Here is a 72089-nt window from a genome sequence, read left to right as displayed (position 1 = left end):
CACTTGTACGAGTGACTTGTCAAAAGTGTGGGTGCTGATGAACACCTACAGCTCGCTGTTTTCGCGTTTTTTGACCATAAAACATGATTTTTGCTCAATCTGATCATGAAACCACTTCAAAAACATCATATAACAACTATTCATCAAGATCTGAGTATAGGGCACAAAATCTGAGTATTAAAAATATTTATCTAACAAAAATTAACACTAACAAACACAATTCATCAAGATTCAAGAACACAAAAACATATATCTAACAAAAATTAACACTAACAAACACAATTCATCAAGATTCAAGCATCAAAACTCACTTTTTCTCAAGAACACAAAAACCCAAATTACACAAGATTCAAGCAATGATTCAAGCATGCTAACCTGGTTTGATGATTACAAAGATGATATAAATCAGTTTCTAAAGCTCCACAAACCAATTTCAAGCTTGGATCAAGTTAGGGTTTTGATGTAGGTGAAAGATGAAGAACGAGGTGTTTGGTGAATTTTCTAGAAAATGCAAGAAGTGAACTGCACTAGTCATATAAATGGGTTTTAATTCCCACACTGTGCAACACACGGGTATTTATCAGTTATCTGATATCTTTCGTACTTCGTTAGACGGCCCTAACGGAGTCCAAATTAAACAAATGAACCTGTTCTGTGACCCTTGTCACAAACTGGTCTCAACCAAACAATCAAATAATTATAAACATATAATTATTAAAATCACTAATTACGCCATACCCAAGGGTACAATGGTCATTTCAACTAGGACCAAAACACGGGTGTTACAAATCTACCCTCCTTAAAGAGATTCCGTCCTCGAAATCTGGTCAAAGTCAAAAGTCACGGTAACAAAATCTCATCAACTATTCATCAAGCAACACATATTAACAACAATTTAAGCAATCAACTATCCTACTTCTCTTCTTAACTTACTGAAAATTCCGCATGATCTACCAAAATGTGCTTACGTTGGCCAGACGTAATACATTATCATAGATCACGTCTCCATTTCAGTTAAGAAAATCCGAGAAACCTAATTCAAATCATCTCTATCACTACAACCAACGCTACCTCAAAGTACCTATTACTAAACAGATTACATCATCTACATAACATACTAAACACGTGATCCTGAAATCAAAAGCAATAACAAGGTTAGTCTGAACATACCAGTATTTAAGTCTTCTGATACAACATCAGTATCTACTGCCATCTGATAAGCTCTAGCTATAGCCGTGGGAGGACCTTTTCTCTTCTATCCTACTGATGCGGTAGATCCACCAACAGACGCCGACTGCACCCCGGACCCTGCCCCGGAACCACCTCTACTCGCTGCCGGACACTGTGCTGACCTATGACCTTCTTTATGACAATTCCAACATACATTGCTTCCGAAAGAACATTGTTGAACATTATGTCCCACTAAACCACACCTTAGACACCTTTTCGTACTTGGAGAACACTGTCCACTATGGTAAGATCTGCACGAGTTACACCATTCTTTCTGTACGGAACCCGACCCACTCGTACTCGAAACTTCTCTCGCACTGGACCCGGTTGACTTTCTTGATTTCAGACTGGACTGATAACTAGATTGACCTTCCGACCTCTTCCCATAAGGACCACTCCCCACTTTCGTACTCCTTGCGGCTTTAACATCACCTTCTGTCGCTTTGGCCATCTCAAAAGCTAGCGATAAAGAAGAAGCAAATCTAACCATTGACCGATACTCCGACTTAATAACTCTAATAAAGTGCTGAATTTTATCTTTCTCATGCGGTACCCACTGTTGACAAAACCTTAACTTAGAGGTAAAGTCCAAAATAACATCACCAATCGTCATATCATCAGTCATTCTCATCCCCAAGAACTCGGTTTTCAATTTCTCCAAATCATATTCTGAACAATACTGCTCGCGAACCTTGGCATGAAACTGCTCCCATGACACTTGACTTAGTTGTTCTTTTGATAAATGACCTGTGATGGAGTCCCACCACTCCATAGCTTGTCCCTTGAACAATCGACTAGCATATAACACTCTCAACTCTGGCTCGCACTGACAAGCATCTAATGCTCTTTCCACTTTCCTGAGCCAATTTAGAGTCTCAGTCAGGTCGGTTTTACCAGTATACTCTGAAGGTTGACAATTAAGAAAGTCCTTATACGAGCACTTCTTCTTTTTAAACATCGATGGTTGGAAGAATGGTGTCTGAAACGGGTACATCACTTGATTCGAAAGTAGTGGATTGAACTGAGATGGTATCTGGTACTGAGGTGGCACATACTATTGTTGAGAAATGTTTCCAAACTGTGGGTAAGCACTTGGAGGAAAGCTTTGATTTATTGCTGTGGTGTTAGAATGCGATATCACTTGTTGTTCAAGTTCTTTGATCCTATCTTGAGCATCTTTCAACTGACTCTGAAGCTCTAACACTTCTTCTGATACTTCTTCTTCTGATACATGACCGTCTTCATCAGGAGCTCTAAAGGTTCCGGAGGCATTGGGGGCAGCGTCTTGATTACCTGACATATCTGCACTACCACAACATCTCACACAAACTCTTAGTAGATAACCGGTTAGTGCCTATCAACTAACACATAAAAGCTCCTACATTCACTTAACCCGTCCCCTTTGTGTTATGTTCGACAAGATCCGCTCAAGGTTTGGGAACATGACATTCAAGTACAATGTTGATGCGGCCAAACCTATGCTCTGATACCAACTTGTAACACCGTACTTTTTTTTTAATTAACACAGCAGAAGTTATACTTACAAAATGTATGAAGTTACACTTCATACATAAATACATTTTTATCAAACAACCGGTGTTACGTTAATATTCGATTTTATATAGACAACATCAGAGCTCTAGACTTGTCGAACACAACTCAACGCGCCCATCTTCTCCTATGTCCACAAAAGCAAAAGACCTATAACCTGTAAGGGGGAAGGTGGAGGAGTTAGCACGAAGCTAAGTGAATGGACTAATCTAACAGTTAAAACACATAGGTACAATCACTAGAACATGCATCAACAAATTAATCAGACAGTTAATCACATAACTACTAGAACATGCAGAAACATAGCAATCTACCATTAACATACAACATAAAAGCAATACAAATACAATATCCAACAATCAATTAAATCCAAAGACCACTAAGGCATAAACACATCTTCAGCAATGGTCAATCCAAAGCAACCGTGATAACTACAAGCAATCGTCAATCAGAAGCAACCATCTGGGTAATCCGAAGCAACCCATTGAGAGACTCGGTGGCCTGGCCGGGCCAACAGCCCCAGTTGATCACTCTAGAGTCTACTGAAAACTCATAACTCTGTATCATTAGTATAAGTCTTCCACACGCGACGGACGCGGGATTCTGACTTATATTAATCATACAACATCAATGAGCCCAACCTGATCAGAAGCAAGGTTGATCTCTCCCAACCTGATCAGAAGCAATGTCGGTCCAATAAACGCGCGAGGTCATAGTCCACATCACACAACAACAAAGGTTCTAAGCGTAGCAACTAGGTCAACGGTCTAGGTCATGTCACTATATGCCTTAACGGCTAGATTAACCCACTCAGCGAATACCAGTACGATAAGAACTCAGAGGTCTTATATTTCTGAGTCTTCACTTCTCCTGATCACCTGGAAAAGATACAAATAAAGTCAGTAATTATATCCTGATAATATTCTATCAACAAGACAGACACAAAAACGAGATAGAAATAAAACAATCATACATGCTCAGTCAACCGTACAAGTAACACCATCACACGCACGTTTGAGAACACTCAACTGTGAGGTTGACAACTCACTCGTACGTTTGGTCTATGACCAAACATCCAACAATGACTCACATGATCCGTACGATTCACTACACGAGTGACCAGTGACTCGTACGAGTCACATCTTAACCGTACATATCATCACAATCAAAACATAAGTTCCCATCACCACTCACTCGCACGGTTCACCACACGGTTGACTACCTCAACCGTACGAGTGAAGGCTCACTCGTGCGAGTGATGAAGAACAATAGCAACAGTTAATTATATGGGTTTCAACCCAAAAATACAACATCAAACATCAATAAATACACTAAATCAACACCTACAAATATGTAATCACTGTGTGATAAGTCTACATCATAATTTCAACCCATAACGACACTCTAAAGCGTGTAGAACAAGGCATACACCCTAAAACCCCTTTTTTGACCAAAATAAAGTTTGATCTAGATTCTCAAAAGTTTACCATTAGAAAGGATTTTTCATTACGATTCTAACGATACTTGATTCATCAAAAACGGAGTTACGGTTTGAAAGTTATGATCAAAACAAGTTTCCACAAATCTGACCCTGTGCTCACACGTGTGACAGAGGTCTCACTCGTGCGAGTGAGTCCTCACACGTGTGGTTGACCCTCAAAAGTGTGGTCACTCATACGAGTGACCTGTCAAAAGTGTGGGTGCTGATGAACACCTACAGCTCGCTGTTTTCGCATTTTTTGACCCCAAAACATTATTTTTGCTCAATCTGATCATGAAACCACTTCAAAAACATCATATAACAACTATAGAACATATATCTAACAACAATTAACACTAACAAACATAATTCATCAAGATTCAAGCATCAAAACTCACTTTTTCTCAAGAACACAAAAACCCAAATTATACAAGATTCAAACAATGATTCAAGCATGCTAACCTGGTTTGATGATTACAAAGATGATATAAATCAGTTTCTAAAGCTCCACAAACCAATTTCAAGCTTGGATCAAGTTAGGGTTTTGATGTAGGTGAAAGATGAAGAACGAGATGTTTGGTGAATTTTCTAGAAAATGCAAGAAGTGAACTGCACTAGTCATATAAATGGGTTTTAATTCCCACACTGTGCAACACACGGGTATTTATCAGTTATCTGATATCTTTCGTACTTCTTTAGGCGGCCCTAACGGAGTCCAAATTAAACAAATGAACCTGTTCTGTGACCCTTGTCACAAACTGGTCTCAACCAAACAACCAAATAATTATAAACATATAATTATTAAAATCACTAATTACGCCATACCCAAGGGTACAATGGTCATTTCAACTAGGCCCAAAACGCGGGTGTTACAAATTCGGTGTACAATTTTCGAAGAGACAATTTAGTCTCGTGAGATTATTAACAGAAAACACGCCATTGTTGCTAAGTGTCCAAATCCATTCGTCTTGACCGGAACTACAGGGGACAAAACTAGATAAAATATTAGTAAGATTGGTGACGTCCCCGAGTAATCTCCCCGAGATACCCCGGGACCAACACCAATGAGTTAAAGCAAAATTATCTACCCAACGGACCCTCTCAAGGACGGTGGCATCTTTGTTGATGTCAAGTCTATAGAATCTATTAAATTATCTTTAAGTAAGAAATCACCAAGCCAAGATTCGTCCCAAAATCTAGTTTGTGAACCGTCTACAATCTTTTTTTTAAACGAATGCAAAAAAGGGGTTTCAAGTTTAATGAGATTTTTTACGACATTTAAAATATTTGACCAAGCTGATGACTTTCGACAAGCCGGAGGAGAAAAGGGCTCGGTAAGTCCTCCCTCCAAACCGTATATGCTTTTAATTACGTTTACCCAAAGAGAGTTATTGCATTTTTTGAATCGCCACCACCATTTCCCAATTAATGCCCGATTTTTAATTTCAAGAGACCCAATATTGAGCCCCCCATGGTCACGTGGTAGTAAGCATTTTTCCCATTTAATCCATGCCATTCTCGAGACTTCGCAAGACCCACCCCAAAAAAAAACGACGTCTCAGTCCCTCAAGATTGTTAATAACACATAAAGGGGCTTTAAAAAGAGAAAAGAAGTAAAGTGGGAGACTAGATAGAACCGATTTTATCAAGGTGAGTCTTCTGCCATATGATAAAGTTCGTGCTTTCCAGTCTGCAAGTCGTTTGCCAAATTTCTCAACCACCGGCTCCCAATCTTTAGCCCTTTTCATGGAGGATCCAATTGGTAGGCCAAGATACGTAATCGGAATGGAACCCGATAAACAACCTAACCACCCGGCTATAACATCCGTGTCCGATCTCAACACACCTAACCCGTATACACAACTTTTGTGGAAGTTTATTTTCAAACCCGAAGTGGCCTCAAAACATTTTAGGATTTTTGTTAGGTTTCGTGCATTTCTCTTATTCCATTCACCGAAGAAGAGTGCATCATCCGCATATTGTAGGTGGGTTAGACGCACATTCTCTCGTCCAATTGAGATCTCCGAAAACGTGTTATTTGTTGCCGCCATTTTGGTGATGTGGTTAAGACCTTCCGCCACTATTAGAAAAAGATACGGGGAAAGAGGATCTCCTTGACGCACTCCCCGATGGGGTTGAAACTCCTTGGTGGGTGATCCATTTACCAAGATAGAGATCATGGCCGAAGATAAATACGCTTTGATCCAATTCCGCCATCTAATTCCGAAACCCATTAGTTCCATCATCTCCATTAGAAAATTCCAATTAATGCTATCAAACGCTTTCTCAAAATCTACCTTGAATAAAAATCCCTTTCGGTTGCTAGCTTTAATATCATAAAGGACCTCATTAGCAATTAAGATTCCATCCAAAATATATCGGTTTTTTATATATGTCGTTTGTTCATGCCCAATAACCGAGGATATTACACGCTGAAGTCGCTTTGTTAACACTTTAGATAATATCTTGTAAAAACACCCAATTAAACTTATTAGGCGATAATCCCCAAAACCTTGCGGGTCATTTTTTTCGGAATAAGAGATATAAAGGATGAATTACAGCCTTTGGATATAGAACCGCTTTCCCAAAAATGATTGAACGCCGAAAAGAGTTCATCTTTGATTAGTTCCCAATATTTTAAAAAAAAATCATGTTAAAACCATCGGGTCCCGGCGCCTTCTCACTACCACAATCTTTAATCGCCCAAAGTATTTTCGATGAACTAAAAGTAGTTTCAAGAAATGTAGCATCCTCATTCGATAAACGTTTTACAAGTGGACCACGTATATTAAATCTACGCGAGCTTTGTTCACGAAACCTTTCTTGAAAGTATCTAACCGCTTCTGCTTTGATACAATTGGGGTTTTCGATCCAAATACCATTTGAATTAATTCCTCGAATATTGTTTTTATTTTGACGTCTTTTTATACACGAGTGGAAGTATTTACTATTTTCATCTCCATCGGTTGCCCACTTTATTCTCGATTTTTGTTTTAAAATGTTTGCTTTCTCTTTGTCTTTCTCAAACCATTTTTTCCTAGCTTCAAACCAAGTTACAATTTCAGGCTCCGTTAAGTCACGAGTACCGATCAGTTGTTCCCACTTTGCAATTTCTTTTTTCAACATATCGATTTCATCATTCGAGTTATTAAAATTTGGGTTGCATTTTTCTTTCAACACTAACTTCACTTTTTTTAATTTATCTCTGAAGATACAATCAGGATGCGGATTTGTAGTAACCGTATTCCAAGCATTACTAATTAAGTCAACACAATCCACATCTTCAAACCAATTGTTAAAAATTCTAGTCGGTCTCGGTCCAAAATCGTTGTTGGAATCTTTCAAGATTATAGGCACATGGTCAGAATATTCTTTATTTAAAGTGCAAGCTGCTAAGTCTACCCATGATGCAAGGCAAGATTCAGACACCAAGAACCGATCAAGCTTACTATATTTCAACCCGTCGTCACTAATTCTTGTAAACTTCATCCCACCCAATGGGATTTCGATGAGATTTGATTTATTGATAAACTCGTTAAACATTTTTGCTCTATTTTCCATAAAGACACAGTTTTTCCTTTCACTCTCTTTTCTAACCTCGTTAAAGTCTCCACACAAAATCCAATCGTTAATAGGTACCTGCATTATATTCTCAAGACTATCCCAAAAATTTTGTCTGAGGTTATCAGTATGTGGACCATACACATTTATAACGATTATGTCCACTGATTTACCCACCTACTTGCCACGTAAAGCAAGAAATAAGTCCTTTTCTACCGCTTGTGATACACAAAATTTTAATGGGTTCCAAATACAAATTATCCCTCCTGAGAATCCCACCGCCGGTTTAAACACATATTCAAAGTCCTGATTACCCCATAAAATTTCTATTAACCCATCGTTTACCTTTTCGCGCTTTGATTCTTGAATTGTAAAAATATCGGGGTTATGAAAACGTATTATATCTTTTATCCAATTAAATTTTAAGTCTCCAATTTTCCCGAGCCCACGTACGTTTAATGATAATATCTTCATTAAAAATGTAGGAAAAGAACATGACTTAGAGTGCAATTAATTTTCAGGATGAGGCCCTGTGATGACCCGGAAATTTCTGACTAAATTTAAACTTAATCTTGTATGATTAACATTTCCGACATGATAAGCGAAGTCTGTAAAACTGAATCTCAATATTTTTGAACTACTTTCATATGTTCAATTACCCTTCGATTGTTCTCAACGATTCACGAACAATTATATGTAAATAGATACATATATATACTATAACTTGAAAGCGTAACAAAGTATTAATTGTATGATACTGTGCATTAAACTTATTGGTTTAAATATCTATTTGAATATTTATGATAAGTTGGAATATTAATTATATGAATAACTTGCGTTGTGTATTTAAAACGTGTTTATCGAATATATATTAACTTGGTTATAAAACATTTTGATTTAAAACTATATTATTAAATATACTTTGATAAATAACGAGAAGATGATTTATAGAAGTAATTAACCAAAACACTCAAATGTATAAGTTATATCTCGAGTGGTATAGTTTGTGGATAATTTAAGACTATATTTTGGCAAATGTACGACTCACGAAACGTAAAGTACAAGTTTTCTCAGTGTACGAAAGGACGTTCGAAAAACTGGAACCGGTACATTAGTCGAGCGTCAACGTACGACTTATCGGAATAAAAATTACAAATCAACTATGCATTGAAATATAATATAATATAATATATAATTAATTAATTTAAATTATATATATTATATTAATATTTAATTATGTCGACAAGCTAAATTACAAAACAAATATGAGCTGGCAGGAGCAGCCATGCGATCGCATGGCATATAGGCACAGAACCCATGCGATCGCATGGGGTCTGAATCCAGGAGACACCTATAAAAGCTCGATCAGTTTGCTTCACAGACACACACATCCATCTATATCGTACTCCCTCTGTAATTATTATTATTATTTATATTATTATTATTATTAGCAGCAGCAGCAGCAGGAGCAGGAGCGGCGGCGACGGCGGCGGCGGCGCCGGCCGCCGGCCGCCGCAGCGGCAGCGGCAGCGGCAGCAGCAGCAGAAGTAGTAGTAGTATACAAAAAATACTACGACGAGGTCATGAGCGTGTCACTTTCAAAAATGGTTTTTGAGCGGGATAGAGCTAAGGAAACTATGGGTTATAGCTATGGAGGTTATGAGTAATATTCATGGGTATTATTCGCAAATCAAACCTAGTGTTTATCATCTTCGTTGCGTCTACGTACTTTCCTGCAATATTGAATCACAATATTGATACATGAGCATTCATATCTTATCTTTTATATATTAAAAGTGTATCCATGTCTAGTGCTCGAGTATATATGTTTATGCATGCTTGTATGCTAAATTTTGTCGTTAAACAGTTTATGATGAATCACGAATTAAATACATAAATTACTAATAAAAGGTATATGATATGCATGTTTTTGGAAAGCTGGCGAAAAATCAATAACTTTTCATTTAGAAATCGCGTAATTTCGATGAACGAATTTAAAGATATGGTCAACTGAATTATGATTGACGTTAATTGAATTGCTTTTGAATCTGCAATTGATATTTAAATAACTTGTTTATAAGATTGATAAATTGAATTTTCAAATATTACTAATCGAGTAAATGAATTTCTATATAAGGCACGTCTCGTCTTGTTGAGCAATTATCAAAATTGATTGTTTTATCATATTTTAAAGCCTTATAAAAACTATAGTTTAATTTTACTAGAATTGGGAAACTATGTGAAATGTTAAAATGTTTCGATTGCCATGATCATTCAACTATAGTATTGAGTCAGATTGACTTTTTGAAACGACTTTTGATAACTTTTGAATGTCGGTCTCGAGCATTAGGATTGTGATACACTATGACTTGACCTAGCTTGATAGACATTTATTGACCAACATATCATTCCGGTATAATAGAAGAAGTCAACGAACTTCGCGCTCGAGTAGTGACTTTGGAGAACAGGATGCGCAACTTGCAGGCATCACAGGCACCACCAGCATCAGCGGCAATAGTACCACCGACAACAACACCAATAGTACCATTACCACCACCAACAACATCCCCAACACACGCCTCAACATCACAATCTATACCTCGGATATCAACATCATACGCACCATAGATACCAAGAAGTACCGGCAACAACAAACGATGAAGTATGTATTCATAACTTCATCGGAGAAATATTCTACGACGATTATACAATCTATAATCTTAGAGATTATTTATCCCAGTTCTAACCGTGAATCAGATGAATGGATGGATAAATGTGATAGAAGGAAGAGTAGAAACCCTGACAAGGAGTGGTGCATGATTTACAAGCTAGACTTGTTTTACAAATAGCATCAACAGTACCGTCAACATCACCAACACCGTCAGTACCGTCAGCATCATCAGCACTAGCAGCACCTATAACATCATAAGCTCCGCCAGTTCAAGAAAGCACCATAGACATCAATACGAGTCAACAACGAGTATATTGTATCAATGAGTTATGAAGTATTAACTCAATTCCTCTAAAGAATTTATATGTATATCTTATATATATAAATTTTAAAACCATCATAAATCTTTTCGTACTAAACTATTATGTATGAATTGAAAAAGGGTAAATATTACTCGGTTAAATTCATATTACTAATATGCTATGATGTACATCATTCGTTAACAACTTAACCTTCGTTAACTACAATCTTTGTTTCAATTCAATAAATTCCATTTCATAATAAACCAAGTGTATTATTCAATTACATAATTGATTTTACATTTTCATTTTCGATGTACTCGAAACTTTTCAGAAAACATCATCTGTGCCTTGTAAGGTTCACAAAAATTCCACGAGCATCAACATCCTTCACCGAGGAATAAGAATAAATAATGAAGTATCGATTACATTAGCGAAATACTCCGCAAAGATTATGTAATCTTTAATGTTTTAGAGATTAATCATTTCTAAGTCAAGCCGAAAATCAAATGAGCTTAATATGATATTAACTCATTAAATCTGTGTTACATCTGAAGAAAATATACATACATATATTTTCATAAAGACGGTAATAAAAATTCTTTTGTACAAAGTATTAATTGTGAAATCTTTAACGGGTAGGTAATACTCGGGAAATATATAAGTTCGCAATTAACATGTTACACTGTACATTCTTCAACTTTGATTCAAAAATTATTAACAATGCTCACAACGATATACAATCATTTTCATACAAATTCAATTACATATTCTGATATTGACGGATCATAATCCAAGTCATAACTCTGAACTGGTGACATCATTCTTAGATCTCTACATCTTTCAAAGCTATACTTTGACTTTAAAACTGTGCAAGATCCTTTAGAATTGTTTTTACCAAAAATAACCTTGCAATTCCTTTTCAAAGTATCCAGTATTATCAACCGTTCAACCAGTCAACGACGACCTTTCAGACTTGTAACTTTGGCATATACGTTTTTGTTACTGGGGAACCTTTCATGTTCCACCACATTAACAGTAAACGTACCAGCAAATTCATTAATCTGTGACTTAAAGTCTCTCCGAAAAACCATTATAATTGTTCATTGAAACCCTATCATGTACTCATCCGCATCTTGTAACGGTAATTGCCATACCAACTACCGGGAATTAGCAATCAGTATTTCGAATTTCGCAGCAATTCTACTCCAACAGTTATATATATATATACATATAATGTCTATCTCCTAGACTTACTTACTTCGAATGTGAAGTTTCTGAAAAACACCCAAACTGCGAAACTAGTTCTCCGAATTTTGAAAATATACTGATGAAGCAGCAAAAACTGTAAACGACTTTAACAGTCGAAAGTTTGATGATAAAGAGTAGTGTGTTGGAAAAGCACAGAAAAAGAGAAAGTTTGGTACTGAAAAATGGATTGAGCAAATCATGAAGGAGGCTGTGGACAAATCACAAAGACTAAACCTGCCTTCAAAGAATACAAATGATTCAGTATCTGCTGAAGTCATTAACGAATACCTTGCTCCTGACTCAAAACCGTTACGAACAAATCTTCTTCATCATCCTTCGATATTAGAAATTCTAAGATATCATTATATCTTTCATTATAAATATCTTCGATATTTCTAAAGATATCTTCATAACTATTATTATCCAAAATTATTTATCTCTTCACGCTATCTGTGTTACATCATAAAAGAAACTATTTTAGTTTCTAAATTCTGAAAATTTCGAAAAATGGATGTTTTTGAAGTAGTGTTGGGAACTGAAGCATGAGTTAGTATAATATAATGACACTTGATCAACGTGATTATATTACAGTAAGTCATGCTGAGTTTCTAATGGAACGTGATAAAGGTTCACAGATCTCACCCTCATCATGAACCATGTTACATAACTCTTTCATTCTATTTAACCTCTAAACATATCAAGAAAATAATTTTCTTGATGATTCGGTCTTTTCCGGATATTCTGGTAATTTGACAAATCAAGATCGTGCCATTACAATTCCTTTCTTAGACCATTAGTTATGTTCATCCAAAACTTCATACCTACGAATTCTGGACCATTATTCGCTTGACTTAAGGTCGGGAAGAGAAAACGAAAGCATGAAGCTCCGACATATAATGGAGAATATAAAGCCCGATAACAACCCCGGAATTTACAAACCGTGTATATCAATGCGTATAGCAATATAAAGACACGGGAGAATGAAAAACACTATAACCCCAAGGTAATAGTAGAAGAAGATAAATTCCTCCGGTGGCAGATGAAAAAGAAGAATGAAGGATACGATAGCCAGGAAAATATCAAGAATCAGAACTGGATTAAGCATTTTCACAATCTTTTGAAAGTATGAAATAAGGAAGAAGATGTAGGAGTGGTGAAAATAAGGAAACGAAAAAGGTTAATTTATAGCGAAATAACAAACAGAGCAATCGAGGCAGGTGACCGCATTTAATTAAAGAAGATCTTAATCTCCTTAATTCCCGAAGAATCAAATCTTATTTAAATTATGAAGATTTTATATTCCTTAAATTCCGGAAATCAAACGTTACTACGTCAAGAATTAAGACGAATCTTTATTTCTCATTTCACTCTATTACGATAACTTCCCTCATACGCTTCGAGTAATCGGATTATTTTATCCATATTATTCAACGGACATAAAACTCTATTTATCAACTCATATTCATCATGAAAACATTTTTATTGTTAGCCATGACTATGATGACCCGGAAACATTTTTATCGGGACAAAATTTCTTTAACAGGTAAGTACTATGATGACCCGGAAATTTCTGACTAAATTTAAACTTAATCTTGTATGATTACCGTTTCTGACACGATAAGCGAAGTCTGTAAAACTGAATCTCAATATTTTTGAACTACTTTCGTATGTTCAATTACCCTTCGATTGTTCTCAATGATTCGCGAACAATTATATGTAAATAGATACATATATATACTATAATTTGAAAGCGTAACAAAGTATTAATTGTATGATACTGTGCATTAAACTTATTGGTTTAAATATCTATTTGAATATTTATGATAAGTTGGAATATTAATTATATGAATAACTTGCGTTGTGTATTTAAAACGTGTTTATCGAATATATATTAACTTGGTTATAAAACATTTTGATTTAAAACTATATTATTAAATATACTTTGATAAATAACGAGAAGATGATTTATAGAAGTAATTAACCAAAACACTCAAATGTATAAGTTATATCTCGAGTGGTATAGTTTGTGGATAATTTAAGACTATATTTTGACAAATGTACGACTCACGAAACGTAAAGTACAAGTTTTCTCAGTGTACGAAAGGACGTTCGAAAAACTGGAACCGGTACATTAGTCGAGCGTCAACGTACGACTTATCGGAACAAAAATTACAAATCAACTATGCACTGAAATATAATATAATATAATATATAATTAATTAATTTAAATTATATATATTATATTAATATTTAATTATGTCGACAAGCTAAATTACAAAACAAATATGAGCTGGCAGGAGCAGCCATGCGATCGCATGGCATATAGGCACAGAACCCATGCGATCGCATGGGGTCTGAATCCAGGAGACACCTATAAAAGCTCGATCAGTTTGCTTCACAGACACACACATCCATCTATATCGTACTCCCTCTGTAATTATTATTATTATTTATATTATTATTATTATTATTACTAGCATAAAGCCCGCGTCTTCGCGGGTTTTTTTTATGGGCCTGTTTGATGATAAATTCGTTGAAATAAAATTGTTGAAGTGAAATGACAGTATTTGAATGATTGGCAGTAAACATATTGGATTCCACCAAGTGAAGAATCATGAATGTCAAACATAACATTATATATGTGGTTGTAAAGAAAGAAGAAAGATTTTGAGAATTAGATAGTGCAAAGAGTAAGATTTTGAGAATTAGATAGTGCAAAGAGTAAATACCAATTGGGGCAGCATTGTTCTTTTGCTGAGCTATTTGCTATGATAATAACAATTTGCTACCCTTTTGGTCCCTACTATCAAATGTTTGCTACACGATTCCAAAATGTAACAATATATATTGTTATTGGTGGTATAAATCTCTAACAGAATGAACACTAGTCAAGTAAGAGGTATGGTTGCATAGATAACTAATGACTACTTCAACTACCCTACTTGGTCTAAAGAAATTAAAATCAATATGAGAAACGAATAGCCTCATATTTTAACCTATAGTATGTTTGATAGATGTAAATAGCATTCTCTCTTCAAAAGCTCGACAATAAAAAAAACATATATTCAAATCAATAGTTATTCTTGATAGCCTCTTTGAACTGCTTAACCTTTGCTTCATCAAGTTCAAGATCACAAATTGTAGTTTCATTCATGTTACAATACAAAAATAGGTGAATATTCCTCCAACTAATATGGTACTATCATATTAATAAAACAATATTCTTTATTACACTCATGTTGATATATTCGGAGAGATGTACCTAAAACAAAACAAAAGTAGAACCCCTAATATTCATGACTCTTGTTATTGTCCTAAGTCCTAACCCTGTAAAAAAACAGGCAAGTCCATGTTGAAACCTTTAATAGTAGTTTAAAAATAACAAAATGCTAAAGGACAGTATACATTTTGTAAACATTCACACATTGCACAGGTCACAGTCATCTAATGTTTACTTTCCTCCATTGGTTTACTCTTAGTCACTTCCCCACATTGTGTACCTCCTGTGTACATTACGCATTTTAAATAGAGTAAATATCCTATTATTGACAATGTAATTATATTTCATACCAATTTACTCGTTCAAATTGTCATCTTAGTCATAAGTTCATCATCATCACACCTAAGAGTACAAAAGGATAAAGTAAATGAAATATGAAAACTACTTATATTTTAATGGATATTGAGAAGAACAATAATACAATTGGCAAGATTCAGTAATCATTTTAAGAGTACAGAGTTGCAAGATCGAATTATCTAGCTGTCTTTATAAAACACCTGATGGCCTATGGTTACATTAACCCACCAAAAAATCGTTTCAGACCACCATAATCAAATCTGCTTCATCCCATACCATAAAATTATCCATTTTAACTTATCACTCGAACTGCCCTACTCACCCACTTGGCCACTATGCCAACAATAACTAATGATAGATTATTAGCTACTACTATACATATTGTAAAAGTATATAAACGAAAGCTTACCATTTGAGGTAACCCATTGTTCTCAGATCCTCCAAACTTATGTTTTCTACTTCCCACAGCCTCTTCAACCCCATTGTGACTCGAAAAATGATAAGTTGTAATCTATCTGCAATTAACGATAATACTTACATCACTTTCCATCAAATCTTGTTTAATATCTTTCTTTTTCAAACAGAAAGTAACTAAATTACAACAAACCAGTCAACATTCTCTACAAACGAAAATATCATCCCACTTCTAAAGTTCTAATCCATGCATAATCTAAGTGGGTGATTATCATTAACTTATGTAGGGTTAATGGTAAGAAAAGGTTTATACAAGTGATATATGGCACAATCAAAAGCATCTAATGTGAGTTCCATATCTATGGATATGACCTCATTAAACATCTACGTTTTCAGTAAATAAGATGAGCATATTATTCATTTAGCTACCAAAGAGAGACAGAGAAGATAGTTGACTAAAGATGCATTAATATAAGTAATAAGCAGTTCATTTCATTGTTATATCATTGAGAAACAGAAATATACTTAGGAAATTAGATGTCTGCCTAAGGCTAAATCAGCTCGAAATACTAAACCATCATAATCATGTTCTAGCTGGTATCAATGATCACACAACATTCTACAATATACACCATTAAATGTAACTGTTTAGCAAACATGATAAATCCAATCACCCTCTTAGAATTCATATTGCAAGATCAGCAATAAATTTAATTACATACAAAGTTACAATACATAACATAAAGTATAATGTCACAAAATTAAGATATCGCAGCAGTACAAAACAATCAACAACATATCCAGTGATCATGGTAACTATGAATTCAAGGACGTATTGAACGGTTTTTTCCACTTTTGTTTTCCAGAGTGCTCATGTGAATAGAACAAACAACTACTTGTAGCAGGTCATGATATTCAATCTCTTTATAAAATCAATAAACCATAAATTACAAGACGCATACCTTGCATCATGTCAGCTCCTCGAACCCATGCAAGCTCCTCGAATCCACATTTCACCAATCTGATTAGGAAAACAAACCAGAAATATATTGATTAATAAACTCAACATTTATTGAACATGATTTATAATGTTGCGCGTTTGACCTTATCCATTATCGACCTTCTGACTGATGAGATAGATGGATCATTATTAGTTTTGATCTTACCCGTTATCGAGCTTCTAATTGACATTTCATGAAACAGTTTATAAGCAGTGTCAAAAGAGGTAAATATAAATAATCTTGTACATAAAGTGGTTCTGCTTAACAACGCCTCTTCGACCCATACAAATTTGACCTAATCAAACCTTAATAAATCATGAAAGCACTTGCATCATTTATAAGTTCAATCAAGCTCTTAAGAAAACACTTGCAGTCCAAAACGATATTTATCAGTGAAAAAAAAATACATATTCATCAATCAAACCTTACTAAAGCACGAAACCGTGTAATTAATTGATTCAAGAAACGGTATTCATCAAAAAACCCCTGTAAAAACAATTTAATCTGATATATTAATAATGATCGATGAACATTGCGGTATTGAAAGTCATTTGATAATTGAATCATAAACTGTAATTATCAAACAAAAACTTCTCCAAAACTGTTGAATTAATGGAATTGACAATGACCGATGATAAAAAAAAACTGATTAGATTAAAAATTGATTAGATTGCAGCAATTATCAAACAAAATCTTCTCCAAAATCAGCTCATAGTTTAAAAATTGATTAGATTACAGCAATTATAATTTTGGTATTCATGACATTATTCAGTTTCATAAGGACCTGACAAACATCTGTAAAACAAATCATTATAGATTACCTTACTAACTATGATAAAAAAAAAAAAAAAAAACTCATGGAACTCCAGACCATCATTTAATTCAATTAAAAATTATTAGAAACAATAAAAAGTGTATGTGATTTGAATCATACGAATGTTTAGAGAAAACGGATTACCTAAAGCGATCTGTTAAGCCCTTGTTCCGACATAGTCCCATGAACATCAATTTCATCCATTGACGATCGATTAAATTTAGAGAGTGATTTGATTCCAATCACTCCAAAAGATCATGATTCCATCGGTTCCGTTACCTTCAGAATATATAATATTGTTTCGATCTGGAACCTATTTTATCCAATTGCAGATCCATGATAACTGATTTACAAATAGTGGTTAATTTGATTTTAGGATAATATACAATATCAGAATAGACTTCGCTTGCTCTTATAGAAATAATGATCGGTTGAACTATATGAAGTTACGAAGTCTTTTCTTAAATCTAATTTTACGGGGTATGCAGAAAACAAAAGCACGATGGAAGATGAATGATTTGTTTGATTCGATTGATGGTGATGATCGGAACATATTAGGGTTGGGAAACAGAGGTATTTTTTTTTTTTGAAGTTTATGAGAAGGAAATGGCGTGATATTGACTAAACCCCCTATTTATGAATTCTGGCCTGTGTTTTTTTTTTTTTTTTTTTTTTTAAGAAATGTATTTTGAAGGTATTTGGGTAAATAAACAATGATAGTAGGTGTTTATGAGGTCATAATCTTTAGTTGTTTAATCTAATGGTGAAGATTTAAAGGATTTGTTTTAATGGAAGATTATGATTAAAAGTTGGTCATATATATGATCTATTTTTGTGTTTGTTATTATAATATAAAGAGATTATTATTATTATTATTATTATTATTATTATTATTATTATTATTATTATTATTATTATTATTATTATTATTATTATTATTATTATTATTATTATTATTATTATTATTATTATTATTATTATTATTAACATTATACAAAAAATACTACGACGAGGTCATGAGCGTGTCACTTTCAAAAATGGTTTTCAAGCGGGATAGAGCTAAGGAAACTATGGGTTATAGCTATGGAGGTTATGGGTAATATTCATGGGTATTATTCACAAGTCAAACCTAGTATTTGTTATCTTCGTTGCGTCTACGTACTTTCCTGCAATATTGAATCACAATATTGATACGTGAGCATTCATATCTTATCTTTTATATATTAAAAGTGTATCCATGTCTAGTTCTCGAATATATATGTTTATGCATGCTTGTATGCTAAATTTCGTCGTTAAACAGTTTATGATGAATCGCGAATTAAATACATAAATTACTGATAAAAGGTATATGATATGCATGTTTTTGGAAAACTGGTGAAAAATCAATAACTTTTCATTTAGAAATCGCGTAATTTCAATGAACGAATTTAAAGATATGGTTAACTGAATTATGATTGACGTTAATTGAATTGCTTTTGAATCTGCAATTGATATTTAAACAACTTGTTTATAAGATTGATAAATTGAATTTTCAAATATTACTAATCGAGTAAATGAATTTCTATATAAGGCACGTCTCGTCTTGTTGAGCAATTATCAAAATTGATTGTTTTATCATATTTTAAAGCCTTATAAAAACTATAGTTTAATTTTACAAGAATTGGGAAACTATGTGAAATGTTAAAATGTTTCGATTGCCATGATCATTCAACTATAGTATTGAGTCAGATTGACTTTTTGAAACGACTTTTGATAACTTTTGTATGTCGATCTCGAGCATTAGGATTGTGATACACTATGACCTGACCTAGCTTGATAGATATTTATTGACCAACATATGTTCTCTAGGTTGAGATCTACAGTTATTTGGTATTCCGAGTTTCAATCACATTTCGGTGAACGACTTTATGTGCTGCTAAGGTGAGTTTCATATGCTCCCTTTTTAATTGCTTTTGCATTCTATATTTTTGGGCTGAGAATACATGCACTTTATTTTAAACGCAATGGATACAAGTACATACTAAATTCTACACCGAGTTTGAACCGAAAATCCCTTAACTTTGGTAACTAGTAGCTGCCAGTTATAAGAACTGGTGGGCGCGAATAGTTGTATATGGATCCATAGGGCTTGACATCCCCGTCTGTTCCAGGTTTAGAAACCCTAGCCTGAACTATAAAACAGACGTATGCTATTTGAGGTTAGTACACGTTGGGTTGCGTGTATTGTACATGTTGGTTGCATTTATGTTAAAACAGGGGTACTTATTATGTATACGTTAAAGTTTAGTTACCATGGTGCTCAATTTCGTAGAATATTTTGATAAACGTTTCTGGATGAAACAACTGAAATCTTGTGATCCACCTTTATATACAGATTATACGAAATATTAAAACTATGAACTCACCAACCTTTGTGTTGACACTTGTTAGCATGTTTATTCTCAGGTTCCCTAGAAGCCTTCCGCTGTTTGCTTATATGTTATACAAGATATGTGCATGGAGTCATACATGCTTTATTCGAGAAAACGTTGCATTCACAAATCATCACCATCTAGCTTATTTTGACTGCATTGTCTACGGAAGTATTATTGTAAACTATTATATTACGGTGATTGTCTATATGTAGAAATTATCAGATGTCGAAAACCTTTGATTTAAATATTCATTTATGGTGTGCCTTTTCAAAAGAATGCAATGTTTACAAAACGTATCATATAGAGGTCAAATACGTCGCAATGAAATTGATGAATGACGTGTTCGTCCATATGGATTTGGAGCGATCGTCACAGGCCCAATCCAATCAAGTCCAATATCGTTTCCAAATTCTTGTATGCTTTTGCTATCAGACGAGAGAGAGGAGCTGAGACATGGTTTGTCTTTCGATTTCGGAGCAAGTACAGTAGCAGCAGGAGGGCAATCATTTTTATAATTAACCTCAGAAGCACCAATTAAAGTTTCAATATTCGGATTGGCATTGTTAGATTTACTTTGCAAGCATGTATCATTTTCTTTAAAGGGAATGTATTTGTAACCATGCTTGAAATTAGGGATGGGTGGTGGCCCATCATCGTTATCAAGGCCCAAGTTGTTTTTCGTCACAGAAGGCCTTTTCTCATCACCGTTAAATATTGGCCCATTCCCATCATCATTGTTAATCGCAGTTTTAGAATTTACAACATAATTAACTCTTATTGAGTCTTGTACCTCCTCGATTATTGCATCACCCGTTGGCTCATCCCTAAGGTTATTGCCCGAATTATTTTTAGTACCTTTAAACAGCATATCATCATCGTTGGGTAATGGAGCATTTGTATCGGGTTGGGAGACATTAACTTTTTCCGAATTGATATCATTAAAGTCACTTTTAGATACCCAACACTTTGACATTTCATCTTCTGGTTCACCTTCAGTTTGTAACCAGCCATAGCACTCGGGAAGAGCATCATTGGAGTTTTCAGACAGCTTATCCTCTTAGTCAAAATCAACACCCCGCACATGTAACTCAGATTCTGAAATTCCATCACTGCAATCACCATCACCATGGTCTACTTTTGTATCAATTTCAAATATTCCATTAGTTTCTTCCGAGACATACGCGAAAAATATAGGACTATTAGAAGTAACTCTAACAATGTCGTGTACAAGATGTGCGTCTTTAAGTTTAACTAATACCTTACCAACAACCAAATTTTGCTTACCCTTTAGGGAACAATTTTGAAAGTCCAACGGCTCACCCCACCAATTTGCAATAGATTTAAACGTTTTCTCCCTCCAAAATTGGACCGGGATACCCGTAATGTTCAACCATGTTATACGACCTTGGTACATATGATTCGCGTCCCATTTTCGGATATTAGTTAACCATTTATGGACACAATGGTTTTTGGCGTTGAGAATTTGGCTAGCTTGATCAATGGTCTCGAATACTATCATTACCTCCATCCCACCAAGATATTTTACTTCGACACTCGTTAGATTTTCCATCTCACACAAAAATATGATATTTTCAAGATATTCAATCTTGAGGACCTCACCGATAATGGATTTGTTCATGAGATCGAGATCAATATCCTTTTCATCAACCGAAATCTCCCTAAACTTACCGTTGCAATCCCATCTATTAAACCAACCGATACTTTGGAGGTCCTTTTTGATATCACTTTTGAGATTGCTTGAGTTATCTACCACCTCCTGATATGAGCGACCATCTACTTTCCCTTCCATGCCAATATTTATGTTGTCTCTTTTATTAGTCTGAGGAAGTACATGTTTTGCAGGCTGCTCATGTTTAGTTCTTTGTCCCTTCCGATCGTGTGCTATGAAAGCCCTGAACCATCCACTACCTAGATAGATGGAGTTAAGCCTTTTGAGTAGAAAATCTATATTAGCCACATTTACAAATCTAGCAAAGCCAAACTTGTTGCCGTTCTTCAACCTTTTATGTTTCGGGATGAATAAGTCGTTTAGCGTTCCATATCGATTAAAGAAGATACGAAGATCCGGTTTATCTCAATGAACAGGGAAGTTGTAAAACATGATCGATGTGATAGTTGGTTCATTGCGGACCTTAGTAGGATTAGATTCAACGAATTTGACGATTGGGATGTTGTTTGGGTATGTAGCTTGATTTTTAGGTTTAGAATTTGTACCGCCATGTGGATTAGGGTTAGGGTTGGAAGGCACCCACTGTTGATGGACGTTAGATCTAGTTGGATACATTCCTCCAAATTGATGAATAAGATCTCTGGAAAAACGATTGGGTGAAGAAGATGTGTAATTGTAATTTCTAACATACCGATTTGGTGAAGAAGATGAGATTTTGGACTTTCGTTTTCTTTTAACAAGCTTCCAATCACCTTCACCTGCTTGCGCCAGGCCATCTTGAAAACGGATATTATTTTTGTTTAGGTTAATGTTTAAAGGAGGCTGCCTGAACCGGTTACCGGTGTTCGCCGGTGTGAATGGAGACGTTGGAATGGGGGGGATTGTGGGGGGTTTCATCGAGAGAATTTCATTACTGGAGAACAATGTTTTGTTTACATATCCTAAGTATTTAAGTTAGGTTTCAAGTCAGAGTAAATTTGTTTTAAACGATTGTTTCGCAACACACATTAACTTTTAGAAAACTTTTACTTTAGAACCATATCAATCTTTCATGTCTTTAGTAATTTGACTCGCATGTTAAAAGATTTAAGGAAACTGATCAAAGTGACCCCATCTTCCAAGATGTTTAACAAATATCCACTTGAAATTTTAAAACTACAATAATGCTTCCTGACCATGCACTTGATGCATGGTGAGTTTTCGAGCATCTATGGGAGACATAATCTGTAAAGGGTACAAAGACATCAACGAAAAATCTAAGTCAACCAAACACAACGAATAGATAACCGAATTAAACCGAGTAATATTGCAAATGCATAATGATAGTATGGTCGGGATATCTCGCCCCTCCGAATCTTCGACCGTGACCTTTACCCTCGACAACTGAAACGAAACTAAAATCTGGGGGTGTACTTAGTACGGGAAAACCCGAAAAAATGCGAAGACCGTACCAATCTGAACCGATCCCGAAACGTACCGAGCTTTTTTGGAATGGTCCTCGATCATATGTTTTACGAATTTTCGGTCTTCGGTTCAGACCGAACCGAATCGAATCGAAAAAACACCAAAAGTAATCAAATCATACCATACCGATGATATATGGTCCGGTCCTCGGTCCGAATTTCTTCTTCATTTTGGGACTCGGTACCGAACCGATGCGACGAGAACATATCCGTACGGATCATAAAGACATTTGTACAGATCATAAAGACATTTGTACGAATGACGACACATCTGTACGGATCAGAACCCGATGAATATATCTGGAAACCTAATATCTCACCTTTAGTGTTGATCAACTAATCACCGATTCATGTTCCAGCCACTTTAATTTCTTTCATCCAATATCGTCCCAAAACTCATCCAAGTCGAATATCAATTCCAGACATCAATATAATCCATTAACTCTTGGTCATTCGACTAAAATGATACTCAAAAGTTAAGGATTCGTTAAAAATTCGATCCCAATATCCGATTTGCCTTAACATTTATTTATGTTTTATTAAATTTCACACGTTCTAGCCATATACTACAAATATGCGATTAACTTTTTGGTTATCTTTTGGTTCAAGTTGTGGGATGACACAAATTTTTAATGTATCATTTACTTTAGGTGGTATATATATATGGTCGAATCAATTAGATTAGTTGATGTTAAGATCGAGTGAATTAACTATCGATTCAATTAACTAAATTAATGGATGTATCAATTACTTTAGGTGGTATATATTTATGGTCGAATCAATTAAAAAAATTCTTTATGAATGTCAAGATCGGGTTAAAATATTAACATATAAAAAAATATTTTGTGATAAATGTTATTATTTTGACTAGAAAACGCTCGAGGAGTAACATTCATCTTGATGAATGTTATACCTGACGTCATCACAAAGTGTTGCAAGTACGCCAAGTGTCATCACTAAGTGTCAAGATCGGGTAAAAATATAAACATTAATAAAATGCATTGTATGATAAATATTACTATTATTTTGATAAAAAAACCGTTTTAAGAATAAGAATCCTTCGTTTTAATTTAAAATTTAAAAGGTGTTGTAAGTACACCAAGTAGTTAGACCATTTTTAACGCGGCGTCAGAGGGGTCCCGTCAGACGCGCTGGCAGTGGGTGACGCCCCCTGACGCCCCTAGTGGGGTGTTACGGCTGACGCGGGAGGGGCGTCAGTCAACTTTTTCACGAAAAAAAAATGCGTCAGAGTTTCTGATTGGTCCACGTATTTTAATGATTTTAATTTTGTTTTTGTTTTTTTTTATTTAAATTATTTATATTCTTTTCTATATAAACACATCAAAACCCATCATTTTTAACCCATCAAACTCAATATTTTCTCTCATTTTAACACTTTCATTCAAAAATTATTTTTTTATTTTAATTATTTATTTTCTTTTATATATAATCATCAAAACCTATCATTTTTAACACATCAAACTCAATTTTTTCTCTCATTTTAACACTTTCATTCAAATATTTTTGTTTTGTTTTGTTTTATTTTTTTTATTTGAATTATTTATATTCTTTTCTATATAAACCCATCAAAACCTATCATTTTTAACACATCAAACTCAATAATTTATGTAATGGTTAAATTTTATGTAATGGTTAATTTTTAATGTAATGGTTACTTTTTATATGTTTTTTAATTATATGTAATATAATTTGTATGCATAATAAAATAAAAAAGAAAAAGAAAAAATAAAACTGGTGGGACCTATTTGACACTGGAGGGGCGTCAGGTTTATTTTAGTGTCAGAGGGTGACACTGCCACGTCAGAGGTAGATTGCACTTTTTGGCCAAAAAGTGGACAATCTGCCTGTGACGTCACAGGCAGGGTTATATATGGTCTTATAGTGAGCTGGATTTAATGGGAAAAAATGTTTTGCATTGTGAAACAACGACAGTTTTTTCAATTTGTGTGTTCAAAGGTTAGAATATTTTTCACCACGTACGCACCATCATATTTAGTCTTACGACCTCCAATTCATACCCTATACCAAGTCGTCTGGTAGACCCAAACCTAAAATAAAATAAATAAATAAATAAATAAATAAAAAGTAGCTATTTTATGAGACCATGACCAAGTCAAACCAACCCAACCCAGATTTAACCCAACCTATTCTTCATTCCGACGTATCCAAGCGTTTAAATATTTACGTACTTTGAACATAAATCTTAAGTATATATATTCATGCATGATACATTTTTTCTTATATATAATTCCTAACCCCCTTCAATTACCCATTTCTTTATAGCTTGAATTTTTTTCCTTATATATCCACACAAATTTTTATATTTCCACCGCCATTGGTGTCACTCACCCTCTAAGTATTATTTATACACCAAACGTACGAGTCACAGCAAATTTGTAACCACGGTCGAAATAAATAACAGAGGTCGAAGAATGTCAATGGAGGAAATTGTTTCTTTAATCTTTCATGGGTGTAAGTTAGTTAAAAACCTTGAAGAAACACTAGCCAATATAGCAAACCAACCCCATGCTCTTATTAATTCGTGTGATGAGATTAGTAGTGCTTTTGGTAATGTGAGGGAGAAGTTGAGCATGGCGCTGCAAGAGTATGGTCACCATGATCATGAGCCGCCAATGGTCGTGCCAGAGTGGCTAACAAGTTCGCACGGCATAATGGATATGGTGCTACATGAACAACTTGCTCACCATCAACAAAATGAATTGGAGGCCATTATTGGTCAAGAATTTGGTGCTGGAAATGTGGAAGCTGTGGCAACGAAAGATATCGCTCCTTCTTCATTGCATCGAACTAGAAAAAGGTAATAAAATGATCGACTTTTTAAGTCTGTATTATTTATATGAAAACTGTTAGTTGAATTACTTTAAAAACTTCCTTTGAAAAATGTCATGATATACTAGATCATGAGCAACATCGATCATCTTCCATGTACATTTCCCGAATCAATCTATACATGAACTACTTGAAATGCCATAAATTTAATCGATCTAGGACGTTGTCACATGGCGTCTTTCATGTTCGACTCCCGTGGGGTGCACCACATAAGGCTGCCCTTTAACCCTTGAATTCCACCCAAGGGTGTCTTTCGTACATCGCGTTCCGGGGCAGTGGGGGTGGGGGGTTTAACGCCCATGCCCTCGGATTGTGTCGGGTTTCCTCGTGAGCAGCAGTTTGGGTTATGCAACTGCGTGAGATAAACGCGTGAATGATTTAGTCCCCTTAGATGATTCCGAACTGGTTTAAAAAAAATGATACGTTCTTTTTGATGTTTAGGGTTCACATATACTACACAGTTTTAAATATCACACATACTCTTTGTTAATGTTTTCATCTTTTATAATATGATTTCATTCTCATTGAAATCGGAATTTTATACAAACATGTAGTGTGCATGTGTTTGCGTATTGAGCAACAAATATTCACACATTTTACACCATCGAGTATATTATTTTTGAAAGGAAATTGTCTGCATCATCTAAGTTGTCCGCATTTCATCTGGAATGGACTTAACCACCTTCTAGTATAGAAAACCACTCTCTAATTTTGGAAGTTCCCCGTCTGTTTATTGTGTTCCTTTGTGAATCCATTTATACCTCTTGTATACTGGGTAATTTTTTATTTTTTATATGAAATTCAATTCATCATTGTTCCAATCAAAAAGAACAAGCTACTGTATTTAATATTATTGAAATATACCAAATTACCTGTAGGATCGTGTAAACAGGATTAAACGATCTTAGATTCAATAACGAGTGTGAAAAATCTCGTTATTGGGTTTTATACTCAAAATCAAATGAAAACCTTTGATCTTAATGAATAAATCAACTTAGATATGTTAAAGATCAACTTAGATGAATGCTAGAACACCAGGGTATCGGATTGTACGTATAGAATAGGTTAGGATTCGTAACTCTAACAATGAACCCGTAATACCCATTATATACACGCAGCACGTGCAACCGTGCGGTTGCATTCCAACAGAGAAAGTTAAACGATAAAGCACTTCAACTTGATCATAATGAACTCGGAGACTAAATATGCACCAACATTACCAATACAAATACAGATTACACTATATGATTCAAAATCATATGATTCAAAATCAACAAGGTGAATGTGTTCATTTCTTTGGTGCAGGAAACATGAAGCAGATAGACGAATGTATCGTATACCTGCTCCCAGAATGGGCAACACAGAAATTCCACCAGAAGACGGCTACACTTGGAGAAAATACGGTCAAAAAGAAATACTTGGCTCGAGATTTCCAAGGTATACAAGTCGAAACTCGAATCAATTTAATTAAACTTAAAATCTTCATTAAAAAGAGAACGATAATTAACCGGCTATATCAGATCTTTTAACCATAAAATTAAACTTTATATTGTAACAATAGTTAATGTATTTATCACAAGACATAATTATTGAAAGTTTCTTTATACAAATCTTGAAAGTTCATGTTCCTATGATTGCAACTGATAAAAAAAAAAATGTCTTTTAGTTGGTTTGAATTCAAAGGTAGTCTTCTTGCCACGAAATATCTTTATTTTTCGTTGAATATTCAACAAGATTCAAATTCATGGCAGTAGACTTGGTATATCTAGATGAAACGTGTATATATCATCAAATTTACGTTTAAGTCCTTTAATTTCAGGGGATATTACAGATGCACCCATCAGAAATTATACAATTGTCCAGCCAAAAAACAAGTTCAAAGACTTGACAATGACCCTTATACTTTTGAAGTTAGTTATCGCGGTGATCATACATGTACCATGTCCACTACCGCCCCTTCCATGCCGTAACTACCACCTCCACCACCAGACACCATGACCCAACCGACACTTTCACATTCCACGGTCCCACACTGGTTATCAATGGACATTAAACAATCATTTGGAGATGCTTATAATATTACTCAACATACGGTGCAAACATATAGGGACCAAATTGATATTGGTCATGGGTCATGTCCATCGTCTCCTGCTACATATGTTGTTGATTATTCGGGAGTAACCGATTTGATTGAAACGATGTTTAACTCAGGTTGTAGTAGCAATAACAGCATGGAATTGATATTTTCCCCAGATGAAGAAAAAGAGTTCAAGAAATAATTGGAGACGAAATTATAGGTTTTTTGTGACTGTATTTGAAATGGTAATTACATCTAACAAGCTACTCAATATATAGCGTATAATCTCTGGTGAAATCATAGATTGTGGCTTAAAGTTTTAGGTTTGGTTTAATCTTGTTGCCATATAGTTACTCAATACTAAGTTTTGTTGCAATATGTATTACCTAATATTAAAACGTAGACCATATATTAATAGTTATGCAAAATAATGGTTCGTGCTAGTCTATAGCATTACTCAACTTTATGAATGCAGATTCTCCTTTACTTAAATTTTTATCGACCCTACCTTATAAAGAATCTAACATCAACAACACATCATCCACTAGAATGTTACTGAAAATGTCATTCTCAACGAAATCCGTCCATAAAATGTCATGAGAGATAACAGACGAAGAAGAACCATTGTTTTCAGATGTTGTAGCTTCGAAACAAGAAGGATTGAATTCGCTAATCATCCGATCATTCGAGAGTGAAGATGGGGACCTTTGTGCATCTTTGGTTAACGAAACCTTGTTGGATTCATCTTTCTGTATTCGTGAGGACTTCTTATGGATACTGGTAGAAGATGAGGGACTACTTGTTAAATATTCATGATTTTTAAAACTTCCAAAATCAAGGACCACACCCGGCCCGCAGTGTGAAACCGAATGTAGGTTCTGGCAAGTGTGATGACCGAAATATGTGATACGGAACTTGTTTGATTCTTCCTCCAACTGTTGAACATGTTTTGTGGCCATACAACCATGATCATCCTTGTGTGTACATCGGTAATAACATCTGAAATATCCACAAACAAAATAATAATAAAATTTTTATTATTATTATTATTATTATTTCGAAAAGAATAACGTATCATGTACCGGATCCAAAATCAAATACAATTGATACAATATGATATCCAAACCTAGCTAAAACAAACGAGAAAAAAACACTAAGGCCACATGCTATGGCTCGCCACCCACCCCTTGTTAACATTGTTAACCTCTCACAACCATTGTCAGCAAAATGTTAAAGGGTCCGCCAGCCAATGCTGCAACAGCTCTCACGGACCGGAAAAAGTGGGCCCCACATCGAATTTTTGAATTTATATTTATATTTGAGAGCTGGACTTGTTATTTATATTTATTTTTTAAGTTTTAAATGGAGTGTATGATAGTGAGTGTTTAGTGAAAGGAATGTTAAAGTGTTTGTGTTGATGTGGCGCTGATGTGGCAGGGAAAATGTATGTTAAAGAACTGAACGGTAGCAAGTGGCCTAACCTAAATCACAATTTCAATCAACAAAGCGAAAAACAAATGACAAGGAAAGTACATTTAAGTCTAACAAGCTTATAATAGCTATCCTAAGTATCAACTACACTAAACAACAAGGAAAAGAATGGGCCAATAGCTTAGTGGTGAATGACTCACTCTCCCTTAGGGGAGGTGAGGGTTCGATTCCCACTAGGTGAGGATTTTCCAAATAATTGGATCAAAAACCATTCTTACCGGGCCCAAATGATCCTTTGGTCCCACGCATGCGAAGATTGAAACAATGACAATGCATGTTCGTTTATCGGGCATGGCATGCTGTGGGGAAATGGGTGATGGTGTTTCGCCAGGCTCCAGTGAGCTACCGGGGACCGCTGGATGGGTTGACAAAGTCAACACAGGACTAACATGTCCCTGTCGATACACATGTTTTTTAAACAACTAAACAACAAGGAAAAAAAACATTATAAGTATTCATTATACCACTTTATGCATTTTATTTTAAATTATATTGACTCTGTTTCATGGATGAAAGATATATATTAAAAGTATAACAAAGATCAGCCTTTTGTCTTTTAATTTTCGTCACCCACATGTGGTCACATTGACATTCCCCACTTGTTTGGCCCATTTGAGATAGCATCGTCTCTTTTGTCTTGACCCAACTAATTTAAGTCCAATAACGGAATTTGTTGAGTCGAGTTGGGTGACGAGTTCTTCCTTCTTTTTTTTTTTTTTTTTTACCCATGAAAATAACGAAATTATAACTGTGCACCGAGTTTAATGAACCTTATGCGTATTGCGTAATGTGCTGAAAGAATATAATGAAGTATTAATTAATGGTGTAAGTGGAAAAAAAATAAGGTAGATATCGTACCTATAAGTTGCGTACTGTATGATTTACATGTGTTTCCTAACAAAATAGAAAAACATATATATATATAGATATACATATAAATGTCTAACAACAATTTTGCTTAGTTTGGTGGTGAATTAGTCGTGGTTTGGTTCAATGACTTAATTAGTAAAGAAAAGAAAAAAAGACAATAACAATGGTGTTGATATATCCACATCATTTTTATTACATCCAAAATAATGTATGCATTGTTGTACCGTATAATCTGTTATTGCACAGTTATAGTATATGTAGTAAAAATGAAGGTGGATATATCAATGCCCTAATAACAAGGTCTTTAGTGTTTGGTGACAGTAATTGCCGGTGAAGCTAAGAATTTATAGTAGAAATCTTTATAAAAAGCATCGTAGAGCTTACTCTTTATAAATATTTGATCAAAACTAGTTGAAGATAAAACATGTAAATTTTTATGAAGAGGTAAGAAAACACATATACATATGAAAAGGGTATTCATGTACTTTCTCATTTCATAAGTTCCTACTTAATTGATAACCTAGTTATCCAACTCACTTTACGCACCGATTAATCCCAAAGCGACTAATCGCTTTGTGAGTAGTCCGGAGTCATCGCAGATGAACATCGATCAACGTTCACAAAAGGGATTAGTTTATATGAGCTTTGTGGATTCGAACCTTTGACATACACTTTAGAATTGGAATGGTAGACATTGAATTATCGCAGGTGAAGCTCGATTCTGGTCAAAAGAAGGATTGATCTTTCTTTTTTTTTTTTTTTTTTTAATTCATCAGCTCAACTGTAGAATAGTATGCTCTAACCACTTCACCACCACCTCCTTGGTTAAAAGCAATGCGTTAACCTGATATCTAGCTTCATATTTGAACTGAAATCCTACTTATTTTTAAAAAGTACCTTAACTATTTTTTTCCCCTTAAAGCTTATTTTTCTAATATTTTAAACTTGCAGAGACTCTAAAATCTAGTGTGTCAAAGACACTCTAAACTTACAATATACTCGTAATTGTAAGACTAATGGCCTTGGAAAGAATCTTTGGATATTTGTAAGTGGTAGCTAATACTTACGTACAATATATTGTAACACAAAAGTATTCATATAAATCTGAATTTATATTAGAGAAAATTGCACGGATAGTCCCTGTGGTTTGTAGCACCCAGCGTGGATAGACAAAGTTGGTGATTTGGGGTTGGATAGACTCTGTGGTTTGCAAGTGGAGCAAGAATAGTCTAGTTCACTAACACAGTTAACTTTTTCCGTTAAAATTTAACATGTGTCAAGCATGTGAGGGTAATTTCATCATTTATCATCCCCTATTTATCCATGACTACAAAATATAATATAATATAATTTAAATTAATAAACCTACAAATTTTCATCTCCCCCATATCCTCTAATCTTCATCTTCCCAAATTATACAAATACATCTTACTATATCTATTACTACATCTTACTATAATTTAAATTAGCACATACTTCGTATAACTTTACTAAGATACACTAGGTTCATTACAATCTCACCCACTTTTTTTCATGGTCGTCTTCCTTCCACACCAAATGGTGAGCTGCCATTAAAACTTCCCTAAAGCTTCACTACAATCTCACCCAAATAATTAGCGGGTCAAATCACAAGGACTAACCGGGTCGAACTCAGTAGCTATAAAATGAAAAAACACATTGCTCGGGACAGGAAGCATGCAGAAGAATAGAAGGTAACGATTCGAAATTTCCAGATCTGCATTTGTATTTGTTCTTTTTTTTTTTTTTAAAGAAATAGGTACAGAAGGTGGGTTTAGAGAGAAGTAAGAAATAGGTGCAGAAGGTGGGTTCAAGATATTTGTTTTTTAGATTTCAGATCTTTGTTTGCTGGGTTTTAATTTGATTATTTGTTGAAAATGTTTGATTAAGAAGAAAAGAAAGATGAAGAAATTGAGTGGAAGGAAGAACTACCAATATAATTTAATTAGGTTTAAAAGATAAGTAGGTGGGTGGGTGAGGATATTCAGATGTAATAATATAAAGATCAAAATACCCTCATGTGAAATGCACATGGCAATGAGTTAACGGAAGAATCAAACAGAAAACATCACTTGGACTATCCTTGCTCAACATTTCAAAAATAATGACTATTCAACCCCAAATCACCAACTTTGTCTATCCACGCTGGGTGCTACAAACCACAGGGACTATCCGCACAATTTTTTCTTTATATTATATTTATATAATATAAGATATATATAAGATATATAAGATATTAAGAAATTGATAAAGACCTTGGGAATTTAGAGTTTTGAATATCCTTTTGTCCGTATTTCCGCCATTGATAAGCATCTTCACTTGTATCATTGATTTTGACCCTTGAATATTCCATCGTCTTTCTGGAAATTAAAAATGTACTTAACAAATTAACAACCACACTTCCTACTTGATTAATGACATAAATGCATTGCTTTAGTTCAATAATATTTATTTTTTAACAATTAATAATAATAACACAACTTGAGTACGTATACATATATATACCTTTTGTAACGACCTCTCCCTAGTTTCGCTGCGGGCGAGGAAATCATCTCATTGTTGTCGTTGGCTAAACATTCTGATGCCAACGAAGCCGAACCAAAATCATCAGGATTCAACATTAGAAGACCATTTACAAACGAATCTGCAATTTCCGTCACTAAAACATCAACGGAAACGAAATTTAATTTCTCCTTTCGGCAAAGTAAATTTTGTAGCCTCTTAGCAGAATTTCTGCCTCTAAGTAGAGTTTCGACCAAAATGACTTTACTTTTCTCCATTTCAATTCGATTTGTCTTAAATAAATGCAGAGTATATAGTTCGATCTGACGTTTGGTTACTATGAATTCATATTATATTTGTTTGTAACTCTTGATGACAGTGTGGTTTATATACACATGGTATGTTGATATAAAGAAAGTGGTAGGAAGTAGCAACTATATTAGATAAACAATGAAATAACTAAAATCTGATATGACGTCATAATTACATACATTCATGACATCATCCTAAATTCCTAATTACGGAGTACTATCATTATCTGATTTAAATTTTTGTTTATTATTTATTATTATTTTAATTTCATATTTTCTCATTATATATTTATCTTATTTTATTAAATTTTTCCTGAAAAATATACCACATTAAAATAGATTCAAATTTCAATATAACATATACATATAGTAATCAACAAAGAAGCTTGAGTCAACGGTCGTTCTAAGCAAACGTAGTTAAAACGAACATTTTAACTAAAACATAATGAATAATTGCTAGTACTTACACCATTTCTTACGGGCCATAACAATGGAGTATTGTTGTGCCACAACAATGACAAGACTGCCTATGCTATTGTTGTGGACTTCATTGTTGTGGTATGGTGAGAATAAATCACGATGGCCACAACGAAAATGCAACCAATCACTTTTTTTCCTTTTTAATTATAATATTAATAACTCAATATCAATTATATTTTATTCACGACATCACAACAATGCATTTACTATAGTGCCTCTTTCATCAACAACAATGTCACATCAGCAAAAAAACAATCTCACAACGCCACGACAATACCTCATGCGTAGAGAATGGTCTTAGTTGCAGTTTTGACATAATAGAATGGTAATTAATACCTAGCTAGCTAGATTCATGATATAAATTATGGAGTATAGCTTTGCTAAACAATGTCAACGGATAACATAGTTTAATTAAAACTAGTCCGGAACTGGCCCGTGCGATGGGGCGGGGGCTTTCGGCTTGTGTATTCATATTTAACGTAGCGTTGTTTATTTGGGGAAACGGCTCATGTCTTAAGCGCCGTTTTAGATGTCGTTGTCTTAAGCGTTTTTTAAAAAGTGTCCGTTTTGAACGTAGTTAGTTTCGTTTTGTTCATAATTTTTTTTCGAGTGTAACGGTGTTGTCGAAAAAATTTAACTCGCACCGAGCGAGAAGATAGGGCCCGTTAAAAATTCGGGTGGAATTAGTTTCTTTTATTTTAATAAAGTTATATAATTGCGCTTTTTACCCTCGAAAAAGTGTAAATTCGAGGGGTCTTTGTGTAAGGTAAGCATAAGTTGAGGGACCGGTTGTAGTGTGAACGCAAGCTTAAAACTACATTTTGAAACAACTGAAACTACACCTTCGGCCATGTCTTTTAGTATACAAGGATTAAAATTAAAATAATAATAATAATAAATTAATTAATAATAATTAAGTAAATCTAAGTTATTATAGTTATTTCTATATTTCTATCATTTTATCCGTTATTTTTGAGTAAATAACAAAATAATCTCTTGCTATACTTAGTTATTAAATCGACTATTTTAGAAAATTGACACTTTTACTACTATTATTATTATTATTATATTTGATATTTGATAAAACACGACATTTATATTATTGTTAGTACATGATGCACAACTGTGATGAATTTATTAAATTTATTGATTAAATATCATTACTCTTTTTGTTAAGCAATAAATCTCTCATTCATATGACATAACTAAAATACCTTTGATATACTTTTGTAGAATGTCTCATACTACCTTATCATGTAACTGAGGGACTATTTACTTTATCTTGAATTAAATGTTTTTTTTTTTTATATTTTTCCTGTTTAAGAAAAGTCTCTGTTTCAATGTCTCATACAAAGAGATCATCTCTTAGATTAAGTGACAAAATAATAATAATTTTATTTACTGAATTAAAAATTGTATAGAAACATTGAATAAACAAACCTTAAACAAACATGTTTTTCAAAGATTGAACTAGAAAAGACATGACCAAATGAAAATGAATTGTAAAAAGTCATGACACGGGGAGGATTAGTGGCAATTTCAGGATTGTAACTCAGTGGGGTTCCGGAAACTTTTAAGTACCAATTATATTAAGTTGTTATTTTATTGATAGTTTACCTTTAAAAAAATTAGAAATTCGAAAAATATATGGGATCGAGTAGTATAATTTAGTGGTGTTCAATACAATTCAAAAGAAAAACTATAGATTTAAAAAATATATGGGGTTATACATTTAAATTTAGTGGTGTCCTATATAATTTACAGAGTATTTTCTCCAAAAAAAATTCAAACTAGCGGTGTCTCGTGAACTCACGGATCTGTACTTAGAATCGCCCCTGAGAGGATATTGTAATTTTCTCGTAGTTGTTAAAGTTAAAAGCTATCACAATTACTCCGTACATTTTAAAACAAATACACGTTAAACAACGTTTAATAATGAGAATATAAGATTTTTAAAAGAACATTGAGTGTAAATATTACGTCTGGTTTTTGTTAAGAAAGGTTCTTAGAGTTTTATTAGCTTTTCACTTTTATCTTTTTTCCGGTTGAGTCCACATTGATTTAGTTTAGATTTAGTAAAGACTAAACATTACATTTCATACATGTGAAGTGTGAAAACATCTATAGACTGGTCCCACGAACAAATTCTATGCATATTCGGTATATTGCATGTTTTTCTTCGTAATGAGACGTGTATCCAATTTCTCAATTTTTGGTAATTATTCTTTTCATCTATCTATCTGATAGGCGATTTTATTTTATAATAATCAGGATCTGGATCTGGATATACCATCCTACTCCAATTTGTAAGTTTATTTTTGTTTAAAGCATATTCACACTCAACTGGTATCTATTTACGAATTTATACTTTAACTCCTAAACTTGAATTGATCACAATCTCTTTTATTGAAGGTATAAACCGTCGATCCAATTTGCAAGTTTAAACATCCTAACAAATTAAGTTTCGTACAGAGGAAATTATTGTTAACAGTAATTAAGTAGTTGAATACTTGTATTCACTCATTAAAGAGTAATGAAGAAATTCAATCATATATGAATTATAAATCAAACAAGTGTATTTTTATTTTCATTTTTGACATCACTAGTTACGCAGTACATCTAGAAGGTGCTATTAATACAACCCACTCACTCTACTCTTAGTTTTGTTTAAGGCGAAAATGTTGAATTGTATTGAATGATAGATCTTCATCAAAACAATGAAGATTCAATACGAGATACAATGACAGAGACAAGCTCGGCCCAAATGAAAAGTACAAATTGAAAGAAGCTAAGCTTAAAAACACAATAAAAAGGGATTATGTTCCCATACATAAGAGTGAAGACCATCAAAACAATTAAGATTCGTTGGTCGTTAAAAAGTGATGGGTTGTTTTCTGTTGCGTCTGCTCGTGCTTGTATCGATAGGTCCTTGTTACCTTCTTCTGACACTCCTACGACTTGGTTGGCTTTTTTACCTGGTAAAGTTAACATTTTTCTTTGGCGTTTAATTCGGGATAGGCTTCCTCATAGGCTTAATTTATCGAGTCGTGGTTTAGCGATTCAGTCGATTTCGTGCGGCTTTTGTAATCAAGGTGTTGAAAGCTTGGATCATTTATTTTTTAGTTGCTCTTATGCTCGTGAGGTTTGGCGGGCTGTTTTCATTTGGGTGGATCGTCCTTTTCATGGTTTTTCTTCGTGGCAAGAGATTCTTAGTTGGATTGATTCGTTGAATGGTAATGTGGCTTCGAAGGATTGTGTGTTCGCCATCGTTGTTGCGACTTTATGGATGCTTTGGCGACTCAGAAATTGCTTAGTGTTTAATGATAAATCCGTTAAAAAATGTGCCGTTGTTGATTCGATTAAGTTTTTTTCTTTTGCTTGGCTTAAATTTAGAGCTAAGCGTTGTGTAAATGGGAACGATTGGCTTTTAAGCCCCTTGTAATGCCTTTCTAGCATCATGCTAGAGGGCTAGTTTTTTGTTGTATTATATATATTTGCCGTTCCAAAAAACAAAAAAAAAAAGATTCGTGGCCCAAATGAAGGTCTTTAGCTTGATGTTGCGAACCAAAACCGAACTACACATGAACTTCCGATTGAAAATAAAGTTATTTCTTGCCAGCCAAATCGCCCAAATGGTTGCGGGTCCAATAAATTTCCAAAACTTTGAATCTTTAATACCCATTCCATAAAACCAATCATACGAAAAAACTTCAATCGACCTCGGGATGACCCATCTTAAATTTCACCATTTTAATAGGTCCGACCAAATATTAAACGTCTACTTACAATGTAATAATAAATGATTGACTGTTTCGATTTCATCCAAACACCAAATACAAAGATTCGATTGTGAAGAGGGTAAAATATGTCTTTTGATGAGGATGTCTTTAACGGCAATACTATTACGAATTGTGAGCCAATGAAATAACATGACTTTAGACGGAATGTTATTACCCCAAATTACCTTCGGCCACACAGGAGAAGTGACAACGTGAGATTGCAAAAGAATACGAACCGCATCGGAAACTAAGTAGATGCCCTCGGATGAAGCAGACCACATCAGATGGTCATCATCCAAATCTGAAAACTGGACGGAAGCTAGTAATACCAACAGTTATCCAATTTACCCAAATTGAACAAGATAAAGGAAAAAACCCTTATCAATACCCACTCGTAGTTAAGTAATCTAGTCGATATATATATATATATATATATATATATATATATATATATATATATATATATATATATATATATATATATATATATATATATATATATATATATATATATATATATATATATATATATATATATATATATATATGGTGATGATCCAGAGAGAACTCACATACTAAACTCAATCTGTGTGTAGATTAAATCTATGGATTCAAATCTCTTCGTAAGTTTTCACCGATTTCATGTGCCTAACAGAACGAATTGATTTTCTCTGAAACATGAGTGATTTTTATCCCGTCATTAATATTAATATTAATTAATATTAATATTAATATTAATACTAATACTTATATACTAAAAGTGGTGGCCGTTTGCATCGTTTCAGTTATATCGAATTATCGTTTTGAGTTTGCGTTCACATTACAAGCGGTCCCTCAACTTCGACTACATTTACACAACGGCCCCTCAAGTTTACACTTTTTCAAGGGTAGAAAATGTAAATATATAATTTTATTAAAATAAAAGAAACTAACTTCACCCGAATTTATAACGGGCCCTATCTTCTCGCTCGGTACGAGTTAAATTTTTCCGAGACCACCGTTCAACTCGAAAAAATCTTGCGAACCCAACGGGACTAACTATACGCGAAACGGACACTTCTCAAAAAACGCTAAACACAACGACAGCCCGTGTCTTCCCGCTCGCCGCGAGTTAAATTTTTTCGACATGAGCGTCATACTCGAACTAATTTTATGAACAAAACGATAAAAGGTACGCTTGAAACGGTCACTTTTTAAAAAATGCTAAAAACAACAACAACTCGTATCTTCCTGCTCGCCGCGAGTTATATTATCCCCCAGCACCATCAGACTCGAAATAATTTTATCAACAAAACGAAACTAACTACGCTCGAACCGGACCTATTTTAAAAAACAGTAAAGACGACAACACCAACAACGGCGCTTACTACATGTGCCGTTTTTCCTTCTCTAAATACATAAAGCTACGTTAAATATGAATACGCAGACCGAAAGCCTCCGCCGCATTGCGCGAGCCAGACCCGAACTAGTTAATTAAAAAATCCTAGTTCCAAAAGAAATTTGCACGGTTTAGGCTAAGATATAAAAGTATTATAATATGTAATCTTCTTGGAATATCTTAATTTCCGTAAAAAGGACAACGATGCTGAAAAAGACATAACCGAATGAAAACAGAAAGAAAAAGTAAATATGCACATGAATTGAATCCACTCACTACAATACAATATTTCCATATCAACCATAAAAAAGTTATATTTTCAGACACAATTTCTTCAAAACTTCTAAAAATACCCATACAAAATAATCATATCCGTTCATCAACTCACTTTATTATTAGCGACAGATCAGCATCATGATGACGTGCGATTGATGACATCACTGATTTTAGATTTTATTTTAACTTTGAGAAATTTCTTAGAAGTTATTTACATGCTTCCTAACACCTTCTCTGAATATATCTATATAAACGTCTGTATATCACACAACTTCACTTTACACTAAACCCTATTCCTTTTCCATTTAACACTAAATACAATATTACAATATCTCAAATGGACCAAAAACAACAATTCTTGATTGAAACCCTAACTAAAGGAAGAGACTCTTTAAAAAAGCTGCAGTATTTACTTCGCCGGAAAGTTAATGATGATGATGGGACGGGATCCGTTGAAGATCTTTTAACGGAAATAATGGGGTCTTTCTCCGTTGGTGTTTCTATGTTGAATTCTCGTGATTCCGACCAGTTTCTTGGGGTTCCGGCGAGTCCCATTATTGACCAAGTACCAGAAGTTGACCCCGGTAAGAAACAGGCAAAGGGTGTAAAAGAACGGAGAGGGTGTTACAAGAGAAGGTATATATATTTACTAAGATGCTTTTAGTTTCTTGAATTGATAATTGATTGATGTAAACACAAGATCATATGAACTTATAAATTGGTGAATAATTAACTTAATTAATTAATATAATGTTATCATCATCACATCATGTTTGAAAATTTATTAACATGTGTGTTTTTGCTTGGATTAAATGTTTGTAGAAGGACATCAGATTCTAGGGTCGAGATCAGTAGTACAATTCAAGATGCATATCAATGGAGAAAGTATGGTCAAAAAGAGATCCTTAACTCTAAATACCCAAGGTCCTACATACTCATTTGTGTATTGAACTTAATTTTTATGATTATGTTATCTTTTATATTAATTGTCTGAGATAATCGGTTAAAAGGTACTCCGTATAAACTAAGTGTCTCAAATTGAATATTGGAAGAAATAAATGTATACATATAAATTTAGAAAATCTCTGTATTATTAATTTGTTTTAAAGTCCTATTACATAACTTTTATATCATTATACGTAATACATTGTTGTTGGGCTTACAACAACATGATGTTGGGCTTATGTTTAGGTTTCTAATTGTAATACGGAGTAATAATTACTAATTAATAATAATATTTTTGGGTTGAATTTGCAGATGCTACTTTAGGTGCACCCACAAACATGTTCACGGTTGTAAAGCAGTTAAACAAGTTCAACAATTGGATGATGAATCAAACATGTTCAACATCACATATTTTGGCTATCACACTTGCCCTAGTCCAAATTCGTTTTCACAACATGGACTTGTCCTTGATTTTGGAGATTCCAAAAACCATAAAAATTTCTCAAACAACCCTTCAACTATTACAAATGTCCACACTGATCCCTTTGTAAAACAAGAAGTTGATTCAAAAGTCCAAACTACCGAAAATACCTCTGATAATACTTCAACTGCCAATGACGATTATTCATCAACTTCCAATTTGGTATGGAATATGAATGATCATGAATTATTGATGGGTTTTGACCATGAAGGTTCTTGTGGATCCACTAGCTCCAATAGTTATTTGAATATGGAGTTTTTCAACAATGGTGATTTTACAACCGATTATCCTTTAATCGATTTCACGGGTTAAATATTTCCTAAAATAATAAGGTTATGTGTTGTATATTAGTCGAATTGCAGCAACTTTTGTTAGCAAGATATATGCTACTGAATCCAATCTTTACGGATGAAGAAAGCTTACATGTACAAACTCTAGATTTGTATACGATCGATGTTTGTATATCAATCGACCGGTTTATTATCTTTTATTGTTTGATCTTTTAAAGTGAGAACATTATGTTTGTATTTACGTAGTAAGGCATGTTTCTGCAATGTTAATTAAGGCCTCGCGAGATCAAAGTTATAAGTCGATTCTTATGAGGAGTGACACGTTAAAAAAATCATAGTTATACCGAAAGTGAATTTTTTTTTTTTTTTTGTTTCCCTTTAGTGAATAATTAGGGAGAAAAAATAGGAGGTGAAATAAATGTCGCTAACCTGAAAATAATCGTCATCAATTGGTGTTATAAAAAAAAATTGCATCGCGCACAGTATCCATCACCTAAAATTCAACATGCAACTGCTTCTTAAGATGTTTTTATGTGCGTTAACGACAGTCTTAAATAGTGTCGAAGCCACATATGCTTGAATGGGGTCATATGACACCATCGACAAAAATATGTGAACTCGTAATTATTAAATTAATAGGCATTAGAAGGTTGAAATTTTCTAAAAATGACCCCGGCCATTCCACTTCAATAGAAACCCAACTCAACAAAACTTAGAGTATATAATATGTTGTACTTTTGTGCTTCGAAATGGTTGCTATGGCCACTCCCTATCGTGACTAAACTATTCATTCTCTTAACTTTCCACATTAGCGTCATATCAACACCAATATCCTTTAACTAACTCAAAACTAAACACTTTCTATCATGGTTAAAACAATACTCCTCTTAATATATACTACGTAATATACAAACAATAAAGCATTAAGTTCAAACAATAAAAAGCGACTTGGACCCACAATTGCTATAACTAAGATTTATACTTCCGTTAAATTGATGGTGAGTGCGGGTAACTAACGGGGTAAATAAGCCGTGCCTATGGTTCATTACGGGTAATGGTAACTACGGATAACTAGCGGGTAATGGAACCATAGGGAGTGGTCTAAGCATCCGGACAAATTTGACTATCTACAATTTTAGAGTTTATTAATTTGTAGGGATTTTTTTTATGCTTAATTTATTTGATAATCCTGGTTTATATCATATTACCATGAATTGTTTGTTACTTATTTGTACTTTATTTGATAATTGTGGTTTATATCATATTATCATGAATTGTTGATGGAGAAAGCTATAATGTATCATTTTCAACGAATGAAATATCGTAGGAGACAATTGTGATAAAAGTAACTCAAATTTTTATTTTTATGATTGTACTTAATAATAGTTTGTCAATAACTTTTGAGACTTAAACATTTCGATGTTATTCTATGATACCAACCAGCTAAAATCTTGGCTTCGTGGTCTTAAAGGTTCTCATTAAAATAAATAACCCAACAATTGCATTTGATATATTTTATTTATGTTATGTTATAAGATTATAACAATGCTGACACGTAATCACGTTACATAAATATGTTTTTATAATCAAACTACTAGGCTAGTTCTTAAATTAAATGTTGGAACCATTTGACAGGTAATGTAAACAAATAAAATTTCTTGTATCAAGTGGGAAAAGCATTAGAAAACACGACTTTGACTCATTTATGAACGAACAATGATCTTTTAATTCAAACTATCAATCATATCAAATCATTCATTATATCATATATAAATTATTCAAGAAAAAACCCCAAATAAAACAAGATAGTTTTCAAACTCACTACTCTCCCTAGTTAAACGTTGGATTATTGAAGAGATGGTGAAGAAGATAGTAGGGGTTGGTGATCAATATTTGTAGCCGGTGTGGAGAGTTCGGGCTTGTGGTGAAGTGTGTAGATAATGATAAACTTTCTAAGCTTGTTTCCTGTGATCGGGGCTGTGAGGATGTGATCATGGTCGAACCCTTTATTAACCGCGCTGATTGTTTTTTCAGATTCACATGGTTTGAAGTTAAGGGGTTGTCGGCAAGGTTTGTTTCGTTGAATAATATTAAAGAGGTGGTTGTTCAGGTGGTTCCCTACTATACGTTACTAACTCATCTTCTATCTTTCGTCACATAGATTCTTTCCACGTCTTTATCGAAATGGAAAACCCGATCATGATTTAAGAAGCAGTGTTTTGGCTGCGAAAGAGGAGGTGAACGGTGGTTGGGTGTGTGTTTAAATGAACGAGATCGTCAACCTTGCTAAACCGGACAAATTGCTAGATCTTGAGTTTTCGCCTAACTTGGTTCCTCTTCCAAATATCGTTATTCCATGGTTAATCATCGGTGATGTGTCGAAGTAGGTTACTCCGTTGGCGGAAGAAAGATGATACTATTTAACTGACGAGATTTTCCCAACATGGATTTCATTCGATAAGGCTTATTCAAGTGCGGTTGACCCAAAGCGTTTAAATTTTTTTAAGAAAATAAGCTGGTTCTCGTAAGGATGTTGAGAGAACTTTTGAGATTCTACAAGGTCATTGACATATTCTTCAATGACCGGCAATGGCTTTCGAGGTGAATAAATGAGGCGACTCATCTATACATGCATCCTATTATACAACATGATTGTTGAAGAAACTGATCATAACATGATGAGAATGACTGGGTTTGTGAACCAGATCATATTATGCAAGGTACTTGGATCGAAAGTTTTTCAACTAACGATAGAAGAAAAAAGAAACTACGGAAAAAAATTGGGCGAAGGATTACGATTTGATTTTGTTAAACATTTATAGTTTATTTGAGAATAAATGTTATTTTATGTAAAATAAATTAAGTATATACAAAATACTAAAATAAATAAATAAATAAAATAATAAAAAGAGAAAATTGCGCGGATAGTTCCTGTGGTTTGTAGTACCCAGCGTGGATAGACATAGTTATTGATTTGAGGATGGATAGTCATTATTTTTGAATTGTTCTGCAAAGATAGCCCAAGTGACGTTTTTCTGTTTGATTCCTCCGTTAACCCATTCTCACGTGATTTTCACATGAGGGTTTTTTGGTCTTTAAACAATTCCCTCTTGTTATCTCCACCCACCCACCTACTTTTTTTTTTTTTTTGCATTTATTATAATTGCACGTGCATTTCCCTCTTTTCCCACTTTCCTGTCTCTTTACGTCACTTAAAAAAACCCTAAGAAACTGTAATCGACTTGCAAGATGAACGACAATGGGATACATATACGAGATAATGATCTAGTATACGATGACACTAATCTTCTAATGCTATATGGTAAGCACTAATTTTAGATTTTTATTTTATTTTTAATTTGTAACACCCCGTTTTTCTAAACATGACGCTTGTGGCATCCTACGGATTCCAAGAATGAGTATTTGATAGTTTGGATGCAATGAGTTGACCATGTTGGACTTTGAGATGTTTTAAAAGTGAAATTGGAGTACATCAGGTAAACTGTCGAGTTTGAAGGGGGTTTGTCGCGTTCTGGTGTGTACTTATCCGTGACAAACATGGTCAAAACGCGACAACTTCTGATACATGACTTCTGTCTATTTATCGCGTTTGGTTTATGTGTATCGCGTCCTGGTGTCGCGAAACGCGACGTAGTGTCGCGAAACGCGACAAATGTCGCTGTAATGACAATTTTAGCCATTTTAGATGGCATCTTTTGGGGGTGTTATAGTCTTTTCACTAGTGGACGGTTTGGAGAGCCTAAAAGCTGATGGAAGCTTATCCTAACCTCATTAAACATTTCTCCATCCATCTACATTCATTTTAGAGAGAGAGAGAGATAGAGTGTCAGTGAGAAAAAGCTCACTTTGGGGAAGAAGAAAAAGGAATCTTGACCGAGCCCGAGTTTTAAAGTTGTTCCCTACGTCTCTAGCTACGTTGTGATAGTGTTGGTAAGTTCTAACTCCGAGTTTTGAGTTTTAATTGATTTATGGCTAGGGTTTGTTCATTTGGGACTTGTAAGACCCATTTGGGGGATAAATGGGTGGACGTGGGTTAAATTGATGTAAGGAAAACACTAATAGCTATAATCTAGGGTTTGGTCATGTAAGTTGAGGTTTGTAAGTGTTAATTGTGTTGTTAGTCACTAATACACTTGTAAAATGATGAAAGATTTGTTAATGGGTTAAGTTTGACCAAAATTTGTAAGTCTAAGTGTTAAAATTGGGTAAATGGGCTATTGTTGACCTAGTTGGGTAAGATGGGTATGAGATACCCATAATTCGTGTTACTTGGTGTTAGTAGACTTTAATCACTAGCTTTTAGTGATTTATAATGAGTCTTGGCCATTGATGGGCGGTTTTGGTGTAAGTGAGCCATTTAATGCGTTTGGGTCATTAAATACTCAAGAGTTATGTATTGGTGGTTAGCTCCACAAGTTTGTATGTTGATTTGAGTACTTAATGTATTAGGTACTTCGCTTGAGGCGTGCAGATTATAATCATCACCTTGGTGTTAAGGTGAGTGGGATATTATGCATGTATGTATATAGTATATTTATTTGTATACTATGGTATGACCCACGGAGCCGGGAGTGCCATAGTGTGTGCGAGTGTGCTATGATGTGAACCACGGAGCCGGTAGCATCATGGTGCACGTGTTGTGATGTGAACCACGGAGCCAGTAGCATCAAAGTGTGAACCACAGAGCCAGTAGCACTATAAAATTAGGTGTGAACACGGAGCCGGTAGCACCGAAGTGTGAACCACGGAGCCGGTAGCACTATAAAAGAGTATGACTCGAATGCGTAGTGACGTGAACCACGGAGCCGGTAGCGTCATAGCATTACGTATGGTGTGAACCACGGAGCCGGTAGCACCATGACGTGTGTATGGTTAACCATATAGTTCGTGTATGTGTTGTAGTGTAGCATATTATATATATTTGGAGTATAAGCTATTGTTTATGCTAGTTGCGGTTTTGGAGGTTATTAGCTTTTATTTGGAGTTCGTATGCTAATATTATATTGCTAGCATGTTTGTAGTGTGTGAGTAGGTGATTGCAAGTAGGTATATTATATATGCATGTGTATACTTATTGCACTCACTAAGCGTTAGCTTACCCCTCTCGTTGTTTACTTTTTAGATGCAGGTGCGGAGAAAGGGAAGGGGTTGTCGGGCACTAGTTTCCCCTTGTTGGATGCTTGTTGAAGCTTTTGGAAGTTGACCTAGCGTTTTGGGTAGTTTAGCCCCAAACCATGCTCGGGTGTTGTTTGGATTAAAACTATCATGTTAATGGGTCGAACTTACATCACATTTGATTAAGGGCCTTCGTGCCTTCTTTGTAAACATTAAACTTGTTGTATTGGTTTAAACGGATTGTATGGAACGGTTTACGTTATGTAACCATTTAATTGGGCGTTAATGGTTTATAAATATAAAAAAAATATTGTCGTGTTGAATACGGGTTGGGTTGTTTCAAGTGGTATCAGAACATGGTCTAAGGGATTTATGCGACTTGAGATAGGTGCCTAGACTTGGACTTTATTGTGTATGCATTTTATGCAGGACTTGTAGGATATCGGGTCGGACCGGGTTTGGTTGGTGCCTAGGTTTAGGTGAACTAACCATGCCCTAATTAATTTGTGTTGTGTTTTGTAATCATCAAGCGAGATAGACGTTGTACTAGCAAGTTAACGCAGTGTGCTCGCGTAACAATGACTAGCTACCATTGTTACGGGTTCAAATCGTGCTAAACGAGCGATGTACGACGATTTTTGAGCAAGATGGGGCGTTGTGGTGCGAGTGAGTTCATATGCGTTCGTGGTTTAATTGTTTTTGCATTCCTTAGAATGAAGACGGAATATGAATATGGAACGGACGGACCTATTCGTGAATGGAAGGATGAGTTAACGTTAAGGATTGAGGCCGTGTTCGAAAGCTATATCTCGATTTTTGCCGGCAAGGTTAAACAAGTTCTCCAAGAGTCGTTCGAGGGAATAGTAACCGAGATGGTTCGAGACCAAGTGTCTAAGGCCGTAAGGGAAGAGTTTGAAAAGAGGTTTCTTAAACCTCAAGGTAACGGCGACGAAGGAGCTATTATGGAGTTTGAACCTTATGCTCCAAAATTAGTTGATCACCCTTGGGGTAAGAGAAAGTTCAAATCGATAGGTGGCCCTAGTATGAAGGCGATGAATGTGCCCGAAAATGTCGAGGGCGCAAGGAAGAAAGTGTCGTTCACTGGTACTTCCAAATGTTACAATTGTGGGCAAAGGGGACACAAGTCTCTTGAATGTCCGTCAGGCAAGCTTTTATGTTTTAAGTGTCGAAAGGAAGGGCACCAAAGGTCAAAGTGTCCCGAGTTGGTTGGTAATCAGACTAAAAAGTTAGAAGGTTTCGTGCCTACGTGGTTTAGGTGTGGAGAACGAGGCCATTTGGCACAGGATTGTACGGGTGTACCTTTAAGCGTGATCAAGTGCTTTATTTGCCGGAAGGAAGGACACCGAATGTCGGAGTGTTCCGAATTGTTTGAAGATCGGGTTAGGAGGTTAGAGCACGACTATTTGATGGATAATGAAGCGCAGAAGTCCAACAATGTAGCTTCAGGTACTTTCATTTTTACATACAAGTATGCGTTATTATTATTTGTTGTGTGCCGATGGATTCGGTTTTGAATTTAGAGACTTAAATTTCGTTTCGAGATCTAGTTAGTCTCGAGTGAGCGTATATTTCATCCGCACCCTTATAGGTGCGGGGTTAGTAATTTCGATGACGGTGTACTAGGGTAGCACTTGAGTTGTTGACTCGTGATAGTGTGACCTGGGTCGGGTGCATGGTGTTAATACATAATATTATTATGGGTAGCATTCCTAATGGAATTTCCCCATGTTGGAAGTTGGATTGACGACTGAAGGGCGTAAGACTTAAATTTTTCTAAGCATTCCTTAGTGATTGGCGAAGGATTTGGTTTTACCAACCTATATGAATGGGCTCTAGTGTTCGGTTGACAGCGCGTGTTCGTTTTGGTGACAAAAGTTGAAGAACCGTAAGGTTCATAGGTTGGAAATGATTGAAGTCATTTTAGTCTTGAGACTGGTAGCATAGGACGAATGGAACAATGTGAATAACGTACGAGTCGTGAGATACTAGACTGGTAAATTTCATCTCCCTTTAACGGGACGGATGTGCAAGATGGTCAGGGATGCGGACGCGGACTTGACGGAAGAACAAGTTAAGGACGGTGTTTGTTGGTGAAGATGAGGGTAACGCAATTGTTAAGTTAACATTGTTCACTCTTTTCCCCTGAGGGGAAGCATAGAGGTATTGTCGGTCGGACAATTTTGGGTGAAACAGGTCGAGTGAACCCACTGGTTGGGAAGGTCTACCCTGCGGGTAGAGGCATCTTTGATATACAAGGTACGAGTTATGTTGGCAGTAGGTCGTTGCTTAATTGACGACAACGGGTGACAGTGAGCGTCGGTGTTATGGTAAAATGAATTCGCGAGAATTCGTGGGCTATGATCGATGAGGAGATTGGTCGTATAGGTCGAGGTGTTGTGCCTTGACTCGGTTGTTTGAGTCTTTGGCTGTCTAGGCTTTTTACGTTGTGGGTTTTGGGTCGTTAAACTCGTTCGAGTGAGACCCGTAGGATTTGTTGTGATAACCCGAAAAATTTCTGATTAAATTTAAACTAAACTTCGACTGTTTCTGACGATTCACGAATAACTGGTTATAAAAAGATACGTAAATATATATGTGTGTGTATATACATCATTTACAATCATTACTATTATCAGTATTATAATTATTATTATTAATAATTATCATTATCATTAATATAATTACTAATATATTTAGTATTAGTATTAATACTTAACATTAATATTAAAATAATGAAATAACATTATTATTATTATTAATATTATTATTATTAAAATTATTATTATTATCATTTATCATTATTATAATTAATATTATTATTAATATCATTAACATAATTTATATTATTATTATTATTATTATTATTATTATTATAATTATTATTATTATTATTATTATTATTATTATTATTATTATTATTATTATTATTGTTACTAATATTATTATTATTAAAAGTATTACTATTAGTAATACGAGTATTATCATTATAATTATTACGTAGTAGTATTATCATTATAATTAGTACTATCATTATAATAATTATTAATATAATTTATATCGTGATTATTATTATTATTGTCAAAAATTATTATTATCATTATCATTTATTATTTCTAGTATTATTATCAATATTATTACTTTTATTATTATTAATAATATTACCAAATTATTATAATTAATATATTTATCAATAATTAATATTAATTAAAAATAAATTAAAAAGTCAAATAAAGAGTACTATAATTATCAGCTTTTAAATTTTATATTTTTTTTAAAATCGTATTTGATTTCCAGATTTATATATCTGCTTTTGTTTTTTTAAAATTTATCATGATCTGCTTTTGATTTTTTTTAATCACGATCCAGAATTTTTATTTATTTATTTTCTCCCTGTCGCCATTTTTTTTATCAAATCATGTTATATTTTTTATTTCTCCTACTGGTTATAATTTTGTATCTATCGACCAAATTCATATTATAAATTCATCATCTGAAATCACGAGTGAATAACATATATACATTACCTTTATATTTTTTTTTATCGATATCTCTGTTCCAGTTCCTTTTTTACAAAAATTCGAAAACGAAATCCATTTCAAAATCTAATATTGCAATTGTGTTAGGAATTGTCTAGTTAATCTATCTGAAAAGTTTGAACCTTCAATTTGTTATATTGAATTCGAATTCTTGAGTCAAACTTTAAAATTCAAAAAGTCAACTAAGTGTTTATCGTAAAATTCGAGTTTGTTTTTAAGTTTCAGTTGAAATTGAAGATTTAAAAAGTTTATAGGAGTGATTTAAAACCTTTTTCGTGTTGTAATATTTGTCTAAAACATTCTCAATCTCAAAATCAAGTCTTGAGTTCAAGTTCTTAATAAAACGCTGTAATTCATTTTTCTTTTCTGTTATATTAATTCAAATACATTTTTAATGTTTTTGTTTCGATTTCTAAAAACCTAAATTAAACTGGTAACTCGAGTTTATGGTTGTGGAATCGATTTTTGATCGTTGTTTATAAAGAAGAAGAAGGGAATAAAATACAGAAAATATGTACGGGTTATAAGTAATAAAAGGGGGTTCTAAATCAGAAAGAATCAGACAGCAGAATGGTTAGAGTGCGTGTCGGGTGAGTGAGAGGTCACGGGTTCGAGTCCCGTCTTGGGCATTTATTTTTTTGAAGAGCTCCTAAGGTAGTTTTTATTATTATTATTATTATTATTATTATTATTATTATTATTATTATTATTATTATTATTATTATTATTATTATTATTATTATTATTATTATTATTATTATTATTATTATCATTAATCTAATTATTATTATTATTATTATTATTATTATTATTATTATTATTATTATTATCATCATTAATCTAATTAGTATTATCATTATTATTATTATTGTTACTAGTATTAAAAGTATTATTAGTATTACTAATATTATTATTATAATTATTAGTATTATCATTATAATTATTGGTATTATTATTAAAACTATCATTATTATTATCATTTTAAATATCATTATCATTATTATGATTAAAATTATTATTATTATTATTATTTTAACAATACAAATTATTGTTATCATTATTATTATTAGTACTAGTATCATTTTATATAATTTAATGTTATCATTATTATTATTACTAATATGATTATCTTCATTAGTATTATTATTATTAAAAATTACTATCGTTATTATCATTTTTACAAAAATTATCGTTTTTACTATTATTAAAACTATCATCTTTACTTTATAATTGTTAGTAAAGCTATCAACTGTATTAAAATTACTATTATTACCATTATTATTATAAATATTAATAAATCATTATTATCAAAACTATTACTTTTACAAATAAATATTTTGTACATTGAATACACTTATTTCATATACTACAATTATATTTCATATAATTATATAACAAATATATTAACATTTTTATATAAATATTCATATATAACAAATTAGGTATTTTTAATATAATACCAATCAAACACACACACACACACACACACACACACACACACACACACACACACACATATATATATATATATATATATATATATATATATATATATATATATATATATATATATATATATATATATATATATATATATATATATATATGGGCACGATCCGTGGCTAAGCTTAAAACGAGTACAAACCGGATAAGCAAATGTGGACCACAAAATATCATAAAACTTCATTTAGGTTAAAATGCATGGAAGGGTAAAATAGTCATTTTAATAATTATGATTAATAAAATTAATTATACAAAAGTTAACATATTATGAACCACCTTCACCACCACCAACCACCACCACCACCCACCACCACCACCCACCACCACTACCACCACCACCACCACCACAATCACCACCACCAACTACCACCACCACCTACCACCAACCACCACCACCACCACCCACCACCACCAACCATCACCAATAACCACCACCACCACCAACCATCACCACCAACCACCATCACCACCAACCACCAACCACCACCACCACCACCACCAACCACCACCACCACCAACCACCACCACCCACCACCAACCACCACCACCACCACCAACCACCACCCACCACCAACCACCCCAACCACCACCACTACCAACCACCACCACACACCATCATCACCACCAACCACCACCAACCACACCACCACCAACCACCACCACCAACCACCACCACCACCAACCACCACCACCTGCCACCATCAACCAAACCACCACCATCAACTACCACCACCACCAACCACCACCAACCACCATCCACCACATCCAACCATCACCACCACCAACCAACCACTACCATCAACCAACACCACCAACCACCACCACCACTAACACCAACCATCAACAACCACCACCACCCACCACCACCACACACCACCATTACCACCACCACCCTCCACCCGCCACCACCCACCACCACCACCAACCACCATCCACCACCACCAACTACCACCACAACCACCCACCACGACCAACCACCACCATCACCACCACCAACCACCACCACCAACCACCACCACCAACCACAACCACCACCACCACAATCACCACCACCATCACCTACCACCAACCACCACCACTACCACTATCCACCACCACCAACCACCACCACCACCAACCACCACCACCAACCACCACCACCACCAACCACCACTACCCACCACCATCCACCACCACCATCCACCACCACTACCACCATCTACCACCACCAACCACCACTACCACCACCAACAACCACCACTACCAACCACCACCAACCACCACCCACCACTACCACCAACCACCACCACCAATCATCACCACCACCTGTCATACCCCGTCCTAATCCATCTGGACGAAGTCACCAACATCTGGTCCCATTGCGATGATCGACTCCAAATAATGTCTTTAAAATGAGCAAATGCACAACGAAAGATTTCTTTCATACCTGAGAATAAACATGCTTTCAAGTGTCAACCAAAAGGTTGGTGAGTTCATAGGTTTACCATAAAATAATAAAATTCATCATTTTGATAGACCACAAGATTTAAATCCTGCATGGTACAAATGGGCCCGAATCCTATACGCACCTGTAATGTACATGCGATATCTTTTAAATACAGTACATCTTTCTCGTGTACGAAATCATCTTTCATAAATCTTAGTAACCGTACACATATCTTGTGCACAAAAATAACATACACATAACCTGTGTATAAAAATCATTCTCTCGATACATAACATTCTCTTTTCATTACTTTCATAGCTTGGCTTAGTAACCGACCTTAACATATAATGCGCATAATAATATCCCCAAAACAGAACATCTCGTATGTATAATAATCATATAAACTTCGAAGTACTAAACACCATGCCCACTAGCCCTTTCGTCTAGTGAACATTCTGGGTGGGGGTGTTAAACCCGGTAGCTACCTTTAGGATTCGCGTCAATTAGGCGTGCACTAATTCTCAAAATTAGTGATGTTCCCTAATTCTTAGGTTACCAAGAAATAATAATCAGGGAAAAAATATTCATATCAATTGTGGCAATTATCACGTCCACATAATTCAATGGTGGCAATTATCACGTCCACATAATTCATTCGAGGAATGTTTTGCTTGTGTCTATCTCGTTAAACATTTATAAAAGCATTTCATGTATTCGCAGTTCAAAATGTATTTCAAAAGCATTTAATAAAGCAGTTGTAAAAATAGCGCATGTATTCTCAGTCCCAAAAATGTAAAGAGTAAAAGGGAATCAAATGAACTCACAATACTGTATTTTGTAGTAAAAATACATATGACGATATTGAACAATGCAAGGTTGGCCTCGGATTCACGAACCTATTTCAGTAATATATATATATATATATATATATATATATATATATATATATATATATATATATATATATATATATATATATATATATATATATATATATATATATATATATATATATATAAAACATATATTTGTAATCAAACAGATATATATATATATATATTATTATTAGTGATTTTATTAATAACCTAATTAGATATATTTATTTTTATATAGATAATTAACATTTATTACAAAAAAAAAAATTAATATGGTTAGGATTTATGTCATAAATATATTTTTATATAGAAAAATCTTCATTTGATATATTAATAATACTAATAATAATAATGATAAAAATAATACTAATTATGATAATAATTATGATAATTCTAATAATAATAATAATAATAATAATAATAATAATAATAATAATGATAATTTTTAATATTAATGATAAGGATAGTACTAATAATAATAATGTTTGTAATGATGATACTAGTAACGTTTAATGATAATACTAACAACTATGATATAAATTTTATTAATAATAACAATAATAATAATGATAATAATAATAATAATAATAATAATAATAATAATAATAATAATAATAATAATAATAATAATAATAATAATAATAACAACTTGATACTAATACTAATATTAATGATAATAATAATATTTTGGGTTATTTTCGTAATAACAATAATAATAACAATAATCATAATAATAATAAATATATGATAAATAATAATAAATGTATACCCTCAAAAGCTTTTAGTAAAAACAAGGGCTCCAGACGGGACTCGAACCCAAGACCTCTCGCCAACTCAACACCTCCCATGACCATTGAACCGTCTGCTGTATTTCTGTTATACTTAGGATCTAGGTGTTATTTAACTAGTATATCCTTCTGTTTTTCTTATTTTTCTTATTCCTAATTTTGATCGACCAACATGTTAATCACCCAAGCCTCATTAACCTCATTTATAATCACCATATCTTCATCATACAAACCCATGATCGTCCTCACATACATATCGTATACATAATCATCATAAAATCACCATGATACGTTCATTATTTATGGATGTTGTTACTAGTATAACATTCTGGCCCAATTTTATTTCAGCCCAACAGTAGACTCACAAGCCCATGTTTGTGTTTTAAGTCCGTAACAAAAAGGAGAAGCCCAATACACAAGTACTAAGCCTATCGGCTGTAACAGGAAATGGAGAAACAGAAATTGTTGCGAGGTAATAACTGCACAGTCCATACTAAAACAATTCGGCCCAAACAAAGGGAGTCTAAATAAATTACTCCCGTTTCAATAGATATTCAGCTTTGCAATTGAAGTAGGTCGACAGGGTGTAGTGGGTGGGGTTCGTCTGCTTAATATTCGTCGGCCAAAAAGAAAAAGAAAAAGAAAAGTGCAGTATTAATTCGATATCAATTGCAGTCTGCAATTTCAATTGATGAAGTTATTTTTTTTTTTTGAAAGGCAAGCTTGCATCAGTCCTGACCGAAGCCTAGTCATCATTTGCACACACACGCGCGCTTTCGGGCAGGAAACCCGAACCACACTCTGAGGATCCAACCCTTTAACCATCCCGAGGGGCAGGCGGGCTGGATCTTAGTCCCAGAGCGGGTCGGTAAAACCTTCCCTTTGGGCCACCTTCAAGGAATATATTTCAATTCCTAGAGCGGGTGACGAGGCTCGAACCCGAGACCTCTAGCCCTGCGAGTACACAAGTGTAACCGCGGTACCATTGAAGCAATGCTTAGTTGGTAATTGATGAAGTTATTATAGTTGGGTTTGTTGATCGAAACAGAAATATGCTGGAGTGGCTGCAGATGGTGATCTTGTGTGGGTTTTGATAATAATTTATGTAACGGTTTTAAGGGTAACGATGGTGATAGTTTGAGTTCTCTCAACAGATAATTAGGAACAGTAGGAGTAATATTTAAATCTTTATGACGATAAAGATGATGATAAAAGCGATGAAGATGATGATACGTGGTGGTTGTATTGAGTTTTAGTTTTGAACTTTAATCAGAAACATGTAGTAGTAGGAAAAAGTAATAGACAGGTAGACAGGAGTAGTTAGTACCGAAGAACAGAAAAACTTGGTGACAACAGAAGAAATAGTAGCAGGAGTTTACAATTCACGATGGATTTAAGGGTTTTTGTTTAGATTAAACTGAAACAGTAGGACAGACCTAGTTCGATCATTTGCAAGAATTAAAAATATGGAGTTTAGTTTGATGAAGGGTTTTATAAAAAAAATGGTGGTGTTTGCTTATTAGTTCCCGGTGGTGGTGGAAGGTGATTTGTTTTGGTTTCAACACAGGTAAAGGGAGAGAGAGGAGAAGATGATGGTGTTTGGTTTACAGTGGTGGCGGTTAACAAGATTTGAGCATTTTGTGGTTGTGAAATAAGTAAACAAGTGAGTTTAGTTCGAACAGAAGTTGATCATGGATAGGTTCGATGGCGGGTTCACGATGGTGGTAAGGTTTTATAGATTACAACCGAAACAAAAGTAAAACTCAATTTGTTGAGTGATCTTTGGGAGACGAATCCAAGCAGTTGCAATAATAGCTTTGAAAACAAAAATAGTAGTAATTGATGATCTAAGGTAGTCTTTGGGTTTGGTTCACATAAAATAGGAAAAAAAGAAGAAGGAGAAAGGTGGTGGTTTAATGGGTTTTGAAGTGGTGGGTTGTGGGGTTTTGAAAGTTCATTGTTTATAAATGATTCATCGAAGATTGATATTTCAATGATTAAGTTAGATAGCATAGAGTGTTGTGGTTTCTCCATGGAAAGTAATGGTGGTGATTGGTGTTGTATGGCGGTGACCGGTGATTCATGGGGTGGTTGCTGGGCTGAAGGTGGTGGTGACTCGACGGTGGCTCTTGGTGGTGATTGATGGTATATGTGTGTTTTACATCTATGAATTTATAAGTATATGTATATTGTGGATACATATATAAAGAAGATAGGTTAGGTGGAGGGTGATTGAAAACAAAAACTAGATATCTAGATATCCCTATGTACTCGTTTGTGCATTATTATATAAATAATATAGTAATAAATATCACCACTCAAGTTGAGAAAACAGAAATTTCAAAGTTAAAAGAATCGTACCAATCATGCACAGTAAACTCAAATTGATTCAATCATGCACAGTGTAATTATTAAATGATTATGAATGTCCTATTTAGTGATGTTTATACGACATCTGTTACAATCATTTAATTTAATCAATTGGATTGGGTAATTTATTATTCATTATGGCCAAGTGAATAAATTAATGTATCATGGACTAATTAAAACAGGGGTGGATTACATACAAGAGTAATTGGTGTAATTGTTAACAAAGTATTAAAACCTTGAATTACACGCAGTCGATAATCTGGTGTAATTATTAACAAAGTATTAAGACCTTGTTACAGTTCAAGTCCCTAATTAGTTGAAATATTTGACTTCGGAAATAAGGTTAATTTGACGAGCATTTTATAATTATAACCGATGGACTATTATGGACAAAAACCAGATAGGTATCAAATAAACCAGGATAAAGGATAATTAACCCCGGTAATAATTAATTAAAATCAAAACTTCAAACATCATGATTACGGAAGTTTAAATAAGCATAATACTTTTATTTCATATTTCATCGTACCTTTATTTACTGTCATTTTAATTACTGCAATTTACTTTATCGCAATTTAAATTCTGTCATTTATATTATTATCATTTATCTTTACGCTTAAAATATAAAATCGACAAACCGGTCATTAAACGGTAAAAACCCTCTCTTTATAATAATAATACTACTTATATATATATTTATATTTTTACAATTATAGGTTAAAATAATTATAGCGTTAAACTTGTTTACTGTATCTCTGTGGAACGAACCGGACTTACTAAAAACTACACTAATGTACGATTAGGTACACTGCCTATAAGTGTTGTAGCAAGGTTTAGGTATATTCACTCTATAAATAAATAAATAACTTGTGTAAAATTGTATCGTATTTAATAAGTATTTCATAACAAAAATATAACTATTTCGTATCCCTCTGATTTAACATCAGTGGTGATTGGTGTTGTATGGCGATGACCGGTGATTCATGGGGTGGTTGCAGGGCTGAAGGTGGTGGTGACTCAACGGTGGTGATTGATGGTATATGTGTGTTTTACATCTATGCATTTTTAAGTATATGTATATTATGGATACATATATAAAGAAGATAGGTTAGGTGGAGGGTGATTGAAAACAAAAACTAGATATTTAGATATCCCTATGTACTCGTTTGTGCATTATTATATAAATAATATAGTAATAAATATCACCACTCAAGTTAAGAAAACAGAAATTTCAAAGTTAAAAGAATCGTACCAATCATGTACAGTAAACTCAAATTGATTCAATCATGCATAGTGTAATTATAAGATATTTTAAGATATAAACGTGTTATATGGTTAGTCGTCACCATTCACGAACTGGATTTCGTACTCCGTTATTAATTAGTGGTGATTAAAAGTCTTCGAAAAATTCTTAAATTTTTACAATAATTATATTTATTTATTTTAGTCATTATGGTATAAAATTCGATCCTTAATTTGTTAAATAAAAAATTACATCAACTGTCCCTCTCATTTATGGGTGAAATATAAAAAATGTTAAAACAAAATAATTAGTTCCTAAATACACTTTTAATAAGCCTAAAATTTATAGAACTCATTTTCGTATTACCGTTTATTTTTAAATTACATAAGTTTGAATTTAACTTGCTTAATATCAATCGAAACATCAAACAAGTATTACAATCATTTAATATTTATTTTTAATATACTTTATTTATATAGAGAGATATATTTTAAATAAAAATTATTATAATATCCTATTTTTATTTTATTAATTTTTAATAACAACAACATATAATACTTCAAATTATATTTCGAATTATTATTTATATATACATACACACATATCTATTTACAATTAATGGTTCGTGAATCATCGAGAGCAGTCGAAGGTCAATTGAATATATAAAACAGTTCAAACTTTTTGAGACTCAACCTTACAGACTTTGCTTATCGTATCGAAATCATATAAAGATTAAGTTTAAATTTGATCGGAAATTTCTGGGTCGTCACAGTACCTACCCGTTAAAGAAATTTCGTCCCAAAATTTGAGTGAGGTGGTCATAACTAACAATAAGAATGTTTTCATGACGAATATGAGCTGATAAATAGAGTTTTATTACTTTTGCGTAATATGGATAAAATAATTCGATTACTCGAAGCGTATGAGTGAAGCTATCACAAAAGAATGAAATGAGAAATAAGGTTTCATCTTAACTTTTGACGTTGTCTTGGTTAAATTCTGGAATTCAAGGGATTTAAAGATAGTCTAGGAAATCTATAAGATCTAATTCTTCGGGATTTATAGAAATTAAGATCTCTTTAATTAAATGCGATAATCTGTTTCAATTTCAACGTCTGATACTCCCACTATAAATGAACCTCTTTCGTTCCATTATTTCCCACAACTCTCAACTTTTATATTTCAGTTCATATTTTCGAATCATTTGCCAAATTATTAGAAATCACTGGAAAAGATGGAATTATCAAGAAAATATGTTCTTGATTTTGTTTAGAGATTTAGTAGAATGTAAGAGTCGTGTAACATGGCACATGATGATGTTATAGTCTGTAAATCATCATGTTTCATTAGAAACTCAGCATGACTTACTGTAATATAATCACGTTGATCAAGTGTCATTATATTATACTAACTCATGCATCAATTTCTAACATTACTTCAAAAACATTCATATTTTAAATTCGATGGTTTACAGAATATAGAAACTAACAGTTTCTTATATGATGTAAAACTGACAGTGCGAAGAGATTCATGATCTTTAGATAAGAATAGCTATGAAAATATCTTCAGAAATATGGAGGATATTTATAATGAAAGATATGATGATATCTTTGAATTTCTAATATCAGAGGATGATGAAGGATATTGTCCGCAAGGGTTTAGAGTCAGGAGCAAGGTATTCGTTAATGACTTCAGTAGATACTGAATCATTTGGATTCTTTGAAAGCAGGTTTAGTCCTTGTGATTTGTCCACGGCTTCCTTTATAGTTTCGCATAATCCGGTTTTCGGTACTAAATTTTTCTATTAAGCGTTTCCAACCTCCCATTCTTTATTATCAAACTTTTGGCCGTTTAGACCATCTACAATTTTGATGTTTCCTCTGCATTTAATGTTACCATATCTGAATCATCGGTTATCAATCCGAGGTGGTTTCAAGAGAATTGTGTTTTTAGATGATTAAATGCTGATGGTAATATGGTAGAAAATAAAAAGATTCCCCGATAACAATAAAAGAGCACGCACGTATATCAAGATTATAATAAGGTTGTTTCGAACGAAAAGTCGAAGTTGACTCGTTGGAGCTGTGACAAAATTTGCTAACTTGAAAAGAAATTGTAAAGTTATTTTGGGTAATAATAATGCTGAAGGAGCTAACACAGATACGGTTTAAACGTTTACTCAGGTTCCGAGTGTTTTCAGGTGCATAACTATATGCATAAATCTTTTCTTCCGTAGATGAAGTGCGGTTGGTTCATCCTCTCGATTGAGGTGTTTTTCAAGAATCATGAAAGGTTTGAACACAGATTGTAATTGTCAAGGTACAAATGAGGTTTAAGATGAAATCAAGTGGCAAACTTGAAGAAATGTTTAGTTTCATATGTTTTAATCAATATTTTAATTCATTGTGATTGTCCAATGTTATTAGTCCACAGTCGATAGTCCACAGTTAACAGTCCGATAATTCATATATAGTTTAATATATAATATTCGAAGTAATTAATACGTATCGTGACCCGTGTACATGTCTCAGACTCGATCACAACTCAAAGTATATATATTATTGTAGAATCAACCTCAACCATGTATAGCTAACTCGATCATTACTGCATATAGAGTGTCTATGATGATTCCAAATAATATATATAGATGCGTCGATATGATATGTCAAAACCTTGTATACGTGTCCCGATATTTAAAGTGCGTAAAATAAATAACAGAAATTAAATAACAATAAATAAAATTGCGAGAATTTAAATTGCGATAAATAAATGTAATAAGGAATTAACAGTTAGCTAGGAACAGTTAGCTAGGATTTTGTTAGCGTGGATTCTTAACAAAATTTCTCATAATTAATTTGTTTGTTTCTAACAAATTTTATTTTGTCCAATGTTTTCTTCATTATGCCACTTGTTGGATTCTGATAGGTCAAAATCCAAATATGAAATTGAATGAAAATGGTTATCCTGCGGTGAACAGATACGTATATCGGTGAATGTAAGTAGGATAGTAAATGACTGTTGAATCAGATTCCAAGAATGTACAGTGTAACTTATTAATGTGGAATCTAAATATTCCTTGGGTATTACCTACCCGTTAAAATATTTTTACCATTAACAGTTTGTACAAAAGAATTTTTAATTACAATCTTTATGAAAATATACTTAAATGTATATATTCTTCAGATGTAATCATGGATTTAATGAGTTAATATAATATTAATCTCATTTGATTTACCGTTAGAATTAAAATACATAATCTCTAAAACATTAGAGATTACATAATTGCCATGAAGAACGAAGATAAATGATGTAGAACGATACGTAGAACAATGATTATGCTCGAGGTACAGAATGAGATGTCGAGGTGTGGGATACAGATGTTGCTGTTGGTGGTGCCGCTGGTGCTTGTAATCTTTGCACCATATTCTCCAAAGTCACTACCCGAGCGCGAAGCTCGTTGACTTCTTCTATTACACCGGGATGATTGTCGGTTCAGACGAGTGGATGAATAAGATCTAGAATATGAGATAGTATATAATCATGACGGGATACTCTGGAAATGAGAGAGAAAATGGTATTACGAATAGGTTCGCCTGTAAGTGCTTCGGGTTCATTGCCAAGTGGGCAATATGGTGGATGGAAGGGATCACTTTCTTCTTGTCTTCAATGATTAAGTAGGCTACAAACTCATTCCCAATTCATCCAGAATTGGTGATGACTGATTGGTTGATCCATTCAAGTTACACTGCTTTTGGAGCTCGAGTGGAAATCCATATCGGAATAGCTATCGAAATCTGAGGGACTCGAACTGGTTGAGGGATTCATCTCGTACAATCAGATGAAGGATTTTCGATAAGAAATAGATTATAGGATGTAGATTTGTACCCTGCAATACATAATTTACATATGCATATATAATACTAAAATCCCATAAGTTACGGAGGAATCTACGAAAGCTGTCAGGAAAAGGTAACAATAACAGATACGCTAAGATAAGAATTAGCAGATACGCTAAGATATGAATTTTGTCTATACACTATTCATACAATCAATGCAGTAAGATGTGTCTAGACTAAGAATGATAAGTAAGTGATTTTCGACAAGAAATGATAAGCAAAAACTTTTGACATGCAACTAAGGTCGAAGTCCAAACTCACTAATGCATCTTAACAACTATCAGTTAGACACACTAATGCAAGACCTGATTCGCTAAGACCGCCGCTCTGATACCACATGTCATACTCCGTTCTAATCCATCTGGACGAAGTCACCAATATCTGGTCCCATTGCGATGATCGAATCCAAATAATGTCTTTAAAATGAGCAAATGCACAGCAGAAGATTTCTTTCATACCTGAGAATAAACATGCTTTTAAGTGTCAACCAAAAGGTTGGTGAGTTCATAGGTTTACCATAAAACAATAAAATTCATCATTTTGATAGACCACAAGATTTAAATCCTGCATGGTACAAATGGACCCGAATCCTATACCCACCTGTAATGTACATGCGATATCTTTTAAATATAGTACACCTTTCTCGTGTACGAAATCATCTTTCATAAATCTTAGTAACCGTACACATATCTTGTGCACAAAAATAACATACACATAACCTGTGTATAAAAATCATTCTCTCGATACATAACATTCTCTTTTCATTGCTTTCATAGCTTGGCTTGGTAACCGATCTTAACATATAATGCGCATAATAATATCCCCAAAACAGAACATCTCGTCTGTATAATAATCATATAAACTTCGAAGTACTAAACACCACGCCCACTAGCCCTTCCGTCTAGTGAACATTCTGGGTGGGGGTGTTAAACCCGGTAGCTACCTTTAGGATTCGCGTCAATTAGGCGTGCACTAATTCTCAAAATTAGTGATGTTCCCTAATTCTTAGGTTACCAAGCAATAATAACCAGGGGAAAAATATTCATATCAATTGTGGCAATTATCACGTCCACATAATTCAATGGTGGCAATTATCACGTCCACATAATTCATTCGAGGAATGTTTTGATTGTGTCTATCTCGTCAAACATTTATAAAAGCATTTCATGTATTCGCAGTTCAAAATGTATTTCAAAAGCATTTAATAAAGCAGTTGTAAAAATAGCGCATGTATTCTCAGTCCCAAAAATGTAAAGAGTAAAAGGGAATCAAATGAACTCACAATACTGTATTTTGTAGTAAAAATACATATGACGATATTGAACAATGCAGGGTTGGCCTCGGATTCACGAACCTATTTCAGTCATATATATATATATTAAAACATATATTTGTAATCAAACAGATATATATTATTATTATTAGTGATTTTATTAATAACCTAATTAGATATATTTATTTTTATATAGATAATTAACATTTATTACAAAAAAATTAATATGGTTAGGATTTATGTCATAAATATATTTTTATATAGAAAAATCTTCATTTGATATATTAATAATACTAATAATAATAATGATAAAAATAATACTAATTATGATAATAATTATGATAATTCTAATAATAATAATAATAATGATAATTTTTAATATTAATGATAAAGATAGTACTAATAATAATAATGTTTGTAATGATGATACTAGTAATGTTTAATGATAATACTAACAATTATGATATAAATTTTATTAATAATAACAATAATAATAATAATAATAATAATAATAATAATAATAATAATAATAATAATAATAATAATAATAATAATAATAATAATAATAATAATAATAATAATAATAATAATAATAATAATAATAATAATAATAATAATAATAATAAATAACTTGATACTAATACTAATATTAATGATAATAATAATATTTTAGGTTTTTTATATAATAACAATAATAATAACAATAATCATAATAATAATAAATATATGATAAATAATAATAAATGTATACCCTTAAAAGCTTTTAGTAAAAAGAAGGGCTCCAGCCTGGACTCGAACCCAAGACCTCCCGCCAACTCAACACCTCCCATGAGCATTGAACTGTCTGCTGTTTTTCTGTTATACTTAGGATCCAGGTTTTATTTAACTAGTATCTCCTTCTGTTTTTATTACTTTTTCTTATTCCTAATTTTGATAGACCAACGTGTTAATCACCCTAGCCTCGTTAACCTCATTTATAATCACCATATCTTCATCATATAAACCATGATCGTCCTCACATACATATCGTATACATAATCATCATAAAATCACCATGATACGTTCATCATTTATGGATGTTGTTACTAGTATAACATTCTGGCCCAATTTTATTTCAGCCCAACAGTAGACTTACAAGCCCATGTTTGTGTTTTAAGTCCGTAATAAAAAGGAGAAGCCCAATACACAAGTACTAAGCCTATCGACTGTAACAGGAAATGGAGAAACAGAAATTGTTGCGAGGTAATAACTGCACAGTCCATACTAAAACAATTCGGCCCAAACAAAGGGAGTCCAAATAAATTACTCCCGTTTCAATAGATATTCAGCTTTGCAATTGAAGTAGGTCAACAAGGTGTAGTGGGTGGGGTTCGTCTGCTTAATATTCGTCGGCCAAAAAGAAAAAGAAAAAGAAAAGTGCAGTATTAATTCGATATCAATTGCAGTCTGCAATTTCAATTGATGAAGTTATTGTAGTTGGGTTTGTTGATCGAAACAGAAATATGCTGGAGTGGCTGCAGATGGTGATCTTGTGTGGGTTTTGATAATAATTTATGTAACGATTTTAAGGCTAACGATGGTGATAGTTTGAGTTCTCTCAACAGATAATCAGGAACAGTAGAAGTAATATTTGAATCTTTATGACGATAAATATGATGATAAAAGCGATGAAGATGATGATAAGTGATGGCTGTGTTGAGTTTTAGTTTTGAACTTTAATCAGAAACATGTAGTAGTAGGAAAAAGTAGTAGACAGGTAGACAGGAGCAGTTAGTACCGAAGAACAGAAAAACTTGGTGACAGCAGAAGAAATAGTAGCAGGAGTTTACAATTCACGATGGATTTAAGGGTTTTTGTTTGGATTAAACTGAAACAGTAGGACAGACCTAGTTCGATCGTTTGCAAGAATTAAGAATATGGAGTTTAGTTTGATGAAGGGTTTCATAAAAAAAATGGTGGTGTTTGCTTATTAGTTCCCGGTGGTGGTGGAAGGTGATTTGTTTTGGTTTCAACACAGGTAAAGGGAGAGAGAGGAGAAGATGATGGTGTTTGGTTTACGGTGGTGGCGGTTAACATGATTTGAGCATTTTGTGGTTGTGAAATAAGTAAACAAGTGAGTTTGGTTCGAACAGAAGTTGATCATGGATAGGTTCAATGGCTGGTTCACGATGGTGGTAAGGTTTTATAGATTACAACTGAAACAAAAGTAAAACTCAATTTGTTGAGTGATCTTTGGGAGACGAATCCAAGCAGTTGCAATAATAGCTTTGAAAACAAAAATAGTAGTAATTGATGATCTAAGGTAGTCTTTGGGTTTGGTTCACAGAAAATAGGAAAAAAAGAAGAAGGAGAAAGGTGGTGGTTAAATGGGTTTTGAAGTGGTGGGTTGTGGGGTTTTGAAAGTTCATTATTTATAAATGATTCATCTAAGATTGATATTTCAATGATTAAGTTAAATAGCAGAGAGTGTTGTGGTTTCTCCATGGAAAGTAATGGTGGTTGATAGTGCTCCAGATGAACATATATTTGGGCACAATATCCTTCCAATATGTAAAGCTTTTAGTTGCAATTGTTCTATTTTTATGTAATATTCGTTTAAATAAATAAGTGCGAAGACAAAAGAGGAAAATGAAGATTTGAAGACGCAAATGACCAAAAAGCTCAAATGAACAAGATATAATCTAAGTGGTTCAATTTATTGATGAGAAACGTCCAAAAATTACAAGAGTACAAGTCGCGGAACGCAAAGTACAAGATATCTCCGCGTACGAAAAGGCGTTCAAAGATCCGGAACTGAGACATAAATCGAGCATCAACGCGCGAGTCAACGGTCCTAAAATTACAAGTCTACTATGCACATGAATATAATATAATATATATATATAATTATATAAAATTATATATATTATATTATATTATTAAATAAAACGTCGGCAAACTAGAAAACAAACTGATGGGAGCATGCCAGCCTGGCTATGCGATCGCATGGGAATAACACTGAAAAGCCATGCGATCGCATGGCCCTCAGGATCAGTTCACATCTATAAAAGCCAGTGAATTCTGCTCGAAGTATACACCATATTTCATTCTTCCTCTGTAATCAAATATATATATTTATATAATATTAAGTTTAATTTAACTTTAATAATAATTGGGTTATTGTAAAAATGTTTTACGGGTTTTAAAGTCGAAACTCTGTTCGGGTAATGCTACGCGATAAATAATCACTGTAAGCTATGTTCTTCCTTTTTAAATTAATGTCTTGTAACTAAGTTATTATTATGCTTATTTGAGCCGAAGTAATCGTGATGTTGGACTAAAAATTAAGATTGGGTTATTGGATTTTGTACCATAATTTGGGTTTGGACAAAAGACTGACACTTGTGAACATTGGACTATGGACTATTAATAGATGGGGGGTATTGTCTAATAACGAATGATAACTCGTTGGAATCTGTCGAACCTATCTTCAAATTAGTTAATCTAATAATTATTAAATAATTATGAATGTCCTATTTAGTGACGTTTATACGTCATCTGTTACAATCATTTAATTTAATCAATTGGATTGGGTAATTTATTATTCATTATGGCCAAGTGAATAAATTAATGTATCATGGACTAATTAAAACAGGGGTGGATTACATACAAAGTAATTGGTGTAATTGTTAATAAAGTATTAAAACCTTGAATTATACGCAGTCGATAACCTGGTGTAATTATTAACAAAGTATTAAGACCTTGTTACAGTTCAAGTCCCTAATTAGTTGAAATATTTGACTTCAGAAATAAGGTTAATTTGACGAGCATTTTATAATTATGACCGATGGACTATTATGGACAAAAACTAGATAGGTATCAAATAAACCAGGACAAAGGACAATTAACCCGGGTAACAATTAATTAAAATCAAAACGTCAAACATCATGATTACGGAAGTTTAAATAAGCATAATATTTTTATTTCATATTTCATCGTACCTTTATTTACTGTCATTTTAATTACTGCAATTTACTTTATCGCAATTTAAATTCTGTCATTTATATTATCGTCATTTATCTTTACGCTTAAAATATAAAATCGACAAACCGGTCATTAAACGGTAAAAACCCCCCTCTTTATAATAATAATAATACTACTTATATATATATATATTTATATTTTTACAATTATAGGTTAAAATAATTATAGCGTTAAACTTGTTTACTGTATCCCTGTGGAACAAAACCGGACTTACTAAAAACTACACTACTGTACGATTAGGTACACTGCCTATAAGTGTTGTAGCAAGGTTTAGGTATATCCACTCTACAAATAAATAAATAACTTGTGTAAAATTGTATCGTATTTAATAAGTATTTCATAAAAAAAATATAACTATTTCGTACCCCTCTGCTTTAACATCAAGTATTTTTGGCGCCGCTGCCGGGGAACTCTTAAACGCCGAAGCGAAACGCTATTTTCTAAAAAAATAATAATAATAATATATTTATTTTTAATCTATTTTTGTAAAAATATAGTAAGTTTTAAATATAAAAACATAAAAAAAGAAAAGAAAAATAAATAAATATATATATATATATATATATATATATATATATATATATATATATATATATATATATTACTATATTTTATTATTTTAAAATTAAAAAGTTTATATTTTTTTAGTTACAAAAACTAATAGGTAATTTTTTTTAATATAAGTTTTTATAAATATTTTATAAGTTAAAAACAGAAAAAAATTAATTAAAAAAATAAAAATAGAAACTGAGCCTGCATTTTTTCGACCTGCATTTGAATTGAATCTACAGCCCATGCGATCGCATGGCTGCAGTGTAGAAAATCCATGCGACCGCATGGCTCTATCTGACACGCCAGGTTTCAACATCGTACAACATTAATTACGGAGTATTATTAATTATTATTATTAATCAACCCTAATTAGGGTTTAATTATTTAATTAGTTTTTAATATTAGTTTTAGTTTTATTATTTAATTTATAATATTAAGTTTTAATTAGTTTTATTAATATATAAATTAATACTTTTATAAAATAATAATATAAAAATAATATTTTTGTAAAATTGTATTTTTATAACTTTAAGCCTATTTTTATATTTTGTATATTTTTAATCGTTTAATTCGTAATTTTTATATTTATCGTTCGTAACTAGTTTTAAACTTAGTATTTTGCCATAGTAGCTCTAGATTTTTAGGCTTTGCCGTAAAATCCCTTAAGTGCTTTTTCCTTAGACTAAGATTTAGGTTCTTTAGAATTTTGCGACGCCGTTTTAAATTTTAGTGCCTTTTAAGTTATTGCCGTTTTGGACATAGAATTCCCTTTAAGCTCTAATACCTTTAGACGCAAGTTTTAATATTTAGTTTTTAGAATTCTAAGTTTCGAGGCTTATTTTGTTATTTTTATTTTTCGACAGTTTGTTTTTCGACGCTTATTTTTTTCGACCTTTTATTTTTCGACGTTTTTCGACGCACTCTAAAATTTTCTTATTTTTAGGACATAGAATTTTCTTTTTCTTCTCTAAAATTTCTTTAAACTTCGACGAAAAATTATTTTAAGAAGTTAAATTGATAGACATCCAAAATTTTCTGGTTCGTAGTAATAGTTGGATTTGTTAGTGGCGAGTTGTGGGCTTCCGATTTAAAGGGTCCTGGCTACCTGCTGCATCTTGGCTATTCGAAACGTGGGCAAAATCAGAAAAGTCTATTAATTTGATAACTTATAAAATTTTTATCTTTTATAACTAATAGAATATTCAGTGAATGCACCGAGCAAAACGTTCACCACTTTTCATACGTTCACCACCTGTAACTCGATCAAGACATCTAGCCAATATTGTCGCCGTTGATTTTTCTTTAGAATCATCATCTAGTCGACCAAGTACTCAAATTCAAATTTTCGATAATCCATTTTTTGAACCCGACCTCACAATTGAGAACCCGGAGGATATTCAGGGACAATTCAGAGATCCTGAACCACTAATCATTCCTCCTGAACCACAAATCACTCATCCAGAGATTGTCAAGGAAGAAACCATTAAATCAGAATCCTCTAGTGATTCAGATTCAACAAATTCAAATATGGAAATAACGGAACCTCTAAGTATGGAGGATCGAATGAGAGCCACACGCACTGGCCAAGGTCACGCCATTATTAAGCCAGACATTAATGCGCCAGATTATGAAATCAAAGGACAAATTCTACACATGGTAACTAATCAATGCCAATATAGTGGTACGCCAAAAGAAGATACGAACGAACATCTTCAAACCTTTAAAAGGATTTGTTCTCTATTCAAAATCAGAGAAGTTGAGGATGAACAGATCTATCTCATGTTATTTCTCTGAACTTTAAAGGGAGAAGCCAAAGATTGGTTAGAATCATTACCTGAAGGGGCGATTGATACATGGGATGTTTTAGTTGAAAAATTTCTTAAACAATTCTTTCCAGCATCTAAAGCCGTGAGACTTCAAGGAGAAATAGTTACGTTCACGCAAAAGTCAAATGAAACTCTATATGAGGCGTGGACAAGATTCGGAAAGTTGTTGAGAGGATGTCCTCAACATGGTTTAGACACTTATCAAATAGTACAAATATTCTACCAAGGATGCGACATTACTGCACGAAAAGACATCGACATAGCAGCTGGTGGTTCTATTATGAAGAAAACCGCAACCGAAGCTCACAAAATTATTGATAACACTGCCTCCCACTCACATGAGTGGCACCAGGAAAAAGATATTTTTCGTTCATCTAAAGCGTCTAGAATCGATTCTATCCATGACTTTGATTCTATTTTTGCAAAAATAGATGCTTTCGAGAGACGAATGGAAAAGATGACTAAAGATATTCACGCAATACGAATCAGTAGTGAGCAATGCGGTGGACCACACTTAACAAAATATTGTCACATTGAGCAAACCATGGAACAACGTGAGAATGTTTCCTACATGAACCAAAGGCCGGGAAATAATTATCAAAATAATTATCAACCGCCAAGGCCAAACTTCAATCGAAATCAAAACATTCTTTACAATCCAAATGGGCCAAACAATAACTCGTATAACCAACAAGGTCCGAATAACCAACCAACTCAAAACAACACTTTCAATCAACAAAGAACTAGCTTGTATAAACCACCGCAACAAACCGAAGAGAAAAAGTCAAATCTAGAAGAAATGATGGCAAAGCTAATGGAATCTCAAACACAATTTATTACATCTCAAACCCAAACAAATGAGAGGTTTGATCAGTCATTAAGAACTCAACAAGCTTCCATTTTGAATCTAGAAAAACACGTAGGTACTCTTGCTAGCATGATGAGTGAGAGGGAACAAGGAAAGCTACCGAGTAATACTGAAGTAAATCCTCGAAATGAGAATGTTAATATGGTTTCAACGAATTCTGAAAAACCAGCATCAGAAGATGGGAAGGTTTTTGATGTGAGTAACAATGAAGAAGTTACAACACCACCACCACCACCACCCGAGTATGTAAAGCCAGTGGTGGCACCATACAAATCACCCATCCCGTTTCCAAGAAAAGGAGTTGAGTATGAGAAAGTAACAGATAATAAAGTTTGTGATACCTCTGGAAAGAAGAAGAAGAATAAGAAAGTACAAGAAACAAAAATCGTAAAGATAAACCCGGTGAAGACAGTTCCACCAAAACCTCCACCCAGGGTGGGTGATCTGGGTGAATTTATTGTTCCTTGTCTACTTAGTGATTGTGTCATGTATGATGCACTAGCAAATTTAGGTGCAAGTGTGAGTGTAATGCCTCTTTCATTATATAAGAGATTAAGAGTATGTGAGTTAAGTCCAACAGAGATGAGTGTTTGACTCTTTGATCAAACCATTAGGCACCCAGTTGGAATTGCTGACAACCTACCCATTCAAATGGGTAATTTAACCTTTCTAGTCGAATTTATTGTCATTGACATAGAAGAGGACTCAAACATTCCTTTAATTTTAGGTCGACCATTCTTAGCATCCACTAGGGCGTTATTTGATGTAAGAGAGGGTAGAATGACACTTAGTGATGGTGAAAAATCGGTCACCTTTGTTTGTCAAAAGACAAAATCTCCACCAACCAAAACCGTTGAACCAACAAAAACGATTGGTAAGAACCATGTTGTTTTACCAACTCCAACGGTAGTGCTTAACAATAATAAAACTCCTAAGTGTGGGGAAGATGAAGTAAAACCTAATGATGACCTGATAACAAAGAACCCCGTTGTTGATACGAAAATAAATGACCCCGTTATTAATAGTTCAATGAAGAAACTTATTAAACGGATTCGCGATGCTAGAACCAAGGGAAACTTTAAGTTATGTAACCGGTTAGTATCCAATCTATCGCCTAAAGAAAAGGCGAAACTAGTTGAATTTGTGGATATTACACAAGAATCCGACCAATGGCTTAAAGCAAAAGTCACAGATATGCAAGTTGATTATGGTCCAAGAGAAATTGACAATGAAGTTAATCACAATTTCGACACCACAGCTACCTAAGTGTGGGGAGATTCAAATGTTCTAAAAAGAAAATACTGTCTAGAGTTAGTTGTCCTGTTCTCGTATAGTTCCGAGAATGGAATCCGATTGGTCTTTTCCACTAGCAGACACTAAAGAACTAGTTTTCTCCCCCCATTCTGAATTTTTTCTGTTTTGTAGGTTTTATATAAAATTAATATGCATTAAATTTATGTTTTGTGTAAATTTATAAACAAAATTTACTTTATTTCATTAAATTTTTTAAAAAAATGATTTCTAAAATTCATCGTAAGTTGAAGACTAGGTCATAGAACCGAAATTGC

The 72089-nt window shown here is 33.6% G+C and overlaps 4 protein-coding genes across 5 annotated transcripts; 3 read left to right on the top strand and 1 right to left on the bottom strand.

The window, feature by feature from the left end:
• Positions 1-25700: 25700 nt before the first annotated feature.
• Positions 25701-29313, top strand: LOC139895723 (WRKY transcription factor 55-like). Of its 2 annotated transcripts, none has more exons than XM_071878264.1 (3): positions 25701-26255; positions 27593-27724; positions 28499-29313. In XM_071878264.1, exons 1-3 carry the CDS (start codon positions 25870-25872, stop codon positions 28503-28505), a joined length of 525 nt encoding a protein of 174 aa, XP_071734365.1. In that variant the 5' UTR covers positions 25701-25869; the 3' UTR covers positions 28506-29313. The 2 variants fall into 2 exon arrangements, with proteins under 2 accessions (XP_071734365.1, XP_071734364.1); XM_071878263.1 differs by having other exon boundaries at positions 28107-29313.
• Positions 28755-33584, bottom strand: LOC139895722 (WRKY DNA-binding transcription factor 70-like). The gene is made up of 3 exons (XM_071878262.1): positions 33249-33584; positions 32999-33103; positions 28755-29363 (listed from the first exon to the last, which is right to left on the bottom strand). Exons 1-3 carry the CDS (start codon positions 33521-33523, stop codon positions 28874-28876), a joined length of 870 nt encoding a protein of 289 aa, XP_071734363.1. The 5' UTR covers positions 33524-33584; the 3' UTR covers positions 28755-28873.
• A 3270-nt stretch (positions 33585-36854) lies between these two features.
• Positions 36855-37478, top strand: LOC139899668 (uncharacterized). The gene has a single exon (XM_071882516.1). The coding sequence runs from the start codon at positions 36855-36857 to the stop codon at positions 37476-37478; it is 624 nt and encodes a 207-aa protein (XP_071738617.1).
• A 2284-nt stretch (positions 37479-39762) lies between these two features.
• On the top strand, positions 39763-41385 carry LOC139895721 (probable WRKY transcription factor 54). Its single transcript, XM_071878261.1, has 3 exons — positions 39763-40105; positions 40292-40393; positions 40727-41385. The coding sequence occupies exons 1-3, from the start codon at positions 39807-39809 to the stop codon at positions 41205-41207; spliced, it is 882 nt and encodes a 293-aa protein (XP_071734362.1). The 5' UTR covers positions 39763-39806; the 3' UTR covers positions 41208-41385.
• Positions 41386-72089: the final 30704 nt, after the last annotated feature.

Source organism: Rutidosis leptorrhynchoides, chromosome 3, assembly GCF_046630445.1.
Source record: "Rutidosis leptorrhynchoides isolate AG116_Rl617_1_P2 chromosome 3, CSIRO_AGI_Rlap_v1, whole genome shotgun sequence".
Lineage (NCBI taxonomy): Eukaryota > Viridiplantae > Streptophyta > Magnoliopsida > Asterales > Asteraceae > Rutidosis > Rutidosis leptorrhynchoides.
Note: the sequence above shows the minus strand (reverse complement) of the source record. Positions and strands in the feature narration are given on the sequence as shown.

What these genes read in the sequence shown, in the direction of transcription:
- LOC139895723 (XM_071878263.1), top strand. Translation starts at nt 25,870, where the DNA reads ATGTCAATGGAGGAAATTGTTTCTTTAATCTTTCATGGGTGTAAGTTA. An exon ending in TTGCATCGAACTAGAAAAAG is followed by an intron (nt 26,256 to 27,592) that starts GTAATAAAATGA and finishes TCTTTGGTGCAG; the next exon opens with GAAACATGAAGCAGATAGAC. An exon ending in CTTGGCTCGAGATTTCCAAG is followed by an intron (nt 27,725 to 28,106) that starts GTATACAAGTCG and finishes CTTTAATTTCAG; the next exon opens with GGGATATTACAGATGCACCC.
- LOC139895722 (XM_071878262.1), bottom strand. Translation starts at nt 33,523, where the DNA reads ATGGAGAAAAGTAAAGTCATTTTGGTCGAAACTCTACTTAGAGGCAGA. An exon ending in GGGAGAGGTCGTTACAAAAG is followed by an intron (nt 33,104 to 33,248) that starts GTATATATATGT and finishes TTTAATTTCCAG; the next exon opens with AAAGACGATGGAATATTCAA. An exon ending in CAAAACTCTAAATTCCCAAG is followed by an intron (nt 29,364 to 32,998) that starts GTCTTTATCAAT and finishes TGGATATTTCAG; the next exon opens with ATGTTATTACCGATGTACAC.
- LOC139899668 (XM_071882516.1), top strand. Translation starts at nt 36,855, where the DNA reads ATGTTCCCATACATAAGAGTGAAGACCATCAAAACAATTAAGATTCGT.
- LOC139895721 (XM_071878261.1), top strand. Translation starts at nt 39,807, where the DNA reads ATGGACCAAAAACAACAATTCTTGATTGAAACCCTAACTAAAGGAAGA. An exon ending in AGAGGGTGTTACAAGAGAAG is followed by an intron (nt 40,106 to 40,291) that starts GTATATATATTT and finishes AAATGTTTGTAG; the next exon opens with AAGGACATCAGATTCTAGGG. An exon ending in CTTAACTCTAAATACCCAAG is followed by an intron (nt 40,394 to 40,726) that starts GTCCTACATACT and finishes TTGAATTTGCAG; the next exon opens with ATGCTACTTTAGGTGCACCC.